Raw genomic sequence first — 72,089 nt, forward strand, 5'->3', positions numbered from 1 at the left:
TTGCCCCTTTCCCACCTAACCCTCTTCTGGAGTTCCCAGCATCTATTATTTTCATCTTTATGTCCCTGCATACCAATTGCTTAGCTTCTGCTTATAAGTGAGAACATGTGGTATTTTATTTTCTGTTTCTGAGTTAGTTCACACAGGATAATGGACTCCAGATTAATCTATATTGCTGCAAAGGATTAAATTTCATTTTTTATTATGGCTGCATAGTATTTTAGGGTGTGTATAAGAACCACATTTTCTTTTTCCAGTCAACCATTGATGGACACTTAGGTTGATTTCATAACTTTGGTATTATGAATAATGCTGTGATAAACATATGACTGCAGGTGTTTTCTTTTATTTATTTATTTCTTTTTTTTTTTATAAAATGATTTATTTTCCTTTGGGCTGATACTTAGCAGAGGCATTGCTGAGTTGAATGGTAGGTCTATGTTTAGTTTTTTGAGAAATCTCCATACTGTTTTCCATAGAGGTTGAGCTAATTTACATTAATACCAAAAGTGTGGAAATGTTCCTTTTTCTCAACATCCACACCAATGTCTACTGTTTTTTGGCTTTACACTAGTCAGAATGGCTATTATTAAAAATGCAAATACAGTGTTGACAATTCAAACTCTCTGTAAGTTCTAGACAGCCAGACTATCTGAAGCTCTGCACACAGGAAAGGGAAATTCATACCTAGAATATTGCCAATTTCAGGAAAGATGACTTGCTAGCTCTTCATCGTCATGTTTACATTATGTTTGCATTAATAGTAATGATCTAATGTAAACAGCTGTGTCTAAGTGATTGGTTGATGTTTGGAGTAATGAATGCCACATAAAGACCTCAGTTAATGGCACTAGGGACATTTGGAAATGGTAGATTGGCTTTGATAGGCTCATTGGCCCATGTGTAGCCTGTGACTGTGGCTAAATTCCCAAGAACAGTCTCCTAGCTGTACGTAGGTCTATGAGAGAGGCAGGCTGAAGTCTGTCCTTTAAATCATGATGTCTACTTTGTTTCATGGTTGTATTAGTTTTCTATTACTTCTGTAACAAATCACCATCAACTTGGAATCTTAAAAACAATACAATATGTCATCTTATGGCTCTGGAAGTCAGAAGTCTGAAATGGGTATCATGATGCTAAATTTCAGTATAAGTAGGGTTCCCCCTGGAAATTTTAGGAGAGAACCAGTTTCTTTGCCCTTTCCAGTTTCTGGAAGCTACCAGTATTCTTGATATTCTTGAATGTAAAGCCACCTGCCAGCTATCACATCAATCTAATTTCTGCTTCATACATTACATCTCCTCTGAGGATGATTCTCCTCCCTCATTCTTTCACTTATAAGAAGCCGTGTGATTGCATTGGGCCAACACAGATAACTCAGGATAATCTCCTCATCTCAAGATCCTTAACTGAATCACATCTTAAAAGACTCTTTTACTGTGTAAAGCAATATACTCACAAATTTCAGGAATTAGAATGAAGATGTCCTTTTGGGGAGAGGGAGATCATTATTCTGACTACCAAAAAGGTGGATGCATTTTCTTGGGTATTAATATGTGATACAAGAATATCCATGTTTGTGCTTACCAGCATAAGTATATTTATGTGTATACATCTTGGATCTCTTTATCCCTAACATTCTCATTGTTTTCTTTCAAGGCCCTTGATCAATGAGCCAAGCTATTAGCCAATGGTTATTAGTTCATAACTTATAGTCTATACTTTAAGCCACTTATATTTCCACTAAAAATGTGTGACCAGGTGCTTTACCTGAAGGTTAGTTCATTGGCAAGATTAATTTTTACCGCTCTCTCCCTCTCTCTCTCTTTTTTTTTTCTTTTTTCTTTCCTTTTCCTTATTTTTTTATTGCATTTTAGGTTTTGGGGTACATGTGCAGAGCATGCAATACAGTTGCATAGGTACACACATGGCAGTGTGTTCTGTTTGCTTTCACCCCTTCACCCACATTTGGCGTTTCTCCCCAGGCTATCCCTCCCCACCTCCCCCTCCCACTGGCCCTCCCCTTTTCCCCCCAATAGACCCCAGTGTTTAGTACTCCCCTTTCTGTGTCCATGTGTTCTCATTTTTCATCACCCGCCTATGAGTGAGAATATGCAGTGTTTCATTTTCTGTTCTTGTGTCAGTTTGCTGAGAATGATGTTCTCCAGATTCATCCATGTCCCTACAAACGACACAAACTCATCATTTCTGATTGCTGCATAATATTCCATGGTGTATATATGCCACATTTTCCCAATCCAGTCTGTCATCAATGGGCATTTGGGTTGGTTCCAGGTCTTTGCTATTGTAAACAGTGCTGCAATGAACATTTGTGTGCATGTGTCCTTATAGTAGAATGATTTATAGTCCTTTGGGTATATACCCAGTAATGGGATTGCTGGGTCTAATGAAATTTCTATTTCTAAGGCCTTGAGGAATCGCCACAGTTTCTCTCTTGTTACCCAGGCTGGAGTGCAATGGGGCGATCTTGGCTCACTGCAACTTTTGCCTCCTGGGTTCAGGCAATTCTCCTGCCTCAGCCTCCTGAGTAGCTGGGATTACAGGCATGTGCCACCATGCCCAGATAATTTTTGTATTTTTAGTAGAGACGGAGTTTCACCATGTTGACCAGGATGGTCTCGATCTCTTGACCTCGTGATCCTGCCTCGGCCTCCCAAAGTGCTGGGATTACAGGAGTGAGCCACCGTGTCCGGCCTCTTTTTTTTTAATTAGGAATATGTCCATTGGTGTTTTAGGGTAGCACAGACATATTTAGCCAAGTCATCTGTGGCCTAACCCAAATTAGTGGCCTGATGGTCAAAAGAGGGTTGTAAGAAGAGCCTTAGGGGCATGATATTTTCTTCCAAGGCAAAATTTCTAAATTATCTTCAAGTAAAAAGAAGGTAATATCCTCTAACAAGGAGTGGGACACTTCTTTGAGCCCAGATATTTCAGAGAGATCTGGGTATTCAAGATTTTATATGTATGGACTCATATATCCCCATCTCTTGTCTCTGATTTTGTTCCTTAATTAAGGACAGACCATGGCATAGCTAAAATGAAGAATTCAACTTCCACTGGAGTTAACATACTCTTATACAACCCCTGGATTTGAACTTAATCTTTATAGATCCTTAGACTTTAAAAAATGCGTCACTTTATGTGCTATCATGATGGTCCATTGGCTCTTACACTTAGATTTTAATTGCTGATTACTCTCCCTCAACTTGAAGCCAAAAGAGATAGGAATTTATAACCCTTTCCTATCCCAATTCCCATCCATTGATCAGTATTGAATATGAGTTACTCCCATGAATGGGGCATGACCTTGACTAAGGAGGCCCTTTTAATCTGAGAGCAATTTTTGGAGAATGTCAAAGCTAAAAACTATAGTAACTGCCAATACTCCCAGCAGCTGGAGAATTTAGTGCCTCAGATTTTTGCAAGAGGTATGTGGCATACCACAGAATTTACTATATGTGTGTATTTACTGAGCCATGAAGCTCAAATATCTAGGATAGTTTTTGCATGATGTGTGTGTCTAGGGTGAGGGATGTGGAGTGTATAAATGCATCTGCATTAAACTTTTCTCTTATTAATTATCACACTAAACTTCAATGTTCTTTGTTTATCTCCTTTCTCCTGGGCTGCTAAGACCTCTTTTGGGTAGAAATATGCCATGCTTGTCTCAGATTCTTAGGTACAAAGCATGGTTCTCACCACAGAGTAGAAAATAAATGTCGGTTTCTCAACTGATATATTAAATGGGCTGATAAATGAAGGTATTTAATGATTCATTAATTCATTCACTTAGAGTTATATCTGATGACCTTTCTACCAATAATACAAGTCTGCTTTGTGTAGCACTACTGATGCTGTGTACATGAGTTTAAATTCTCTACTTTGCTTCTTATAAGGAGACCCTAGAATTCACCGCAAGGTACATGGGAACATGAAGTTTGGGATGTGGCCAGGACCACATATGACAAATGAAATCTTAATGTTTCAGTCTCCTCATCAGAGCTGAAAGGATTCTAAACTAGCCAGAGCTGTGAAATGGGCAAAATGGCAGGCAAGATCAATATTACTTTTCTTTGCTATATTTTCTAACCCCCTTGCAGTAAGTCAAGTCCAGGTAACTAATCCAAATGATGCAATGTGAGTGTGTTTTATTTGTATCGCTTTTAGAGAGAGGTCTGAATCAGTTTTGTGCAAGTCATCACTCTTTCTCTTTCCCTACGTTACAAACTGAGAAGGGGCAGGTGTCACAGAAGGTGCCACTATAACATGGGCTAGCCTCTGTCAGTCAGGATCCCTGGGTCAGGAATATAACCTAAGTTACCCAGCTTATTATTGGAAATCTTGTGCAACAGGTAAAAATAAACATGAATGGGGAATCAACATGTGAAAAAGAGCGTATAAAGTAATACTTTGGTAAGACCAGCTTAGAAGAAAAGTTTTTCTGAAACTGTGAGCAAGAGGAATATTAGCTGAAAAAATATAAAGATGGGTGATATTAAAGGCAAGTGTAAAGAAAAAGGGCCTGCTAGATAAACTCACAATAGTATGTAAATAATTGAATCTATCTATCTATCTATCTATCTATCTATCTATCTATCTATCTACTTACCTACTGTCTGTCTGTCATCTATCTATCTTCTGTCATCTATCTCTTGAACCCAAGCATTATAGGGTCAGTGGTGCCCTTGTTCTTAATCTGTGCTCATCATCTTTCTAATTTTCCTTTTCTGCTTTTTAAAAGAGTTTTAATATGCTTTTGCAAAATTTCATAGCTGTAGAGGGTCAAATCCACCCCCGAATGTAAAGCAAATCATGATTGTCATGGCTTAAAGAAAATCACATTACAAGAAATATGTTACACATATTCCCATATCAGTCATACTTTCCAAAACAAGGAATATATGCAGAGTTTGTACAAGGGAGTGAAAATGAGGAGTACCACCAGGACTATCCAACCCAGACACCATTATTGATGTTGCAGAATTAAAGTCGTCAAGCTATCGTTGCCACCAGCAGAATAATTTTTCAAGGACTTCTAAAAACCTTTTAACTCCTGTCATGGTTCAAGTAGTCGGCAGGTCCTAAATTTGACTTTGAGCTTCAGATTTGGAAAATCAAGGAATTCAAAGTGAATCTCAGCCAGCTTCCCTTAGCCTCCTGTGACTTTCCCCTCAGACTATAAACGGATCCTGTTTTTGAAAGCAAGCCCAGATTTCCTTAAAACATGTTCCAGTCTCTTGAAATTCACTGAGAGTATATTTCAAATGAAGGCTGCGCTTTTCTCTGCCCCCTGTTTTTGGAGCATCCTCTTTGTAAGCATTCCAATTCCCTTGTATGGGTTAGTGCCACTCTTGCTGAGTACATGTCATGCCCATCATTGAGCATTTCAGCCAGACTCCCCAGATGAATTACAGTCTGACTTTCCATTGGCTACATGTCAAAAGCAAGCTATTCAGGGTCAACTTCCTTGAAACGATCTGCCAACTGGTCTACTGGCCTCCTTAACACAAGTAAAATTACAGGAATCAAAAGAGAGGATGAAGGTCAACATCGTGGGTTCCATTTCCTTTCAGGCACTTCTTTTCATATCTTTCAGATAAACTTTCACACCTTCCATTCTAAATGGAAACTAACTAGAGATAAATTTACACTGTTAATATACTGACCACTTCAGCCATTAATTCCAAAGATGCAATCATTTGGGCAATTTATAAAAAACAACCACTTTCTGTTGCTATGATAAGTTTTTTTGGTCTCATTGAAGTGAAGTAATTATTTCCTTATGTTGGTTACGTACCTCTCTGAATGCTACTAAAATACCATTGCATCTGCATTTTAGCAAATACATCTCATTCTTATCTCATATGGGGCTTGCATTCACCCCAAAAAATGCCCTTTGATATTTCATATGAATGGCTGTTCACTCACATCTAGTTCATCTCAAATAGATCGTTTTTTTTTTCCCCCTAAATGAGTGTTCAGTATTATACATTTGTCGGTCAGCTTGTCAAGACTTGATTTTTGTCATGTGGTGTATTCACTATCCATTCCAACTTTGGTAATCTAAAATATCTGATCTGTGTTTCATTCAAGTTGTTCATCAAAAATGGAAAAGTTTTAACAAGAGAGTCTTTTAGTTTACCACTGGAAATTACTTAGAGGGGCACTGGTGCATGAATATGCATCCTTTAGATAATCGGCTATATACCTAATATTTTAAAAACTTACTTTGTACCAGGCTTTATGATAAAACATTATTTCGTGTTATCCTCACTATATGGCAATGAAGGAGATGTTCTTGCTTTTTTTTTTTTTTTTACGTAGATTAGGAAACTGAGGCTAATGAACATAAAGCTACTTTTAGCAAGGTCATGCAAGCTAATTAAGGTAAGAATATATTTACCCAGATTTTTCTCCTACTGCTCCTTGCACCTTACACTCCAGCTGCATCTAATTGCTTACAATTAGTCCCTCTCCACTCCAGGATTTTTTATAACAGTGCTTTGCACGTGCTGTTCCCATATTCTGAAGTGCCTTGCACTTTTCATTATGATTCATTCAACAACAATCTCCTATTGTGCCTTCAACACTAGAGAAAAGTTCAAGTGTCTTTCCTCTATCCTCTTCATAGGAGTAAGACTTATCGCTGTGAAGATTAAGAGATGTTAATAAAATGCATGCAATGTGCTAACTACAATTTTATCAAATAACACTTACTATTAGCATCACTGCATTTTATGTATCCCTCACAACATTACTTGAGACATTTGTTGTTGCCCATTTTACAGATTTTTTAAAAAGGCATTGAAGAAATTGCTGAAGGCTGTATGGATAATAAGGGCAAGAGACCAATGGTTTTGACAATTAGAGATAGTATGTTAAGCACTATAAAGGCCACTGGAAAAAATCTAACTCCTTACCATGGTTTACTAGGCTTTGCATCATCTGGGCCACACCCAGCTCTTCTAGTTCAGTTCAGTTCAGACTTGCCTTTCACTCCTGACTCACAGCACTTAGCCACTGCCCTTCCTATAATTCTCAAAATAAGCCTAGTTGGTTTTCACATTGGGGTTCTCACCCTTGATGCCTCTTCATTCTGGTTGTTAGTTTCTTCATTTCCTTCCATCTCTGTCTGCTCAATTGCTAGCTTTCATGAACACTTTAATTATTTTGTTAATTCCCAAGTAGTATCACATCACTGTTTAATTTGCTTCACAGCAACCACACATATCTCATTTACTTACGGTTATGCACTTTATGGTCTGTTTCCTCTCCAAACATGAAAGCTCTATAAGGACAGGAACCTTGTCAATTTTATTTGATACCATATGTCGTGGACAAAATATAGTATGTAGCAGGTGTCTACTACATTTACATTGAATAAGCAAAGAATAGGGTGTTAAAGAAGCATGGTGGGGAAGGCATCTAAATCTTACAAAGAGTGAGGGAAAGTTTTCTTGGAGAGAGGCCATGTCTTAGTCAGCTCTGTCTGTCATAACAAAATACAATACACAGGTGTTTTAAAGGCAATTTTCTCACTATTCTGGAGGCTAGACACTTGAGATCAGGGGGCTAGCATGGTTGGGTTCTGGGAAAGTTTCTCTTCCTAGCTCGCTGATGGCTGCCTTCTCACTATGTCTTCACATGATAGAAACAGAAAAACATCAAGAACTCTAGTGTCTCTTCTTATAAGGACACAAATCCCATCAAGAGAACAGAGTCAGACACGGTGGCTGACACCTGTAATCCCAGCACTTTGGGGGTCTGAGGTGGGTAGATTACTTGAGCCTAGGCATTTGGAGACCAGCCTAGGCAATGTGGGAAAACTCCATCTCTACAAAATATGCAAAAATGAACCAGGTGTGGTGGCATGCACCTGTAGTCCCACCTACCCAAGATGATCACTTGGGTAGGATGATCACTTGAGCCTGTGGGTTTGAGGCTACAGTAAACTGCGATAATGCCCTGCACTCCAACCTGTGAGACACAGCAAGACCCTGTCTCAAGAAAAAAACAAATGAACAAATAAAATAGAATTTTCATGACCTCATCTAAACCTAATGATCTCCCAAAGGCTTCTTGTCCAAATATTATATTAGAGGCTAGGGCTTCAATATATGAGTCTTGAGGGGACAAAATTCAGTTGTAGCAGGGCATGATTATGAAAAGGTAAAATAAGAAGGAGCCAATCCAAACCTTGGAGGTGGGAATGCATCGATAACTGGTTTAAAACCACGGGAGATTTTGCTGCCCTTTCTTCTATCCCACATTGTGAAACATGTGACAATGTCTGGAGACAGGTTTGATTTTTGAAATTTGGAAGGTGTGCTACTGGCATCCAGTAGGTATAATCCAATGATACTGCTAAGTACACAGGACAACCACCCACAGGAAAAATTTATCTGACCTATACTGCTATGTACACAGGACAACCACCCACAGGAAAAATGTATCTGACCCAATAGTGTCAAGTTTGAGAATCCTGAGCATAGATGGGTGACCTTTCCTCAGCTGTTCTCTACCTTCCCAGTCTTTAATGTGCATCTCTTCTCAGTGTTTTCTCCCCACTACTCTCAGATCCCACTTGTTGGCCCAGGTGGCTACTTCCACCCTGAGACAAACTGAAGTCTTCTGTATAGAGTTTCTGAGCTCCAGAACTTCTCATCTTTCTCAGAAAAGCTGCAGTCAACCGTCAGCCTTGCTCTGGCCCTGACTAGCATATCTCAGAGCTGAAGAGGGCTAAGGTCACACATTATATTATTGTATTATTCAGAGTTTTCTAGAGGAAATAACACAACTAACAGCATAAATATACATATGAAGGGGAGTTTATTAAGAGAACTGACTCACACGATCACAAAGTAAAGTCCCGCAATAGGCCTTCTGCAAGTCAAGGAGTCAGGAAGCCAGTCTGAGTCCTAAAACCTCAAAATTAGGGAAGCTGATAGTGCAGCCTTCAGTTTGTGGCCAAAGGCCTGAGAGCTTCTTGCAAACCACTGGTCTAAGTCCAAGAGCCCAATAGCTGAAGAACCTGGAGTCTGATGTTCAAGGGCAGGAAGCATCCAGCATGAGAGAAAAATGAAGGACAGAAGATTCAGGCAGTCTAGTCTTTCCACATTATTTTGCTTGCTTTTTATTCTGGCCACGCTGGCAGCTGATTAGATGGTGCCCACCCAGATTGATCCCAGTCCACTGACTCAAATGTGAATCTCCTTTGGCAACACCCTCACAAACACACCCAGAAACAATAGCTTGCATCCTTTCATCCAATCAAGTTGACATTCAGTATTAACATCATGATGACCAAGGAAGTAGGACTGCTTGAGCAAGCCACCACAGGTACTAACTAAATAGTGTTAAGGAAAACTCAGATCCTATTTCTCCATATCCTCTCCAGCATCTGTTGTCTCCAGATTTCTAATAATTGCCATTCTAACTGGCATGAGATGGTATCTCGATGTGGTTTTGATTTACATTTCTCTAATGACCAGTGATGATCAGCATTTTTTCATGTTTGTTGGATGCATAAATGTCTTCTTTTGAAAACTGTCTGTTCATATCCTTCTCCAACTTTTTGATGGGGTTGTTTGTTGTTTTCTTATAAATCTGCTTTAGTTCATTGTAGATTCTGGATATTAGCCCTTTGTCAGATGGGTAGCTTGCAAAAATTTTTTCCCATTCTATTGGTTGCTGGTTCACTCTAATGATTGTTTCTTTTGCTGTGCAGAAGCTCTTAAGTTTAATTAGATCCCATTTGTTTATTTCGGCTTTTGTTGCCATTGCTTTTGGTGTTTCAGTCATGAAGTCCTTGCCCATGCCTATGTCCTAAATGGTGTTGCCTAGGTTTTTTTCTAGGGTTTGTATGGTGTTAGGTCTTATATTTAAATCTTTAATCCATGTGGAGTTAGTTTTTGTGTAGAGTGTAAGGAAGGAGTCCAGTTTCAGCTTTCTGCATATGGCTCGCCAGTTTTCCCAACATCATTTATTAAAAAGGGAATCTTGTCCCCATTGCTTGTTTTTGTCAGGCTTAACAAGATTGGATGGTTGTAAATGTGTGGCGTTAATTCTGAGGACTCCATTCTGTTCCATTGGTATTTATCTCTGTTTTGGTACCAGTACCATGCAGTTTTGATTACTGTAATAGTATAGTTTAAAGTCAGGTAACATGATGCCTCCAGCTTTGTTCTTTTTGCTTAGAATTGTCTTTGCTATGCAGGCTCTCTTTTGGTTCCATGAAGTTTAAGGTGCTTTTTTCCAGTTCTGTGAAGGTCAATGACCGGATAAAGAAAATGTGGCACATATACATCATTGAATATTATGCAGCCATAAAAAATGATGAGTTCATGTCCTTTGCAGGGACATGGATGAATCTGGAAACCATCATTCTCAGCAAGGTGACACAAGAACGAAAAAACCAAACACCACATGTTCTCACTCATAGGTGGGCGTTGAACAATGAGAACACGTGGACACAGGGAGGGGAACATCACACACTGGGGTTTCTTGGGGAATGGGGGGGTTAGGGGAGGGATAGTGGGGGGGTGAGGAGGTTGGGAGGAATAACATTGGGAGAAGTGCCTGATGTAGGTGACAGGGGGATGGAAGCAGCAAGCCACCATGGTGTGTGTGTACCTATGCAACAATCCTGCAAGTTCTGCACAGGTACCCCAGAACTTAAAGTATAATAATAATAAAAAGAGAGCACTCAGATCCAGGATGTAGGGATTTGGAAGTGTAGGCTGAGAAATCACTTAGATTCTGCAGATGCTGGTGCATAGAGTATCCTCTGTACTTCATCTGTCTGTTCATGTCCTCCCTGGTGAGTTCAACAACCCTGAAAAATTAGAAATGGCTCAATTCGACCAACTCAGCAGTGCACAAGTACCAAGAGGCTTTTTTTCCCTCCTTTTTATTTAACTTTCAGGAAACCAACTTCAATAAGATTTTATAGTCTCTTGAAGCCTGGGAAATCCCCCCCCACCAAACTTTTGTCTTATAAAACCCTGATAAAAGCATAAAACAAGAATTGATGAATTCTAACCAATTTGAACTTCCTCATTTATAACAGCCTGGTAGAGGACGATGAGCACAATTTATTTCTAATGATTTAATTCTAATTAGTATTTATAGCTAGAGTTTAATTCCAATAATGCACTATTAAATGAGTATAAAAATGTATTTATTGATTCATTCATGAATAGCACAACATCATACGTTCAGATGCTGTTGAGATAGCTAGATAGATATATACCCACATATTTTCCACATTTTTCTCACATTCTTTGATTATGATCCTTCTTTTTTATGTTTCATACTGTGATAATGAGTCTTTTAAATTGCTTTTTGTAATAAATTTTGGGCAAGATTATTCACTTTTCTTGGTATATTTTATTTTATGCTCTGAGTGGGGGAACCTACAGAGAGCTACAAATTGAAAGAAACAAACATTTCAGAGAAAACAGACCTCCAGAGCTTTGGAAAGAGCAGGAATTGACAATTTGAAGGGCTTCAAGTATGCCAACTAGCCATCATAACTCACTCCACATTTCAAAAGGGAAAAAGCAAATCAAGATTTGAAAACTTTACAGAGTCTACTGTTTAGTGAGAATGTTTTCATTGTGTGTTGGCTATAATTATTGCTAACATTCATTTTTAAGAGCAACTTACTGCTCTCTCATTGAAATTTAACATTCATAATGAGAAAAAAATATTTAAAATGATCTCAGCTTAATAAATTAAGATTGGCAGAATTAAGTGAACTATCCAATATCTTAAGCTTGTCAGTGGCAGAGCTGGTATGGGAGAACTACTGTGCCTCAGCACTTCTGCCAGACTTTTTGCAACATGCTCTACACTCTTGAAGGTTATATGTTAAGAATAAATAACTATTGATGTTCAAAAGCAACACTGTGCCACCATCCTTTGGGACAGTTTCTTTGAGACTCTGGTTTGATACAGAAACTGAGAATGTCAAAATTGAAAGGGTGCTTAGAGTTCGCATATTCATAGCTCTCAATTTCTTGAATTAGAAAACAATGTCTAGAGTGGGGAAAGCATTCAAATGCCACTTGAGTTCTCTTTCTTTGTCTCAAAATTAAATGATTAGTATTGTACCTTTTAAATTAAGAAGAAAATTGTTTTACATGGTGAGCAGAAATGAAATTTATATGATGAACAACCATAGATTCTACCAGTTCATAAATAAGGTGTGAACCATCTGATCCAAGAGTTCTTTCTCTCTTTAGTGTACTTTCAATGCAAAAGCATTCGTTCTGCTTTTGCTTTTTTAATACTAGATTTTACCTACAATCTCATTGTTGTATGTTTTAAGTGTGGTGCAGCTCTAACTTATTTAATTTTCTTTAAGCAAATAATGGTTTGAAGACATTCATATATCTTATAAAGCAATTGTAAATAATATAGAGTGGTAGAAAATACAAAGCAAAAGAAAAATTAAAGTTTTTTTATGTAAAATTATTCTTCTGAAAGTTGTACTTTGTTACTTTTCTATGCCTTTTATAATGCATTTATACCTCTTATATAAGCTATAGGGTGTATATTTTAAGCCACTGCATAATTGCTCAACTCGTCAATCATTATTTTCTCACCCTTTTAAAGAAAAAGATGAGTCATGCTATTATTTATAAGTTTTACTGCATTTCATCTTTTAAAATAATAAAACACACTATGGTAATAATACCATTCTTGAATCAAATGATTGAATGCGCTAATAATAGTAACAATAAAAAGAATGGATTTCATAGACTCAGTTTTCTAGAACTAATAATGAAGATTATTAATCATGATTAAGCAATGAATATTCATAATGATGCATAATTTAGAGTATTGGTCTTTGTGTTTAAAATCGCTCAAAAATGCTCAAGAACATAGGGAAAATTCATGGAAACAGAATTCCTGAGAACAAAAATAATGTCCATCAATCCATCCTTCCTTCCTGAAAATGAAATTTTTCATGAAACATATAAACTGGGTGTTGTCTTTTTGTAAATTTTTTAGCAACATGTATTATGTTAGACTGAAAAATAGGGTTCCAGTTGCTAAGTGAGGACCTCAGAAAGAAAAGGAAAGCATGATCAGTGGAGATCTGGAGACCTAAAGAGAGAGGAAAATAAAGAATACTCTTGTACTTTCTCCATGTTCTTTTTGTGGTAACTTGGTGTAGTATCAAGAGTGTAGATTTGGCATCAAGCAGAATTGAGTACGGTAAGTGACAGGCTAGCATTCTTCCTGTTCCAGGAACATGCCAAGCTTGTTGCTGCCTCTGAGTCTTGAGCTTGACAGTGGCTCTATTTTGAATGTGATTCCCTGTGACCTTTGCAATCTTGACTCATTACTATGAAAAGTTCTGCTTAAATATTCCCTCTTTATAAAGATCTTACTGAAACAACCTCTCTGAAGTAGACTTCTGTGATGGTTGATATTAAGTGTCAACTTGACTGGATTGAAGGAGGCCAAGTATTGATTCTGGGTGTGTCTGCAAGGGTGTTGCCAGAGGAGATTAACATTTGAGTCAGTGGACTGGGAGAGGAGGACCCACCCTCAGTGTGGGTGGGCATTGTCCAATTGGCTGCCAGCATGGCTACACAAAGCCGGGGGAAGAAGGTAGAATAAGCTGGCTTGCTGAGTCTTCAGGTTTTCATCTTTCTCTGTACTGGATGCATCCTGCCCTTGAATATCAGACTCCAGGTTCTTTGGCCTTTGAACTCTTGGATTGAAACCAGTGGTTTGCCTGGGGCGTGCGGGCCTTTGGCCACAGACTGAAGGCTGCACTCTTGACTTCCCTACTTTTGAGGTGTTGGGACTTGCACTGAGCCACTACTGGCTTCCTTGCTCTCAGCTTGTAGAGATAGCCATGTGATTGTCTGAGTTAAGTCCCCTTAATAAACTCCTTTTCACATACACATATATCTTATTAGGTCTGTCCCTATGAAAAGCCCTGACTAACACAGCTTCCTGCATACTTGGTATCAGTTGACCCTGTAAATTTCCATTGCCTCCATAACATAAAATTAGAGAAATATCGGCAAACAGTTTGTAAAACAAATAACACTCTGAATAACTATATAAATATCAGCAATTTTCTCTGTGAAATAAATGTATTAATACTGCTTCCAGTCATGTCTAACTTACCTTTATAAAGTGACTGAGATACTTAATAATCTGCCTTATTATGTCTTAAAACGTCTGAAAATTCTTTTAATTGTATTTGAAAAAAAAGTTTCGATACAACTAACAAGTCATTTTATGTAGCACCTGAACACCTAAGGTGGATCTAACAGACTAATGAGCACATTACTCCATGATACCACATAAGTAAAATGAAGTGATGCGTTTGCTATTTATGCTTGAAATCTATGTGTAAACAATTCAATGTAAATGCAGGTGATTGATGAATAAAACATCACTGTTCAAGCTGGCTGCATCTGAATTTTTCTTAATCCTGCTGGTTTAATTTGTTTTGGTGTTTTTTTTTTTTTCTTTCTGATGTTGTTTTCACCTGAGGTGGAAATATATATTATACATAGAAAAAATGGGCAACATAAATTTAAATACCTGAAACGGGGGAGAAAGATGGTCAGCTGCTTTCAAATATTATGCTTCTGGAACCGAGAAACATAAAAATAACTTCCCAACTGCAGCCCCAGGGAAAAAAATGTCCTTGCTGCTTTAAAACAGAGTCCATCTCAAAAGAAGTTTGTGTCAATAGATTAATGTATTTTTTTTCTTTTGAAATGGAGTTTCGCTCTGACACCCAGGCTGGAGTACAGTGGCATGATCTGGGCTTATTGCAACCTCCACCTCCCAGGTTCAAGCTATTCTCCTGCCTCAGCCTCTCAAGTAGCTGGGATTACAGGTAACTGCCACCACACCCAGCTAATTTTTGTATTTTTATTACAGGCGGGGTTTTGCTATGTTGGCCAGGCTGGTCTCAAACTGACCTCAGGCAGTTCTCCTGCCTTGGTCTCCCAAAGTGCTGGGATTACATGCATGAGCCACCACATATTCTAATTCATTGTTACTATGCTTGAAAAAATTACACATAAAGTATTATTTAAATATATACAAGTACCAGAGTTTGTATAACATTCTTTTAGGCAGAATAATTGTGAGCAATAATCTTTTGTGCAGGAGAGAAACTGTGGCATTTTAGTAAGTCAGGTGGCACTGAGAGCTGAACAAACCATCAAATTAGTAGTAGATCTCACGGCATGTGTCTGCCACAGTAGACCAGTTTGAATTTTTCCCCTCCATGTTGAATAATTTGCATCTAAATATGACTTTTTTTTTCTTTGAGATGGAGTTTCGCTCTGTCACTCAGGCTGGAGTGCAGTGGCGGGATCTTGGCTTACTGCAACTTCTGCCTCCCATGTTCAAGTGATTCTCCTGCTTCAGCCTCCCAAGTGGCTGAGACCACAGGTGTGTACCACCCACCCTGCTAATTTGTGTGTGTGTGTGTTTTCAGTAGAGAAGGGGTATCACTGTGATAGCCAGGATGGTCTCCATCTGCCGACCTCGAGATCTGCCCTCCTCGGCCTCCCACAGTGCTGAGATACAGTCATGAGCCACTGTTCCAGGATGGCATCTGTTTTTTTTTTATGCTGATGCCTTTTAAGATTCAAAGTTGCATCATAGTGCAGCGGGGGAAATATTACTCAAAGCAAAAAAGTTAAGGGAGGAAGGCTCCGTTCTACACATTAGTTTCCCTGTGTGTGTCATCACATTTAATTGACTATGTCAATACCTTTCTTTTTCATATTTGAATAAAAGTTTACATAATTTAAATTTGAGGGGAAACAGGTAATTTGCAGATTTTTCTATCGCTTGTCTGTTCTAGGATTGCCCAACAGAATATTACATTTCTGTAAACCCAGGACTTAGTAAAACAATCTGAAAGCACAAATGCAAACTGATTAAATGTAGCAACAAATAAAATAAACACTATTCTTTTACTTAATAGATCATAGTAAATGCCACATAAAAATGTATGAATTCTGAATTTTTTAAACCTACATAAGGAAATTTTATAAGAATTTAACTTTGCCTAACTGCTTATTATATGTGAAATGTGATCTTTTTCTGCTGTGCAAATCTTCTAGCACTAGCCATCACTTCCGTTCCTTGTACTGCACTTAAGCAGTACTGTTTTCCCCAAGTACTCACTTAGTTTTACATCAGATATTTTACTTAATTTTAAAAACACACCAGTTTTCTTTTTGTTAAAGTATTGGATATTTTGTCATTAACAAAACAGTCAAATTGAAGCCATATACACAGTGGTCAAAATATTATAAAAGCTAAATAAGTTTTAATAAGAACATTTAATAGAATATTACAAAATCCTAACAATTGTGTTTCCACAGGATTACAGAAACCAGAAAAATGCTTAAGTAGCATATTAAATGTACTACAGATTTCACTATAATAAAAATAATATAATTATACAAGTATATACATATATGGAAGATACAAATGGATACTGAGAAAGAGAAAAAGAGAGGAAGAAAGCAAGACAGAAAACAGAGACATGGTGAGGGACAGAGACAAATAAGACTGTAAATAAAATAAAAAATCATTAAAAATTTCATGTTTGTCATGATAAAATGATTATTTTAATAATAAAGATTACTAAAATTTAATTTTTGTACATTTTAATTTGTATGTAATATGGACTAAATATATTTTTTACTGGTAAAGTCAAGGCTGTTTTCATTACTCTGATATTTTGTACAATGCCAATTACATGTAATAATTCAAATAACGTTTATAATAATAAAACAACTAAAAATATTTTTTTGATAATTAATTATTTTAATAGCCAATATTTATTAACCATTTCTTATGCCAGGCATTGTGATTTGGCATACATCATCTCATTTAATTTCCATTACCCTCTGAGGTAGGTAGGTCCTGTTATGATTCCTGTTATGATTTTGTACAATGACACCTGAAAAACAGAAATGTTAAACAACTTATACACAGTTACACAGCTATGAAGTCCAGCCAGTCTTCCAGCCAAGGCATTCTTGTTCCAGAATCCAAGCTTTAAACATTCCTCAGTATTGTCTTCCCAAATACATATTGTGGGTTGAAATGTATATTCTTGCCCACCCCCACCCCTCCCCCCAAAAAAAAAGCCATATTGAAATCCTAATCCTTCGTACCTAGGAATGTGATCTTATTTGGAAATAGTGTCATTGCAGATGAAATTAAGTTAAGATGAACTTGCACTGTTTCAGGGTGGGCCATAAATCCAATGATTGGTGTCCTTATAAGAAGAGAGAGATTTAAAGACATAGAGGAAACATGGGGAAGAAGACCAAGTGACGACAGAGATTGGAGTGATGCATTGACAACTAGGAAATGCCAACTGTTGGCAAACACCGGAAGCTAATCTACCAAAGCTGTGAGAGACAGCGTGCCTTACTGCACTCGAAGTTCAGACTCTCACCTCCAAAACTGGTAGAACTTATGTCTGTTATTGTTAGCTGCCCAACATATGGAAGTTTGTTATGGTAGTGTGGAGAAGCTGAAACAAGAAACTATTGATCTGATAACAATATCTGACACCTGCTTATGGGATAGGGGTATGGTGGTAAAAGCAGTGCCATGCATTTGTTGTTCGATGAGGGTACAGAAAGCCCTTGGACAGCTTTGAGATGACCACACGACATGTGAATTATAAGGAATAACTTGGTTGTGCTACTTAAAGTGTATGTCCCATCTCTTATCCAAAAAAATGTTATTAAATGTTTAAATTTATCCTTGTTGATATCACTTGAAAGGATACAAAGATATATAACTACTGATTAAAGAAATTATAGTAGGGTGAAGATGGAGCAAGAGGAAAATAAGAAAAAGACACCAGATGAAATGTTTACATTTTAAGAAGAGAATGAAAGGAGGTCTGAGAAATCAGTAAAGGGACTTAGGAAAATAATGGAAAGATTTGGCAATGTCTTATCACTGGGCAAAAGAAACTTTATCTTAAAATGGACATTAAGAAACTTTGGAGTGTTGGGGTGTACATCTTATGGCTGACCTCAAAAGAATTTCCAAAGTCAAGTTGCAGAAAACCAATCCACTCTGGAACCCAAACTAATGATGGAAAAAAATAAATGAGTCATCATTGAAAAACAAAGCACTGGGAAGAAAAGTCTTTGAAATCAGTAATTTGAAATGTTGCTGAAAGTGGAAGAGAGTGGATATCTACATAGAAGTGTACATGCTCAAAATTTTACTGCTGGATTCTTTAGGCTGGCACACTAAGACCTTACTTCATATGACTGAGTCATGCACAGATTGTGCTGATGGTGTTTAATATTTTGAGTAACCACAGGCTTTCCTTTTATAGCACTTTTAGTAATAAGCCTGGAAGCACTTCAACAGATTTTTCTGTATTTTTAGAATAGTTACCGTATTAGTGTTCTATTAACCTTGCAATAAATTACCACAAACTTAATGGCTTAAAATAACACACACATTATTGTCTTATTGTTTAGGAGGTAAGAATTTGACACAGGTCTCATTGGGCTAAAACCAATGAGTCTGCAGGAAGGTGTTCCCTTCTAAAGGCTATAGGAGATAGGTGATGTGTCACCCTGCCTTTTTTGGGTTCTAGAAACTTTATTCGTTCATTGGCTCTTGAACCTTTTTTCAAAGGCAGAGCAATTGCATCACTCTGATTATTCTTCTGTAGTCAAATCTTCCTCTGGCAAAAGCTGGGAAAGATTTTCTGATTTTAAAGATTCATTTGATTGTATTATTCCCATTTGGGTAATCATGATACTCTTCCCATCTCAAGATCTTTGAACTTCCGTCACACCTACAAAGTCTCTTTAACCACGTCAGGTAACAATTTGCAGGTTTCAGGGATTAGATCATGTGCATCTTCTTGGGCCAGTGTTCTGCCTACCACAGTTTCTAATAAGGCAATGTTTTGGGTTACCTTTTTTTTTCTTACATATATCAGTTTTGATCCCATTTCTCTGTCTTTTTTTTTTTTTTTTTTTTTTGAGACAGGGTTTCAGTCTGTCACCAAGCTGGAGTGCGGTGGCACAATCATGGCTCATTGCAGCCTCGACCTCCCTGACTTAAGCGATTCTCCCACTTCAACCTCCCAAATAGTTGGGATTACAGGCATATGCTACTATACCTGACTAATTTTTTGATTTTGTAGAGATAGAGTTTCACTATGTTGCCCAGGTTGGTCTTGAACTCCTTCCTGAGTTCAAGTGATCTTCCCTTCTCATCTCCCAAAGTGCTGGGATTACAGGCATGAGCCACCATGCATGGCCTTTTTTAGAGGTATATTGATATATAAGAAACTGCATATATTTAAAGTGTATAAAGACTTTTGACATGTGTATATATCTGTGAAACTGTCACCACAATCAAAGTAATGACTCCACTTATTACCTTCACTATTTTCTTCATTTTTCTACTTCCCCTCCAATTTCTTTGTAGCAAGAACCCTTAACATAAGACCTAACCTATTAACATATTTTAAAGTACTATTATGGGATCGTTAATTGTAGGCACAATGCTGTACAGCAGATCTTTAGAAATGATTCACCTTGCCTAACTGAAACCTTATACCCATCATATGCCAAATTCTCATTTCTTTCTCCCCACCATGGTTCCTGAAACCACCATTTTACTCTCTATGAGTTTGGCTCTTTTAGTACCTTATATAAGTGGATTTGTGCAGTATTTGTCCTTCTGAGACTGATTATTTCACTTGGCATGATGCCCTCCACATTCATCTATGTTGCAACATAAGGCAAGATTTGTTTCTTTTTCCTCTTTTATCCTTTTTCTTCTATTGTTTCCTCCCTCCCTCCTTCTTTTTTTCCTTCCTTCCTTCCTTCCTTCCTTCCTTCCTTCCTTCCTTCCTTCCTTCCTTTCTTCCTTCTTTCCTTCCTTCCTCCCCCCTTTCTTTCTTCCTTTCCACCTCAAAAGAGAAGCTAAGAACTTTATTCCTCTTATCAAAAGCATATTGTGAATAACAGCACACATAAACAAATACATTTTCAGTATGAGGAAAATCCCCAACTTTTAATGAAAATTTTGTAAATATATTTTTAAACCAAATGGAATCTATTAAAAACAGAATGGATACATGATGTCCATCTTTCTATCAGCTTATTTTTGTTTGTACTCTGTTTCTAGGTTATCTCAAGTTGCTGTTTCTTTGTGCACCTTCAGTGATGGGAGTAGACGTAGTTAGAATTGTGACTGACTTTGATAAAACAGTTTTACTAGGAGAAGCAGGCGACAGATTGTAATGGATGTGTGCATTTTCTCATCATGGCACATCACACCCTTTTCAGTTATAAAGTGGTTCACGCTAATGTACTAAACTTGATGATTTGAAAAGACATGTCTCTCAAGTTGCCATTATGTATAAATCTCATATTTAGAGCTATAGAGGGAAAGCTACCTTTATTCTGACACAGTAGGTCAAATCCTAGGTGGCATCGCTGTTATTAGATGCATTTTTCGCCAAAATGCTTATCTTCCCTGATATTCATTTGATATATTTGTCAATGGAAATGATAATGCTCATTACCAAGCTGGTTGTAGGAGATCAAATACATTAATACATGTCCAATGCCTATCATACAGTAGAAATTCATAAGTGGTTATGTTTTTCCATTGTGGAGTTACTGTTCTATATCATATATTATCTTATTATGTATATTTGTTTAATATTATAATGATGATCAGAAAGTGCTAAATAGTGTTGTGGAAGAATGTAGTGATTGATTTTGGGAAATGTATTTTTTTAACATGGCTAGATTAAGCAGTTGGCAGAAATAATATTTACAGAATGTATACTCTATTTTAGGCACTGTTCTAAACTCTTTATCATCAGCATTTTATTTCACAGATAGATGCCATTATGACCTACACTGTATGAATTAAGAAAGGCCTATTCTCACTCATAGGCGGGTGAGGAAAAATGAGAACACATGGACACAGGGAAGGGAGTACTACACATCGGGGTCTATTGGGGGGAATGGGGAGGGACAGCAGGGGGCGGGGAGCTGGGGAGGAATAGCCTGGGGAGAAATGCAAAATGTGGGTGAGGGGCAGGAAGGCAGTGAAACACACTGCCATGTGTGTACCTATGCAACTATTTGCATGTTCTGCACATGTACCCCAAAACCTAAAATGCAATAAAAAAGAAAAAAAAAGGCCCATAGTAGTTAAGTAACACGATCAGTGTTGTTTCACTAATAAAGTGGCATAGCTTAGAAATGAACACAGGCAGTCTTGTAATGGTTAAAATGAGGTTCCTCTATCAATTTGCTTATTCAAGGAGCTTCAGAGTATTAAATGAGCGAGTCCATAGAAAGCGAATTTCTGCCAGGTTCTATGCTGAAAATGGTGTTTGAATAGTCTCATTTAATCTTCATAACTACTTTTTAAGGCAGGTTCTACTATAATTATCTTCATTTTAAAGTTTTGGAAACTGAAACTAATGATATAATGGTTGTTTGATAAATATAAAATTACAAAAAAAAATTATTTGACAAATTACCTAGATTATAGATAAGCCCATATTGTATTCATTAAAAAGTGTAGTGTTGCAAAATGCTGTGTGCCAAAAGGGACTTTGTGGTCCTTTAATGTTTTTTTCCTTGTAGAATATCTTTTCTTATCAATTCATGAAATGGTGATTTCTTAAAGGGGCCTTAAAGTTTTAGAGTAAATAATTGTATCTTACATGGTTTATACCAAGAGTTTTAGAGCATTTTGGCTATGGAATTTCTTGATTTTTTTTGGCTATTGTTATTTTTGGTATGCTGTAGAACAGCATTTCATGGAACACGCTTCAAAATATATTGCTTTCATAGCAGTAGGTGTCCTTAAAGCCATGCTTGCAGGGAGCGTTATGACATTTATGTGATGGACACCCTGAATGATAATACTATGCTCCATGTTCGTAGGGATAAAATAAGAATAGGAAGGCTCAATGAATCCTTGAATATTCCATGATTAATTGTTACACTCATGTTAATTGATACCATGAATATGTGGCTGGCTTATGGATCAAGTGAAGCAGTCCTAGATGCGGAGAGCTCATCTTCTGGATGCTGTTGCTTATGCATTAAGTGAACCAGTCCTAGATGCGGAGAGCTCATCTTCTGGATGCTGTTGCTTATGCATTAAGTGAACCAGTCCTAGATGCGGAGAGCTCATCTTCTGGATGCTGTTGCTTATGCATTAAGTGAACCAGTCCTAGATGCGGAGAGCTCATCTTCTGGATGCTGTTGCTTATGGATCAAGTGAAGCAGTCCTAGATGCGAAGAGCTCATCTTCTGGATGCTGTTGCTAAAGGATTAAGTGAACCAGTCCTAGATGCGGAGAGCTCATCTTCTGGATGCTGTTGCTTATGCATTAAGTGAACCAGTCCTAGATGCGGAGAGCTCATCTTCTGGATGCTGTTGCTAAAGGATTAAGTGAACCAGTCCTAGATGCAGAGAGCTCATCTTCTGGATGCTGTTGCTAAAGGATTAAGTGAACCAGTCCTAGATGCGGAGAGCTCATCTTCTGGATGCTGTTGCTAAAGGATTAAGTGAACCAGTCCTAGATGCGGAGAGCTCATCTTCTGGATGCTGTTGCTAAAGGATTAAGTGAACCAGTCCTAGATGCGGAGAGCTCATCTTCTGGATGCTGTTGCTAAAGGAATTATACTTGAATCTATGGTATAATCATCGAACACTTCTTGAATGGGCACCGGTAATTTCATCTGCTATGTTATTTTTTACCTACTTGATTTTAGATACGTTACACATTTGATTTTACTATAGTAAAATTATGTATGTCTTCATACCCTGAGAAATATCATTATTTGGGCTTACAAGATTCTGTTTAAATACATCACGTATACATTTTACAGTTTCATTGTTAGAAAACTTGTATTCTATACTTGTTTTGCTTTTATTGTCACATATAGGCTCCTGGTGGCTATTTCAACTTACATATAAGCCCTAAAGTTTTCAAAGGCTATTTAATGATGAGGTTAACAGTCCCTATAAGCTGAGTGAACTCATAAACTAAGTGGAAGGAAAGTATGCTAAAAATCATACATATGTAAAATTTGAGATTATTAGAGAAATTTAATATGTAAATAATAAAAGGTGATTTATTTTGAAATTTACCTCAATGCTAATATAATTTATTTATTCATTTATAGTTATTGTATTTATTTGTTATAAATAGTTATTGTATTTGTCAACTTTGCTGGAGTAATGTGGGACTTCAAAAATCTAAGTGGCTTGTCACAACAAATATTTATTTTCTGCTCATGCTATTTGTCTGCAATGGATATGGGCCAAATAGCAGTCCCTACTTCAGACATGCCATTGTAGTGGTAGAAGAGAAAGTACAAAAGAGTTGGAGTAAACATACATGGCACTGTAGACCCTGCTCAAGTATGGCTTGTATATAAGCCGTTCTTGACCAGGACCTACAATGCCATATATGTTGCCATACTTGACCAGGGTCTACAATGCCACTAAGTATATATTGTTTCTGCTCACATTTCATTGTGTAAAGCAAGTTCAGTTGGCCAGAGCAGTACTGTCCTCCCACAGATGATACTGAAAACCCATTGCAATGAGAGGAAGAAGCACATGCTGTCATAGAAACCAGAATTAAATGGTTAGAATATTTGGTAACACTACTGTAATCTACCATATTTACCGTCGTCTTCTATTATTGTTATTATATTTGCCAAACACTTTCATTGCTCTTTTTTTGAGACCAAGGCCTGCTCTGTTGCCCAGGCTGGAGTGGAGTGGTGTGATCTCGGCTCACTGCAAACTCTGCCATCTGGGGTCAAGCAATTCTTGAGCCTCAGCCTCCCAAGTAACTGGGACTACAGGAGACTACAGGTGCATACAGCCACACCCAGTTAATTTTTGTATTTCCAGTAGAGATGGAATTTTACCATGTTGGCCAGGCTGGTCTCAAAACTCCTGAGCTCAAGTGATCTGCCAACCTCAGTCTCCCAAAGTGCTGGGATTACAGGTGTGAGCCACCACGCCAGGCCTTTCACTGCTCTCATGTGTTTGGTACTGCTGTAAGCACTTTCAAATATTACTTATTTAGACTTTCTAACAGTCCTAAAAGGTAGGTGCTATTATTATCCCCAGTTTACAGATGAGAAAAGGCTGGCACAGTGAAATTAAGTAAAGTTACCAAATGTTAGTAAGTTTGTGAATGGCCAAGGTTTTACTCCAGCCTTACAGAAGCTGGCTCCAAGGTCTATGCTCTTCAGGTTCTTACCCAGAGACAGCCAGAGAAATTAGACATTATAATAGTAATAGAAGATTTCCATTTTCTTCTTTATAATTTTCAATAGTTCCAGAATTTTTTTTTTTTTTTTCCTGTAAGACAGAGTCTCACTCTGTCACCCAGCCTGGAGTGCAGTGGTGTGATCTCGGCTCACTGCAACCTGTGCCTCCCAGGTTCAGGAGATTCTTGTGCCTCTGCATCCTGAGTAGCTGGGATTACAGGCACGTACCACCGCACCCCACTAATTTTTGTGTTTTTAGTAGAGATGGGGTTTTGCCATGTTGGCCTGGCTGGTCTCAAACTTCTGATCACAGGTGATCCACCCGTCTCGGCCTCCCAAAGTGCTGAGATTACAGGTGTGAGCCACTGCAGCAGATCCAGAAATTTGTATAGGTCATTTATTTATTTATTTGCTATCCTAAATTAAACGAAATCATAAAAGTGGTGAGAAGACACAACCTGTTTGTGTTTTGGAGAAAACATTTTCAAAAGCATTTGATTCAATCTTCCGAGAGCATCTCATTATCTCTTCTTTCCCTCACAAGCCTGAAATATAAAAGATGGCTTTGCCTTTTTCCTCTCTTTCAGCATCATGGAAAGTCATAAAGTTCTGATTTCAGTGTCCTAAATTGAACCAATTAACCTAAGTCCTTAGTGCCAAGATACTAATAGACATGTTATTGTATTGTCACTAGTTTACAAAACGTTGAGGAGTACTCATTAACCACGAATATGCCCTTTCTTATCAGGCACAGTTTACGTTAAGTCAATAATGTGAGACTTTCATGCTGTGTAACATATCACATTGCGTGTGTGTGTGTGTGTGTGTGTGTGTGTGTGTTTCTTTTTTGCTTAAACAATACAAATTCATTGCCACATGGTTCAGGAGCCTGGAAATCCAAAATCAACATGTTAGAGAGACCAGTTTCTCCCGAGCAATATGAAGAAAGACTTTGTTCCAGACTCCTCTCCTTGGCTTGTAGATAGCCATTTTGTGCTTTTCTTTTCACATCCTATTCCTCGACACTCTTCCTATCTAAATCCAAATTTCCCCCTTCATAAGGGCACTAGTCATATTGGATTAGAAAACCGTGCTGCTCTAGGATGACCTTTTCTTAACTAATTACATCTTCAATTACTCTGTTTCAAATATGATTACACTCTGAGGTACTGGGAGTTAGGATTTCTACATATGAAATTTTGAGAAACACCATTCAGTCTATATCAACTGGTCTTTTTCTCTTTAGAGAAGTTTAGGTGTGTTCTATGTTTTTTGTCTCCACTTGGTTTTAAGATTTTTAAAAACATTTGGTAATTTTGCAGTTTATTACAATATTTACAGGTATGGATTTATTCTTATTTATCCTGCTAGAGACCCAATGAATTGTTGTTTTTAATATAAAAGTATTCATGTCATTTATCACTTTTGAGAAATTCCCTTCATATATTGACTGTACCACATTGGAAAACAAATATTGAGTAATTTCGTTACTTAACTAACAAGTTAACTATGTTGTTACTTAATTAACAAATTGCAAGTTCGTGTTTGTATTTGGAGACCTTCTCACTCTTGTCAAGTGTCCAGTCTCCCTTTCATGTTTGTAATCTTTTTCTGTCTATGTGATGGCTTTCTGGGTAAGTCCTAAAATCCATATTCTAGTTCAGAGATTCTTCCTTTAGCTGTACCTCGTCTGCCCTTAATCAGTCTTTTTTTAAAAAAAATTACATTGTTTTCCCTGTGATTTTATTTAGTTGTTTTTCAAACATGCTATTCATATCTGGGTACAGTGGCTTATGCCTATAGTCCCAGGACTTTGGGAGGCAGAGGAAGGAGGATCACCTGAAGTCAGGAGTTCAAGACCAGCCTGGTCAACATGGTGAAACCACATCTCTATTTAAAAATATATAAAAATTAGCTGGGCATGCTGGTGTATGCTTGTAATCCCGGCTACTCAGGTGGCTGAGGCAGGAGAATCTCTTGATCCCAGGAGGCAGAGGTTGCAGTGAGCAGAGAGAAAAAAAAAGCCTATTCTTTTAAAATAACATATTGTACTTTTTAGTCATTTTGTGTTGATATGATCAGTTTCTTTCTCTATGACCCTTAACCACAATTATTTAATTTTAACTTTATTTTAGATTTAGAAGGTACATGTGTAAGTTTGTTACATGGGTGCATTATGTAATGGTAAGCTTTGGGCTTCTAGTGAATAGTGAATTTATACCTAGCAGATAAATTTGAATCCTCATCTCCCTCCCACCATTTCCTTTTGGAGTCCCCAGCATTTATTATTTTGGGACTCTGTTTCCATGCTTACCCATTGTTTAGATCCCACTTATAAGTAAGAGTTTATAGTATTTGATGTTCTGTTCCTCAGTTACTTCACTCGGGATAATAAACCCCAGCTCCATCCATGTAGCTGGAAATGACAGGATTTCATTCTTCATTATGGCTGCATCGTATTATGTGGTGTACATTTACCACGGTTTCTTCAACCAGTCAGATGTTGATAACACTTAGTTTGATTTCATGACTTTGCTACTGTGAATAATGCTGCAGTACACACAAGTGCAGACGACTTCTTGAAGAAGAAATTTCTTTTCTTTGGGTAGAGACTCAAGAGTGAAATTTCTGCATTGAACTGTAGTACTATTTTCAGTTCTTTGAGAAATCTTCATACTGATTTCCTTCCATAGGGGTTGCACTAATTTACATTCCCATCAACCATGTGTAGATGTATTCTTTTCTCCACAGCCTCACCAAAATCTGTCATTTTTTTGGGTCTTTTAATAATAGCCTTTCTGACTGCTGTGAGATGATACCTCATTGTGGTTTTAATTTGTATTTATCTCATGATTAGTGATATTGAGCATTTTTTCATGTTTTTTGGCCACATGTATGTCTTCTTTAAAGAAGTGTCTGTTAATGTCCCATGCCCACTTTTTAATGTGGTTATATATTTTTTCTTGATTTAAGTTCTTATGAATTCTGGATATTAGTCCTTTGTTGAATGCATAGTTTTCAAACAGTTTTTCCCATTCTATAAGTTGTCTGTTTACTCTGTTCTTTTGCTGTGCAGAAGCTCTTTCGTTTAAGTCTCATTTGTTTATTTTTGTTTTTGTGGCATTTTTTTTGGTGAGATCTTAGTCATAAATTATTTACCTACACTAACGTTCAGAAGAGATTTTCTTAGATTTTCTTCTAGAATTTTTATAGTTTCAAGCCTCACATGTAAGTCTTTAAGCCATATTGAGTTAATCTGTGTAGAGTGAGAGACAGAGGTCCAATTTCATTCTTCTGCATATGGCTAGCCAGTTTCCCCAGCACCATTTGTTGAATAAGGTATATTTTTTTCCCATGGTTTGCTTTTTGTGACTTTGTTGAAGACCATTTGATTGTAGGCATGTGGCTTTATTTCTGAGTTCTATATTCTGTTTCATTGACCTATGTGTCTACTTTTGTGCCAGCGTCATGCTGTTTTGGTTACTATACCTTTGGAATATAGTTTGAAATCAGGTAATGTGATGCCTCCAGCTTTGTTCTTTTTGCTTAATATTGTCTGTCTACTCAGGCTCTTTTTCAGTTGTATGTGAATTTTAGAAATACTTTTCCTAATTCTATGAAAAATAACATTGGTAGCTTGATAGGAATTGCATTAAATCTTTAGATTACTTTGGGAAGTATAGTCATTTTAACAATATTGATTTTTCCTATTCAGGAGCATGAAATGTTATACCATTGGTTTGTGTCAGCTAAGATTTCTTTTGTCAGTACTTTGTAGTTCTTCTTCTAGAGATCTTTCACCTCTCTGGCTAAATATGTATCTGGGTATTTTATTTTTTGTTTAGTATAAATTATATTGAGTTCCTGATATGGTTCTCAGCTTGAACACTCTTGATGTATAAAATTGCAACTGATTTTTGTGCATTAATTTTGTATGCCGAAACTTTACTGAAGTTGCTTATTAGGTTCAAGAGTCTTTTGAAGAAATCTTTAGGATTTTGTTTTTTGCATATAAGATTATGTCATCAGTGAACAGAGATCATTTTGAACTCTTCTTCTCCAATTTGGATGACTTTATTTCTTTATCTCGGCTAATTGCTCTGGCTAGAACTTCCAGTACCATGTTGAATAGAAGTGGTGAGAGTGGAAACCCTTGCCTTGAATTCTTAGGGAGAAGGCTTCCATGTTTCCTCACTCCATATGATGATGGCTATGGGTTTGTCATACATAGCTCTAATAATTGAGGTATGTTCCTTCAGTGCCTGGTTTCTTGAAGGTTTATATCATTAAGGAATGTTGGATTTTATTAAATTATTTTTCTGCATCTATTTGAGAGGCTCATTTAGGTTATTTTTATACTTTTTGATTATGTGGTGAATCACATTTATTGATTTGCATATTTTGAAATATTCTTACATTCCTGAAATAAAATCTACTTTATTATGATGAGTTATCCTTTTTGATGTGCTGCCAGATTCTGTTTGCTAGTGTTTTGCTGAGGTGTTTGTATCCATGTTCATCAGGTATATCACCCAGTAATTTTCATTTTCTGTTGTGTCCTTGCAGCTTTGGTATCAGGATGAAACTGGTTTCATAGTGTAAGTTAGGAAGGAACTCCACCTCCTTGATTTTTGGAATAGTGTCAGTTATATTGGTGCTAGCAATTGTGATAGAATTTGGCTGTGGATCCATTTGATCCTGGCCTTTTATTGGATGGCAGATTTTTTAAATTATTGACTCAATTTCTTAACTCCTTATTGCTGTCTTTAAGACTTCAATTTTTTTTTTGTTCAATCTTGAAAGATTGTGTTTTCAAGAATTTGCACATTTTCCCTAAGTTTTCTAGGTCGTGTGCATGGAGGAATTTATAGTAATCTCTGATCATTTCTTGTATTTCTGTGGTATCAGTTGTTATGTCATTGTATCATCTCTGACTGTGCTGATTTGAATCTTCTTTCTCTATTTTTTGTTAATCTAGTTAGTGATTTATCAATTTTGTTTAGCCTTTCAAAAAACAGGCTTTGTTGATCTTTTTATGGTTTTTTGGTATCAATTCCTTTTAGTTATCCTCTGTTACTGCTAATAAAATAGATAGCATTCTGCTAGCTTTGGATTTGGTTTGTTCTTATTTTCTAGTTTCTCGAGGTGCAATATTATCGTGTTAATCTGTGATCTTTTTACCTTTTTGATGTAGGTATTTAGCATTGTAAACTTACCTCTTAACACTATTTTTAATATGTTGTGTTCCTATTTTTGTTTATTTCAAAAAATCTTCTTGATTTTTGCCTAGTTTTGTTTACCCAAAACCATTCAGGAGGCAGTTAATTTCCATGTACTTGTGTAGTTTTGAGAATTCCTCTAGATATTGCTTTCTAATATTAATCTACTGTGGTCTGAGAGAATACTTAACATGATGGCCCACCCTGTGGTCAATTTTATAGAATGTTCCATGTGCAGATGAGAAAAATGTATATTCTGCAGTTGTGGGGTGGAATTGTCGGTAGACGTCTGTTAAGTCCGTTTTGTCGAGAGACCATATTACTTCTATAGTTTCGTTGCTGTTGTCAGTTTCCTGCAATTATCTGTCTAATGCTATCAATAGGGTGTCAAAGTTCCCCGCCGTTTTATGAGGTTTATCTTTTTTCTGAAATCAAGTAGTATCTGTCTTATAAATCTGAATGCTCCTTTGTTGAGTATGTATGTATAAAGGATAACTAAACCTTCTTGTTGAACGGAATCCTTTATCGTTATATAATGCCCTTCTTTGTCTTCTTATCCTTTTTCTGGGACGTCATTGTTTTTTTTTTTAAAGTCTGTGGCATCTGACATAAGAATACCAACCATGCTCTTCTATGTTTTTCATTTACATGAAAGATTATTTTCTATCCTTTTATTTTGAGCCTATGGGTGTCATCATACATCAGGTATGTGTCTTGAAGGGTGAAGATGGTTGAGTTTTGTTTTTAATTCAATTTGTCACTTTATATTATTTCAGTAAAGCATTTAGGCCATTTACATCCAAGGTTAATAATGATATATGAGGTTTTGTTCCTTCTTAGTGTTTTTAGCTAGTTGCTTTGTAATTTCAATTATCACTTCAAAGTTCAACATCACTGATCATTAGAGAAATGCAAATCAAACCCACAATGAGATACCCTCTCATGCCAGTTAGAATTATAATTATTAAAAAGTCAAGAAACAACAGAGGCTGGTGAGGTTGCAGAGAAATAGGAACACTTTTACACTGTTAGCAGGAATGCAAATTCGTTCAACCATTGTGGAAGACTGTGGCGATTCCTCCAAAGATTTAAAACCGGAAATACCATTTGACCCAGCAATCTTATCACTGGGTATATAACCAAGGGAATATAACTAATTCTATTATAAAGATATTTGGATGTGTGTGTTCATTGCAGCATTATTCACAATTGCAAAGACATGGAGTCAACCACAACGCCTGTCAAAAATATACTGGATGAAGAAAACATTGTACATATTCACCATGGAATACTATGAATCCATAAAAAGGAATGAGATCATGTCCTCTTTAGGGACATGGATAGAAGCTGGAAACCATTATTCTCAGCAAACTAATGCAAGAACAGAAAATCAAACGCCACATGTTCTCAGTTAGAAGTGGGAGCTAAACAATGTGAACACGTGGACACAGGGAAGGGCACAACACACACTGGGGCCTGTTAAGGGAGAGCAGGGTAAGGGAGAGAATCAGAAAAAATAGCATGCCAGGTGTAATGCCTAGGTGATGGTTTGATAGGTGCAGCAAACCATCATGGCACATGTTTACAAATACTCCGCATGTACCCTGGAACTTATAAAAACAAACAGACCTCCAAACGTTGTCATTTTATACTGCCAGACTTCTTGGACTCATTCCTTATCATCTGAAGGAGCTGTTCCTTCTCATTTTTCAATATTCTATTGTTTATATGAGACTTATATTTTGTATTATTTTTTCCTCGAGGTTATGACTTTCGTGTATGTTGTGTAGGATCATTTGGTTTCTTTTCTGGATGCTTTCAGTGGGCTCTGTATGGGGTTCTTGGTGGTGGACAGCTTTTAGGCAGTGGCTTTCTCAAATGCTGCTTGTTGTAGCAATATATTAGATAAATGAGCCAACACACTTAGCCCTGAGAGACTGAGTGTCGAGGTCTTATCACTGTTCTGCTTTTTTTTTTTTTTTTTTGAGACGGAGTTTCACTCTTGATACCCAGGCTGGAGTGCAATGGCGCGATCTCGGCTCACCGCAACCTCCGCCTCCTGGGTTCAGGCAATTCTCCTGCCTCAGCCCCTCGAGTAGCTGGGATTACAGGCGCGCGCCACCATGCCCAGCTAATTTTTTATATTTTGTGTAGAGACGGGGTTTCACCATGTTGACCAGGATAGTGTTCTGCTTTTTAAATTTGGTGGTGCAGTTCAGCGCTCGCACTAGTAGGTGGCGCTTGAGACTAAGCGCCAATGTTACCTGGAGCAGCCCAATAATGAGTGGACGCACCTGACCTGATGGGAAGTGATGGGGAAGATGTGTTAGGGTGGGCTTCGGTCTCAGTGATAGGGGCAGGATGGGAGGGTTGCACCAGCTCCTCATCCTGAGCAGTCAGGAATGTGATCCACTCTCCTACCATGCCCGTCATAGGGCTCACATCTTTCACCTCATGTAGGCATTGTCTCCCGGCTTTTGCCACATTGTGACTGGGTACTGAAGTCCCTCTCTAGCAGCTACCGTCAAACTGGGCTTGAGGAAGAGCCACTTCTCCCAGTCCAGCACAGACAGGTCTGCAGCTTGTTTGCCCTCCGTTGCCAGGACACTGCTGTTCTGTGCAGGGAATGGGAGATGGGCCTCATTCATTGTGCAAGTCCTAGCAGCACAGGCTTACGTTCAGTGGGGGTGCAGCCACCGCAAAAATGCTAGGAAGGCTCTCTCCTGGTGGACTCTTCAACCTGGAGGGTCTCTGCACCATCCACAAAAGTTGACAGAGGGAGCAGGGATTACTCCCCTCTTCATTTCTGTTTCTGTCCAGTGGTGCAGCAACCTTCAGCAATTGATGCTATGCCCATGTTTCCTTTGTTCTAAGATGGGCTTTGGTGGGCTGTGTCCTTCATTGCCTAGGGGTAGCCTACACCATGGGTTAGATCTCTGGGGATCCCACAGCTCCCCTGGAGCCCACTGGTTCTCTGTTGGGTTTCCAAAGTCAGACTTAGTTGTGGAGTGTTTTCAGGGGATCTAGTGATGTGCAGACCCAAGAGCTGAGGTTTCCCAGGTAGGACAGTGGCCCACACCAGGTACACAGCCACTATAGTACACTCCATATCAGTTTGGGCCTCTGAGGAGTGTGTTTGCACCCAAGTGGGTTGGTCAGATAGTGCTCTGTCCCTGAGAAGTTCACAAATCACCACTGACAGCATTGCTTGAGGTTACAAGGGCAGATGGGTCCCCTGACAATTTGGTGGTCACCAGATTGTCACAGGAGTAAGGGGAGCAGAGAATCATCTCCACCTACCATTTCCTCAAGCCTCCAACTTCCTTGGGGGTCCACCTCTTCTATACTCTTGCTGCTTTCCTTTTATGTGCCTCCATTACTTTGTGTGGACTCTCCTACTGGCCCTGGCTCTCTTCCCTATGTTTTTCATTCACACCATGACCATTCACTTATAACTTGGGTCTTCTTTCTGAGACTTGGCATCTGACATTTCTAGTCAGCCATACGCTTTCAATCTTGAGTGCACATTCTGAATCATTTTTATTCTTTCTTATTTCATGCCAAATCTCACATGAATAGTTATGGAGACTGGGAAGTTCAGGATCATCAAGGTGCCAGCAGTGTTACTGTCTGACGAGGCCTTGCTCTCTGCTTCATAGATGGTACCTTCTTGCTGTGTCCTCACATGGGACAAGGAGCTTGTTTTATAACGTATATAATTCTCATTGCTGTTCAGGGACAATTTACTGTAAACCTTTCTTTTCTTCCCTAGGAATATTACCACTTCTTTTCCATCTCCCTGACTTTAATTTTCTGGGGATGGAGTATGATATAATTTAAGTTGAAACCCTTTTAATCAGTGACATCATGACTTTATTTTATTTATGGTGATAACTCTAAGTCAAATGTGGTTATTTACAAGTAGTGTCACAGTGAAATCAAAATGATTTGGTCCAAGTGTTTCCGACAAGAAACATGCTTTGGGGACATGCTGGGGACATGCTTTCCCCCAATGGAATAATCTATTTTGAGAAGTTAGATGTGCTATCACCATGTTGTGCCTCCATTTTCAATTCTGTGAAATGGAGATAAGCGTGTTTGATCCGCTCACCTCATAGGCTTTTGTAATGGCATAATTGCAGGTGCAAGAATATTGTTAGTAGTTAAGGACAATCATTTATTGTCATAATGATACTAATAATGGAACAACTCTTGTTTCTCAGTATATACTGATTCCGTTATGTGGTAAAAATGAATAAGCCAGTCCATCTCTTGACATGAAAATACATGCCCATTTCACACAACAGTCCTAAGCTCCGAGGACTCCTAAGCTTCTAAAAATCAGATCCTACTGTAACTGCTCTGTCCAACCTTCTTAGGGAGACACTGTGATGGAAATAATTCCAAATTATAAGTGTTCATTTTGGTGGTTGACTTTGCACTCTAGTCATATTGCCAATTTCAGGTTTACTCAGGACAATGAATTAACATTCAACAGAATGAATCATTCAACCAATGCTCACTCTACTAACCAATTTTCTCAGAATTTGATTATGCTTGCAATAAATGTATTGAAATAGTAGTCAAGAATCCGGTTGAGTCTGTATATAAAAGGCATTTATATTATAATGAAGGTTCATTTTCTTCTAGAAACCATAGCTTATTAAAATACTGGGTGACATTAAAATATTGTTATTAATCATAACTCAGACTTGAATCCACTCTTGCACTATGTATGAACAATTGGAGGAGGATTAGAGGACAAATGTCAGCAAGAAGTTTAATAAGCAGTGAGTGGGGCATTTGAACTTGTCACAGGAGTAGCATTGGGGTGGACAGGCATTAATCTTTTCAAATCATCAAACTTTTGAGTTTCCTTCCCCACCCCTCATTTATAGAAAGATTCAGGAGAGTATTTTAAAAAGCTCAGCAAGTTGAAATCTACATAGACTATTCTTTTCTTTTTAGAACCAGAGGACCATTAAATTTTTTAAAAAGAATATTTCTCTTATTCTAATCCTCAATTTCATACTGGCTTTTTATTTTCCAATTTGAGGGTGTAATTAGGTAAGAATGTGATTGTTCCTTTTGTAGAAGAAAGAATGTGTATTAGTCCTTAAGTGATGAGTGAAGACATAATGGTAACAACTTCCATTTATTAAGATCCTACTATGTGTCTGGCCTATGGTACTAGGAGCTTCGTACATATTATTGCAACTATTGTTCATTTAAAATCTTCCTTCAAAGTCTTCATTTTCTTGTCTGTAGAATAACCTCAATGATATTGAAATTAGAAGATTATGTGAATTTACAGGGTCACAGTGAGCAGAATTAAAAATATTGGGATTGGTCTCCCAAGATTTTTTTCCATAACCCTACAAGTTCTAACAAAACTGGTACTTCTTGATGTCAAGGCTGACTAATCAGTTCACTGTGGTACCCCATTCAGTTTTCCCCAGAAATTGCATGAGTTCAAAAATTAATTTGCTCAGTAGATTTCCAACAAGCAGAGAGGGTTATGTTTCCATTTAACTAAAAATAACATTGTAAATCATACTGGATGGCCTTAACTAAGGCTGGAGAACATTCATTTTAAAGTCCTCCATTTGGAAATTAAAAAAAAAGGAAGGCTATGTCTATGATGTGTGGGCCTGTTATTTCGGAGTTTCTATTGGGTATCACATTAGGTAAATCAAAATTATGGCTAGGCCCCTGAGGATCAGAGATGTAAAGCAAGAATGTCATTAAAAGAAAAGATATGTTGACTATCAGAATGGTATGGTTTTTAATGTTGAATATTGGAATGGTATCATTGTTTATTTTTTGAGGTGGGTCTTGCTATGTTGCTCAGGTTGGTCTTGAATTCCTGGGCTCAAGCAATCCTCTCCTCTCAGTCTCCTGAGTAGCTGGGATTACAGTCATGTACCACCATGCCTGACTTAGAATGGTATAATTTTGAGGTACCAAAGCATATTGAAATGCCAGGAGAATGATTAGGACAGCTAATTCAAGGCACCAAGATGACACATAGATCCTGAGATATTCCTAGTTTCAACTCTTTGCTGGATATGGAGCTATTCAGATCCCCAAGACAGCTAAATTTGACAACGGAAGAAGAAAATTTATGTTCTTCAGAAAGCAAAATAGATTACTCACCCCAGGGCTTTCGAACTATGAGATGACCTGGCAAAATCTAGTTAATTTATATTAAGCCAGATTTCATGTCCAGAGATTATAATGAGAAGCTGCAAATTACATAAATATTATTTGCCTACTATAACAAGGATTTTTTTTTTAATTTCAAAGCAAATACAATAATTTTAATGTCCTCATTAAGCATCATGGAAGGAACTTGTTACAGGGTTACAATTTTACCTAATCTGCACTAGGCTGCAAAGTTATCTAACACAGATTTCTAACGTTATGGTCACTATACATCAAGATGAAATTGGAGAACTTTGGAGTTGCATTCCTTAATTTTGTGGGTCAACTTGCCTGTGTCACCTAGTGTCCAGATTAAACATTATTTCTGAGTGTGTCTGAAAGGGAATTTCCAGAGGAGATTAGTGTTGGAATTGGTGGACTCAGATTTCCTCCCCAGTGTGGTTGGACATTGTCCAATCCACCCAGGGCCTGAATAGGATGAAAAGGCAAAGGGAGGAAGAGTTCACTCTTTTTTAACATGCTGCCTGACTGGTTGAGCTAGGATATCAGCCCTCTTCTGCTCTTGAAATGGGATTTAAAATATCAGCACCCTGGTTCTGAGGCCTTTGGGCTTGAGCTGAGATTACAGGACCAATTTTCCTGGGTCTCCAGCTCGTAGATGGCAGATGTGGGATTTCTTAGCTTTCATAATTGCATGACCCAAGTCTTCATAACACATCTTTTCTTATATGCTCCTCTTGGCACTGTTTTTTTTGGAAAACTCTGAATAACGCATTCCTAAATTTGAAGTTTACCATACTTTCCTCATGCTTTTTCTTCTTATACTTTTACTGAGTAGTTTATAAATATGAGAGCATATGATTTTTTGTATTATCACATGATGACTAAATTATAATATTATCTAAGGTTGGTAATTTTTGTCAGTGGTTTCCTATTACTTTTGAGATAAAATTTGGGGATCTCAGGAGGCCTACAGGGCAGTGGCCTGTGCTGGAATCTCTTGTCTTCTCCTGCCTATATGCGAGTCCCTAAGAGCATTATGCTGTTTCCACAGTTTTTTGATGGGCATTTTGCTGTTGTTGTTCCTACATTATCTGTCTTCTGACATCTGCCCACAAACTGCTACTCACATTTCAAGATGCAGGTCACGCGTGACCTTTCTTCGTGACACATTTCCTGAGTTTTTACATCTACCCCACTCGCAATGTTGGCTACATTGCACATTTCATTTTGTTTTAATCTCCTGCCTCCCTTCAGTAGAGTGCAGATCACTCTCTCATGTTTCTTCTTTGCTTTGCTTGCTTCTTCTTTGCTTTGCCTCATCTTCGACTCTATATAGTAAGCTTATTGAAGACACTCTCTCTATTTTATAATCTATATAGTAAGCTTATTGAAGACACTCTCTCTATTTTATAAAGTACCAAATTCCAGACCTTTGAAAATATAATCTGATAGATAGATAGTGTTTGTTGGTTCATACTGGGTTCTAATTCCATTGTTTGATAAATGAAGAAATTAAGAACTAAGAGGTTAAAAGACTTGCCCAGCACTTCATAGATTGCTTCTTATACATAAAAGCTGTTAAACAGAAAGTATGGAAAGAAAGTACACAGGGTCTGCATTAATACAGGTGCAAAACCTGTAAGAAATTCCAAATAGTGAAGGCCTCCGTGAGGAATAGAAGTGTCATCATCATTTATAAAGCAAACAAAGTAATCACTGGGAAACAACCAGTTCTTCCTCATCTAAATTTCCTATAACTATGAAAACAAACATAAAAAACACCTGTTCTGTGGCCACTGTTTCTCGATTGCTTTCTTAAAATGAAATGCAATAAACTCATTAGATAATTACAAAACAAATCCTGTTTAAAATTTCTGCGAAATATGCTACTTTATCAAAATACAATGATGAGCTCTATTCTTTTTGACACAATATAATCACTGCCAAAATATAATAAATTCAGGGAAATTCATCACAAAATGGGTTAGTTGGTGCTACAAAGATAGTATTTTCTTTCTGACAAGGAGAATAAATTTTGTTATAAGCTGACTCAGCCCTGCTAATCTTTGATTTTTATGATGGATATATGTTCTTAGAAGTAGTGGATTTGTCTCTGATCCACCGGGTTCCTCCTCAGAGACCACTGAAAAATTGAAGTGTCTACTAAAGAGTTTACAGTTTCCCAGAAGGGACATCACTGAAATTGGGGGAATAAGCCTTTTGGAAGATACCTAAGATATAGAGAAGGGAATTAGGCTATCTGTTTCTCTCTCTTTCTATTTACGTTTATGTGGAAGAAAATACATCTCTCTCCCAGGCATAGAATAACAATCTGTAGAATCAAACTAGATACTTCTGCCATTAACATTTTCCTGAATAGCTCTGAGTGAGAAATAGATTAATAGACTGTATTGCAAAGAAGAAGAGATGAGTCATTAAACTTCTGTTTGGACTCAGAAAAACATCTCAGACAGAGTCCATCTGGCAATGCCCAAGGGACTGACTCCACTAGGACTGAGAGATCAGGTTTGCACAGTTAAACCCCAGTCCATCCATATTTTATTTCCATCTGTACATAGAGCAGTTCTGCTTGCCTGCTTTCCATTTGTATTGGTTGCCTCATTTCATCATCAAAACATTTCTGTCAAGTAAATTTTATGTTCACCATTTGATAGACAAACAAAAGTAGGCTTGGAGAAGAACTTATTCCTGGCCATAGAGGTTTTCTTATTTTTAATCTAGTTTCTGCATGATGTGCTGAGCCCCGCAGACAGAAAGACAATGAGTTGACTCCAGGTTGAGCCACTTGCTAATTGAATGATCCTGGGTAAGCCAATGAGCTTTTCTCTTCTGAGGCATAGAAACAATTATATAAGCAAATTGTTGTAAGAATTGCATAAAATAAGGTATGACAAAAGCTTTATATAAAGCAGGGAAGGCTCAATACATTTAACTTTCCTTTTTATTCCAACTACACACTAGCTAGAGATGTTTGTTATCTTCAAGGTACTGAAAAACAGAGTACCACATCGATAAAGTTTGTGAAAAACTCAAGACTTATTTACCAGTGAGGCGCTTTGAAATTTTAATCCTAGATTTCCCAGTGGTAAATAACTTTATGCTAAAAAAATCAACATAAATATACTAGTGCACTTGGCATCTATTTTCTCTGAGGAAAAAGCTGTGAAATGTTAACAGTCAACATCTCTTCAAATGTTGGAACATCTACCAACCTTAGACATAGCTGTGTCTATCAGGAAGAACTAGATCTCCAAAGAGAATTTTTTTTTTGCAAATACTCAACAGAAAATGTGCAGATTAAAAAAAAGTATAGTTTACACATCTTTATACTAGTTAATTCAAAATGTCATAAGAGTAAATTTAAAGAAGCAGGTAAATTAATTTATTTCCAGCCCAAAGCCAACTTTCAATCTTGTTTTCCCTGGATATTTCTCTCTGAAAAAGCCTCTGAGATTTCCAGCAGAAGAAAGTCTATTAATTTTCCATATACTTGTTGATGCAAAAGCTATCAGGATTATGCATTGAATATTTCTAGTATAGGGAAAGTAAGGGATGCAATTAATCTCTGTGAACTAAAATATACCCCTTTTCATTAATCTTTTATTGTAAATGAGCAAAGTAATTGAACCAGTACCACACTGTCAGAATGAATGCAATGCCGGTGGGATATGCTTGAGAGAGCACATACTGATTGAGTATTAAATATCTAACGGCAATAATTTATGCTTCATTACCTCTTTTGGAGTCTCTTAGTTGCATACGGCTTGAATTCTAAGTAGTCAGACTTTTAGTTGAAAACGGCTTTCAAATGCTGAAGGCAGCAAGTGCATGCAACCCACAATCTCCTTAATATGGGCTGTTATGTACCTACTTAAATCAAACTACAAGAATATTTGCAAGCAGAGCTGATTGTTTTAAAGACAGAAAGATGTCGTCTCTTCTCTCCAAAACGCCGTCTTACAAACTCTCCTGTGATGCATTTATGAAAGTGTCGAGTGACATGGACACAGATTTGAGAATAGGGATACCATCTAAGTAGAGATCCTGTGACTCGTTACATATTATGTAAAGTGGTTCAGACATCTCAGCTTCTGGTTTCAATTGACACTCGCTTCCTTAATTGTATTCTGCCATCCCCCGTGGTACAATTTCGTTGCACATGGAAATAGAAGTTTTTATTCTGTTGGTAACAAAATACAATCAACCTGAAACATTATTTCTAGAAACATATGTTTTGGATTTGAAGATTGGGTGTATTCACACCTCTTGCAGTTTAAAAACAAGCACATTTAAAAGAAAGCAAAACGAGCCCTGCATCTCTGGTAAAGAGATAGCTATTTATTCAATTGTTAAGCTTTAAACAAATTTCTTTATTTCAGTTTTACATCAGTGTTCAAAAGAACAGTTAATATTTAAGGCGAATTATATTTTCTTTTTCAGAGCAAATGAGTATCTTCTTTGATTTGTGGTATCTGCTCAGCATTAAAATAAACATTTTGAAATACAGTTTTGAATACAAAATTCAGACATTTTGAGTGTATTTTGTACTTAAGATTATTATCATGTATGAAAATGTCTACAAGCTTTTTGACACCTCTTTACCCTATTCACATTGAGAGACTTTTGAAATAACTGAGTACCTGCTTTTATTCTGTAACTTCTCTCTCTCTCTCCATCTCTCTCTTTTGCTCTCTCTCTTTTCCTCTCCCTTTTCACTTTCCTGTCTGTCTCCTAATTCTTTTATGGTTTCTAGTGATAGTAAGTGTAATTTTTATTGCATTATAGAAAATAACAACAATCCTGTAAAAATTTTTAAATTGTCTTATGCAAATAAATGACAGGGAAGAAAAATGCAGCAATAGAAACATTACTTAAGCCTCTTTCATGTAAGAAAAATAGACTGTATTTGCTACTAGACGTTTTTTCTCTATAGTTTCTGAACTTTCTATAGCTACTGTTTTATTTTAGTGTTTAATTTTTAAGAGTTCTGGTTCTGAAAGCCACTATAATTTAAACAAGAATCTTTTTTTAAAAATAGGACAATAAAACTCATAAATAATAAAGGTGAAATTCAGCAAAAATCAAGCAGCTTTAAAGATAATATCTTAGAATATGTCTGAGAATTCAAGATGAAACTATTTTATCAGACAATAGAACTTAGCACATAATGCCCAATCTTTCTTATCCAAAGATAGGATGAATTTGCTTTGTGTTCATCACCAGTCTAATGTTTTGACACAGGGAAGTTATATAAAGTTAACTGATAGGAAATAAAATATATTCTCAGTGGGTACACATTAGCAACCTTGATGCCGCATACTAGAAATAATTGAAATTATTTATATGATTGAACAATACCTACCACATCAGGAAGAAAATGATGTTGTGTAATCTATGACTTTGAGGACAGCCCGTAAGGAAAAAAACGAGAAAATAAATGATCTCAAGCATGTAACAAGTCCAATGGAACGAGGATGATGAGAGAGGAAAAGGAAGATGAGTAGGTGCCCACCTCAAATCTCCTAAGATAATTCACCAAGTGAGGAAAACCAGTAATCAAAAGCAGTGAAGATGTGAAGAAAATGGGGAAAGACGAGTGTTATTTTGTAAGGCGTTACATCCCAGGGCATTATGAGTTTTAAAAAAATTATTACTAACAAATAAAAACATTTAAGAATTAATCAGGAGGACATTTGTAATAATCAAAATGGTAGGAAGCAGAATATTTATTACACAAATGTGACTGTCTATCCAGGAAAGCCTCTTTCAAGAAACATGAACATTCAGGCTGGGCATGGTGGCTCACGCCTGTAATCCCAGCACTTTGGGAGGCAGAGGCGGGTGGACCACGAGCTCAAGAGATCGAGACCATCCTGGTCAACATGGTGAAAACCCGTTTCTACTAAAAATACAAAAAAAAATTAGCTGGGCGTGGTGGTGTGTGCTTGTGGTATCAGCTACTCAGGAGGCTGAGGGAGGAGAATTGCTTGAACCTAGGAGGCAAAGATTGCGGTGAGCCGAGATCACACCATTGAACTCCAGCCTGGTTAACAAGAGCAAAAAAAAAAAAAAAAAGAAAAAAAAAGAAACATGAACATTCAGATACACAGAGGATTTAGTGAGTTAAATAAATTACGATATAGTTTTTTAACAAAAAACTATGCAACTGTGGAAAGAATGATAAAGTTATTTATGTAGTAAAATGGAGAAATATTCAAAACCTTGTACTAAAATAACTATAAAAAAGTGCAAAACAGCATGTGTAGTGTTCTGTTTAATTCAAAGCAAACTCTGTGTGTGTGTGTGTGCCTATGAGTGTGTGTATATGCATGTGTATGTGTACATTAAACACGGATAAGCCGAATAATTGCCCCAAAGATGTCCATGCCTTGATCCTCCTAAACACCTCTGAACACCTTACATAGTAAAAGGAACTTTTCAGATGTAATTAAGGTTAAGAAACCTGAGATGCAGAGATCATCCTGAGTCACTCAGATGTGCCCAATATATAATCATATATATACCAAAAAAGGGAAGACCTTTCCTGACTGTACTTAAGAGTATCAGAGAGACGGAATCATGATAAAAACTTCACCCACCATTGCAATCTTTGAAGATCAGAGAAGCACAAAAGCCTAAAAATATGTGTGACCTCTAACAGCTGGACAAGACAATGCAATAGATTCTGCCCTAGAGCGTCTGGAAAGAAATACAATCCTGTGGACACCTTTATTGTAACCCAGTGCAGCCCTTGTCAGACTTCTGACATACAGAACTGTAAGATAAATATATGCTCTTTTAACTCATGTTTATTTGTTACAGAAGCAATAGGAAATGAATCAACCATATAAATATATGCGTGTAGATATTTGCTTTTGCTTGCACAAGCTGCCTCTACAAATATACAAAATATTTTGGAAATATCAATTTTCTTCTTTTAATTTTTAAAGTTGATTCATAACAGATGTATGTATTTGGAAATAGAATACATCAAAATATTCATATAAAATATAAAGATGAAATCACTGTAATGTGGTATTCTACCCCTTAAATATATGTCTTTATCTTATTCTAGAAACATTCACGTTATTTTCTAGCTATTTTGAAATACATAGTATATTACTTTAAACTATAGTCACCCTACTGACCTATTATACTAGGCCTTATTTTTTCTATCAAGCTATATATTTGTACCAATTAACAAACCTCTCTTCTGCCCTTTACCCTTTCCAGCCTCTGTAACCATGAATATACTTTCTATCTTCATGAAATTCACTTTTTTTATTGCAAAAAAAAGTTTTGGGGTACATGTGCAGAACATGCAAGATAGTTGCATAGGTACACATGTGGCAGTGTGATTTGCTGCCTTCCTCCCCTTCACCCACATCTGGCATTTCTCCCCATGCTATCCCTCCCCAAATCCCCACCCCCTGCTGTCCCTCCCCTATTCCCCGGAACAGACCCCAGTGTGTAGTGCTTCCCTCCCTGTGTCCCTATAAGTGAGAACATGCGGTATTTCATTTTCTGTTTATGCGTCAGTTTGCTGAGAATGATGGTCTCCAGGTTCATCCATGTCCCTACAAAGGACATGAACTCATCGTTTTTGATTGCTGCATAATATTCCATGGTGTATATGTGCCACATTTTCCCAGTCCAGTCTATCATCGATGGGCATTTGGGTTGGTTCCAGGTCTTTGCTGTTGTAAACAGTGCTGCAGTGAACATCCGTGTGCATGTGTTCTTACAGTAGAATAATTTATAATCCTTTGGATATATACTCAGTAATGGGATTGCCAGGTCAAATGGAATTTCTATTTCTAGGTCCTTGAGGAATCGCCACACTGTCTTCCACAATGGTTGAACTAATTTACACTCCCACCAGCAGTGTAGAAGTGTTCCTATTTCTCCACATCCTCTTCAGCATCTGCTGTCTCCATATTTTTTAATGATCACCATTCTAACTGGTGTGAGATGGTATCTCAATGTAGTTTTGATTTGCATTTCTCTAATGACCAGTGATGATGAGCATTTTTTCATATGTTTGTTGGCCTCATGTATGTCTTCTTTTGTAAAGTGTCTGTTCATATCCTTTGCCCACTTTTGAATGGGCTTGTTTGTTTTTTCTTGTAAATCTGTTTTAACTCTTTGTAAATTCTGGTTATCAGCTCTTTGTCAGATGTGTAAACTGCAAAAGTTTTTTTCCCATTCTGTTGGTTGCTGATTCACTCTAATGACTGTTTCTTTTGCTGAGCAGAAGCTGTGGAGTTTGATTAGGTCCCATTTGTCTATTTTGGCTTTTGTTGCCAATGCTTTTGGTGTTTTGGTCCTGAAGTCCTTGCCTATTCGTATGTCCTAAATGGTTTAGCCTAGACTTTCTTCTAGGGCTTTGAAAGCCATTTTCTTAGCTCCTACATAGGAGTGAGAACATGAAATATTTGTCTTTCTGTGCTTGGCTTAATTTACATAACATAGTGACCTTCAGTTTAATTCATGTTGCTGCAAATGACAGGGTTTTATTCTTTTTAATAACTGAATAATTTTCCAGTGTGTATATATACCACATTTTAAAAATTCCCTCACCCTTTCATGGATACTTAGGTTGATTCCATATTGTGGCTGCTGTGAATAATGCTGCAACAAACATGAGAGTGTAGATATCTCTTTGTTAGCTTGATATTCTCTCTTTCAAATATGTTCTCATTGCTGACTGATATGCTAGTTCTATTTTGCATTTATTGAAGAGCCATTATGGAAGAGAACACTCCATAGCAGTTGTAATAATTTACATTTCCATTGACAGTGTACAGGGATTTCTGTCTTTCTACATCCTTGCCAGCATTCTTTATTCCATCTTGTGATAAAAGCCATTTTAATGAGGTGAGATGATATTATATTATGGCTTTCATTGTTATTTCTCTGATAATTAGGAATATTGGGGAGTTTTTCATATTGCTATTGGGCATTCTGGTAACTATCTCCCTTAAGATCTATCAGTGCTTGCTCTATATACTTGAGAGCTCTAGTGTTGAGTGCACAGGATTTTTTGTTTTGTTTTGTTTGAGACAGGATCTCACTGTGTCTCCTGGTACAGCAGTGTGATGATGGCTCACTGCAACCTCACCCTCCTGGGCTCAAGCAATCTTCCTATCTCAGCCTCCCACCCAGGTGGGACAGCAGGAGTGCGCCACCACGCCAGGCTATTTTTTTTATTTTTATTTTTTGGTAAATACGGGGTTTCACCATGTTGCCCAGACTGGTCTCGAGCTCCTGGGCTCAGGAAATCCACCCACCTTGGACTTTCAAAATGTGAGGATTACAGGCATGAGCCACTACACTCAGCCTGTATAGATATTTACAATTGTTATCTTTTCTTGTTGAATTGACACTTTATTATTATATAGTGGCCTTGGTTGCCTCTCATTTTTACAGACTTTGATTTGCAGTCTATTTTATCTGACATAAGTTTAGCTATCCCTGTTCTGCTTTGGGTTCTAGTTTTATGGTATACCTTTTTCTATCACTTCTCTTTCAGACTATGTTTTTACAGGTGAAGTGAGTTTCTTGTAGGCAAAATATTGCTGAATTTTCTTTCTTTATCCATTCAGGCATTCTGTATTCAGTGCTATTATTGTAAGTAAGGACCTACTACTTTCATTTTGTTGTCTCTTTTCAGGTAGTTTTCAGGCTCTTCTCCTTTCTTTTCTCACTGTTTTGCTTTGTGGTTAAGTGATTTTTCTCTGGTAATATGTTTTAATTTGTTGCTTTTTATTTTTAGTAAATCTATTCTAGCTGTTTGCATGGTGGTTACCATGAGGTTTACAAAAAAAGTCTTATAGATATAACAAGTTATTTTAAAGGGACGAGGAATTATGTTAGATCACAAACACAAAAATAAAGAAAAAGCAAACAAAAATGAAAAAATATAATCTCTAAGCTTTATTCCATCCTCTCAATATTTTGATTTTATGTTGTCTCAATTTAAATATTTTTTTGTTTCCTGATAATTTTTGTCTTAACGGGTTGTTTTTGATAGCATTTTGATAGATTTGTCTTTGAGCTTCATACTAGAGTTATGAGTGGATTACACACCCCAATTACAGTATTATACTATTCCAGTTTATTAGAGTACTTAATTTTACCAATTTGTCTTATATTTTTAAATGATTACTTTTTGCACATTAGTGTTTATTTTTCTTTCAGATTAAATTACTCGATGGAGCATTTTTTTTGTAAGATGTATCTGCTATTAGTCAGTTCTCCCAGCTCTTGTCTGGGAAAGACTTTAGCTTTGCTTTATAGTTGAAGAATAGATTCGTTGTAGACAGTATTCTTAAATGACATTTTTTTTTCTTTTAACACTTTGAAAATGTTGTACCACTCTCTCCTGCACTGTATAATTCTCAGTGAGAAGTCTGTTGCCAGACAAATTGGAGACTTTATGTATGTTATTTGCTTCTTTTCTTTTTTTTTTTTAATTGCATTTTAGGTTTTGGGGTACATGTGCAGAACGTGCAAGATAGTTGCATAGGTACACACACGGCAGTGTGTTTTGCTGCCTTCCTCCCCTTCACCCACATTTGGCATTTCTCCCCAGGCTATCCCTCCCCATCTCCCCCCTCCGCTGTCCCTCCCCTATTTCCCCCAATAGACCCCAGTGTGTAGTACCGCCTTCCCCGTGTCCATGTGTTCTCATTTTTCCTCACCCGCCTATGAGTGAGAATATGTGGTATTTCATTTTCTGTTTATGCGTCAGTTTGCTGAGAATGATGTTCTCCAGATTCATCCATGTTCCTAAAAAGGATACGAACTCATCATTTTTGATTGCTGCATAATATTTCATGGTGTATATGTGCCACATTTTCCCTGTCCAGTCTATCATCGATGGGCATTTGGGTTGGTTCCAGGTCTTTGCTATTGTAAACAGTGCTGCAATGAACATTCATGTGCATGTGTCCTTATAGTAGAACGATTTATAGTCCTTTGGATATATACCCAGTAATGGGATTGCTGGGTCAAATAGAATTTCTATTTCTAAGGCCTTGAGGAATCGCCACACTGTCTTCCACAATGGTTGAACTAATTTACACTCCCACCAACAGTGTAAAAATGTTCCTATTTCTCCACATCCTCTCCAGCATCTGTTGTCTCCAGATTTTTTAATGATCACCATTTTAACTGGCGTGAGATGGTATCTCAATGTGCTTTTGATTTGCATCTCTCTAATGACCAGTGATGATGAGCATTTTTTCATTATTTGGGTCTTTTCTTATGCTGCTTTTATAATGCTCCCTTTGTCCTTGACCTTTGAGTCAATAATTATACCCTTGGTGTATTCTTCTTTAGGGAGAATCTGTTTAATGTTCTCTGACTTTCCCATACCTGGATATGTATCTCCTGCTCATGTTTTGGAAAGGTTTCTGTCATTTCTCTAAATAGGTTTCTACCCCTTACTCTTGCTCAATTCCTTTAAATACCAATAAATCTTAAATTTTGTCTTTTGAGGTAATTTTCTGTGTTTTATGTGTAATTTTTGTTTCTTTTCATTTTTTTCTTCTCTCTCAGAATATTTAAAAATAGCCTGTATTTGAACTCACTCATTTTTGCCTCTGCTTGATCTGTTTTGCTGCTGAGAGCCTCTAGTAAGTTTTTCGGTTTAGCAAACGTATTTCTCAGTTCCAAGTTTTCTGTTTATCAAAAAGATATATGTCTTTGTTAAATTTTTCTAATAAGTTTCTGCATTGCCTTTTTTGTGCTTTCTTGGAGATCACTGAGTTTCCTTAAAACAGCTATTTTGGATTCTTGGTCGAAAAGATCACATATTGCTGTCTTGTTAGGGTCTTGTTCCTTGCCATTTGCTTTAGGGAAAGTTATGGTTCCCAGTTTGCTGTTTTTGTGAGTATGAACATCTATCTCCTTGCATTAAAGGATTATTTCGTCAAATCTTCTCTATATGTTTTTTTTTCTATTGAATATGGGTTCTTAGAGATTCTTCATAATTTATCTGTTGATTTTCTTTCTTCCCTCCCTCCCGCCCCCACTAGGTTGCTGCCTCCTTTTTGACACTAGATAATGTCTTAAAGCCAGGTTTGCCTCAGTTCTGTTAAATGATCAGAGTGCTGCCTTTCCTGAACAGTGGATGTCCCAGTAGCCTGGGAAGGCTGGCTAGGGTGAGCTCTAGAATGAATTCTCTAAAGTGTGGTGCTGCTGAATGTCCACTCTGCTTTGGCATTGCCTTTGGATGAGTTACAGAGCAGAGTTTCCAGTGCTGGAGATAGTAGTCCCAAACCTCTTCTTTGTCACTAGTTTTCTTCAGGGATATTTTTTTCCTCCAGGCACTCCAGATGCTTCTCATGAATTTGGCAGGAACAGGTCTGCCAGCAAACTTAGGATGATGGGAAAGCTGGTTGTCCACCTTGATATTACTTTTTTTCCCAGAGTAGAAGCTGTCAGTCAGGGGAAATTTTCCACATGCTTGCCTTTAGAAAGATTGGGAGAAGGAACATCATGAATATGGAAGTCCAATTCTGTTACCATCTGCTCAAACTATTTTCATTTCTCTGTGGCCCTGGGAACTATTTCCTCCTCATGTTTGAGATCTGGGAGATTGCTGGTGATAATCTTGGCACTGTATGTTTATATTTTTGGTTTTTGGAAAAAGGGGGAGGAAGCCAGCTTGTTTCTACATGGCCATTTTGGAACTAGAAGTCCAGAAACATTTCTATTGAACAAGTATTGAATGTGAAAAGACAGGTGTGCACAAGTGACTTGTTCAGTATGTACTTTTATACCATTCAGATTTTGAGCCTCATAATGTGTCTATTTCCAAAATAAATGTAAACATCTTAAAATATATGCAATAACATTGTCATTCTTTCCTATATTAGAAAAGGTGTGGTGCATATCCAATTTCTGCAAAAAATTATAATTAATTATTGGCCAATCAAAAGATAGGAGTTTTGCTGAGATATCGGTGATTTACAAATAAAAGTTTAGTATTTTGATTTATGTTTTACTGTGATTCATTATTTTTCTGCAGCAATCGCTAATTATTTCAAGTAAGTTTCAGGGTGAGTTAATTCAGTGTTATTTACCTAATCGTTTAATGTTTATCAATGTCCTTCATGGCCAGAAGTTCTGGATTCAGAGATGAATTTCATATAGTTTTTGGTGTCAAGAAGCTCCCCAAGAGAGCCTTAAAGGAAATAATTATAGTAAAAGTATAAAAAATTTTGTAAGACAAATAATATGGAATTTCAGAAGAAGAATCCAGAAATGACATTTTGGGATAAAAATTTTGGCTTAGAATACTTCTAGTGGTAATAATAACTTATCCTTTAAGCAAATTAATAAAAATAAAGATTCTTCTTCAAGACAATTTATGATTATCTGCTATAAAACTATTGTAATAGATATATAATTCTCTAATCACTGCATAAAAGATAGTGACGCCTAGATTACCAAGATACACATATGACATTCCAGGTTGCAAGATGCAGTAACATTTTCCCTATAGGATTCCTTTTAATTTAACATTCAACAATCTTTATTTCTCGTTATCAGTGTTTTCTTATATAGAATCAAAAAAATAGAAAAAAGAACTTATAGATAAGTCTGGTGATTTCATTTGCAAAAATGCAGATTTTCTCTTTTCAGATAGAATAGTAAGTAAAACTATTCCACAAAAAAATGATATTTAATGACCCAAATTGTCAGTATGATTCAAAACATTTTCTTATGTTAAATGCTTCTTGTAATTGGAATATGTACCAACAACAAATGAAAAAAAAAAACACACACATAGATAGCTTACATACCTAGTTACATAGATAGCTGGAGTCAAGATAGAACTGAGGCTAATTGCAAATTAACCATAAAAATAAGGTCTGATTACAGCTGCTCAAAGTTAAGCATCTTCAGTATTAACTTCACAATGTTTATTGATCCCAGTGAGTCATCGGGATGGAGGAAGGAGCGAGAGAGGATTCCCCAGAACAAGATGCACTCATACACAGAAACTTGGAATTTAACACTGTAATTTTCAAATTAAGAAGACCAATTTTAATTTTGTTTTGTCTCTTTCTGGATCCTACTTTCTGGAGATTTGAATATGTATTTATAGTGCAACTAAAATCAGATCTTCTTTCCTCCCTCTCCCTAATTTTTGGATATTTCAGGAATTTGGATCTGAATTATACAGATAAGAACCAGCATCCCTCCCTGATTTGTGTGCAGCAGTAGCCCCAAGGGACAGAAAAATGAGTGTTTTCTGTGTTTCCTTTTAGTTTCCTTTTTTTTCCCTTGTTTTCTTTTTCTTTTTCTTTTTTTTTTTTTTTTTTTTTTGAGACGGAGTTTCGCTCTTCTTACCCAGGTTGGAGTTCAATGGTGCGATCTCGGCTCACCGCAACCTCCGCCTCCTGGGTTCAGGCAATTCTCCTGCCTCAGACTCCTGAGTAGCTGGGATTACAGGCACACACCACCGTGCCCAGCTAATTTTTTGTATTTTTAGTAGAGATGGGGGTTCATCATGTTGACCAGGATGGTCTCGATCTCTTGACCTCGTGATCCACCCTCCTCTGCCTCCCAAAGTGCTGGGATTACAGGTGTGAGCCACCGCGCCCGGCCCTTTTAGTTTCTTAATAGTTTGTTCACGTACTTGTTTGGTGAAAAAAATTGTTTTTTTTAATTACAAATCTATATTATATTAGTAAGTGAGGACTAAACTCTGACCTTCATCCTCTCTTGCCCCAGTTCTTATCTAGGAGGCCTGGAGAGTCACGCCCTAGGAACCACAAAATCTCATCAGATGTGTTACATTTAACCCTATATAATGTAGTTTACTTTCCAACTTGACTCTGCCATAATATCACATGACAGATATAAGAGGAAATACAAATATTTTACCCAAATATATGTATCTTTGCTGTATTTTGAAATGACCCTGCAAAGATATTTTTAGGAAAGAAATGTTGCATTTGTAAAGAACTTCTAGTAACATAACTAGATTTTTCCTCCTTCCAGGCCTTCCCAATATTGAAGAGATTAACGGAGTGTCTAGCACCTTTTAAAGTCTGAAAATGAATAGTTTGCCGTCTATTGTCTCTAAGTGGAGCTGCCTATGAGACTTTACTTATGTAATATGAACCTTGGTCTCCATAATCCTTTATCTTAATCCAGATGCTACTTCCTATTGATTCCAGATCTTTAGATAATAACTGTTTCAACCAATTGTCAGTCAGAAAATCTTTGAATCCACCTATTACCTGTATTCCCCACTCCCCGTTTTGAGTTGTCCCATCTTTCTGAATGGAACCAATGTATACCCGTATGTATTGATTCATGTTCTAAATTTTCCCTTAAAATATATAAAACCAAGTTGCGACCCATCCACCTTGGGCACAGGTTTCATGACCTCTGGAAACTGTGCCTCAGGCCTTGGTCATTCATATTTGGCTCAGATTAAACCTCTTTAGGTATTTTATGGAGTTTGACTCTTTTTGTCAACATAAGCTTATCTCACTTTCAGGTTTAGGATTTCCCTTCCTCAGGCTTCATTGGACACTTTTTGTTCAGGCAACACTCTGAGTAAATGACTAACCAATGTGTAAGTGTTACAAAGGCATTCATTGAAAAAAAAATTATTGAGCTTCTACTGTGTGCCAAGAACATTGTTGAACCTTGGACTGCAAGATGCTGATAGGTCTCAAAAGACACTAAAGTAAAGTGAGTTTAGCTTGAGATCATTTCTCTTCTCTAAGACTCAATTTTCTCCTTTAAAATGAGAGGAAGAAGACTACTGACTCTCACCTCCGCTTTTGAGTGTATGCATCTCATTTTTCCAAGTGTTTAGCAAGAGAAGAACATGTGATTGTGCTTATTAAATACTTTCTTGATATGTCAGTGCATTGTATTTTTATGCCAGTGTGTAACATGTGGGAATAGGCTTCTTAATTCCATTTAACACAGTGACATTGTCTACTGATTTAATGAGGAAATTATACATGTTGTACTTTCCTATTTAGCAAAGGGTTTTGCATTCAAGGTATATCAAAGGAGCACATTGCCATCGCATTGCCATGGGTGGCTAGATTCAGCACAGTCATATGGTGAAGCAAAGGTCATAGCAATCAAGCAGATGACCTGTGGTATCTCAGGGAGGCATACAGAAAGGCATTTTGGGAAGCTGCAAAAGGGGTTAGCCACTGGGCAGCAAACATGTCTCCAGTAAATGGTGGCCTTAATACCTCAAATCCATTTACAGTGTCGATTATTTGACACTCATTCAAAATCCAGGGAATGTGTTTTGCAGTGACCTTAGATAAAAATGAGGGAGAGCAAATGGAGTAACTATTAACATAATTACAAAGAGACCTGTTTGATCTATGCTTCATATGCCCATATGGCTGGGTATTCAGTGGACTTCAGTAGTCACTGCTCCCCTAATAAGCCCTGTTAATTAGATAATAGGAACATTCTCTCATTGTGACAACAGAGTTTTCTAACTCGCTCAAATTAAACCAAGCTAATTTGTTAAGCATTGAGATTCCAGATGGCCCCTAAGGTACACTCTGTTATGCAGGCATGGGAATCAGTGCCTTGGTAATCCATGATCTACTTTTTTGAGCTGGAAAAGCTGTTTTGGGAAAAGATCATTTGGAAACCAAGAAATCAATGTCCATTGTCTTATTTCCTGTCCAACAAAATTAGATAGATATTTGTACCGCATGTTTGAAATTTTGTGTTTACATGCCTGTGTGTAAATTTATATGTGTAAAAAGAAGCCCATCCTCTCAACCCAATGCTTCTGAAGAGTGTGTGCTCCAGATCAAAGAGCAATTTGATGGCATAATATTCACTGACTTATGTTTCTCTCCATCTTGGCAGAAGCTGATTTTTAAAAGACAGAATATTAGAGCTGGAATGGGGTTTAGAATTTAGTTAACCAACACATTCAATTTGTATATGAGAGAAGACTAAATACAAGAAAGAAATACCAGTATAAGATCAAAAAATAAGTTAGTGTCGGAATCAGGAGTTAGACATTTTTCTCCACTTGAAGAGCTAATCATCTACTTTTATTTTTTAAAATAACATCTTCATTGAGATATAATTTACATGCCATCATATTCATGCTTTTAAATTGCACCATTTAGTTGTTTTCACTGTCCTTTTCCAGCAGTATCTGATACTATGCCACCTACTCATCAGCACTTTTCATGTCCATAAGCCATATTTAAGATCTGAGAACAAAAGCCTCCAGTGGAAGCCTTGATGATAATGAGATGATCATATTTTTTAAATGTAAGCTATCATTATTCATCAGAAACTACGCTAAGTTCCAGTTCATGCATTCAACAAAATTTTTTGAGCACTGCTATGTGCTAAGCACTGTTCTAGGCACTTTTTGTAAACCAATGAGCCAAACAAAGATCCCTGCCTTTGTGATGCAAGGAAAGAGAGAAATACACAAAGTGTCAATTATATGACATTTTGAAAGATGCTAAGTGCTGTAGGGAAAAAAAAAGAAATCAGAACTGGGTAAAAGGGCTGGGATGTATGGATTTGTGTGGATGGGGATAAAGAGGAAATATTAGAATTTTGAAAAAGAAGGTCAGTGTAGGCCTCACTGTGGAGGTGACATTATACATTTAAACACTTAGAATAATCTTTTGGGGATGCACTTAAATATGTATTATTAACCTCTTTTAAAATTAATTCTATCGAAATATCAAACACACAAGCACATGAGCGCATGCACACATATGGAAGTCAATAAGTGTTCACAAAGTGTATGTGCCTGCTAACATTGCTGTTTTATTTTTTAAGGTGATGAAAGAGAGAGTAAGTAATGAGCCTAAGACCATATCACTAGTAAGTGCCAGATTCTGAATGTAAACTCAGGTGACTCACAAAGTTAGCACTTTCCCATTAGCTCAGGTTATCTCAAGGAAGAGAACCTAATGCTATACTTCAGACTTGGAAAACTGGATAGAAAAAGAGATGAAAAGGATGATGTATAGAGTAGCTGGACTGTTGTACTAAACAGAAATATTTCAGCTTTCTAAATAACAGTGGAAGGGAATTTTGAACCAACTTTCTGGGGCATCCTTTCAATAGAAATATACAGGGGGCTGCTGTTTCTCAGAGTAGCCACAGAGTGGCAGTGCTTTAGAGCTTAACTAAGTCAGCAATTGCATTCCAAAATTTCCAGTTCAGCCCTTTTTAGACCTTTAAAAACAAATCGCAGATCACAAGCTCTTATATAGAAAAACACTTAAATTTGTATGAAATTTACTTTTGTTTGAAAATTACAAATACAAACAGGCAATGCAACAGTCTTTGTTGCATATGCAATAGATATCCCATTTATTTTAAGAAATAAAATGCAATAATTGCATAAAACTTTCCGTTAAAGCTGTACCATAGGCTTTTTTTGTTTGCTTGTTTGGCTATGCCAGAGTATCTGATGACAAATCAACACTTTTGCCAGGAAAAAATAGAAAGACCAGATTGGAAACCAAAAAAAAAAAAAAAAAAAGACAAATGTTTGAAGACATTGGAGACATCTAAGATTTGAAGGGTAAAGACCTAAGAGAAAGTAGGCTCACAGAAGAGAATTTGCATGTTTTGTTATTCACTCAGACCCAAGTTTCATCAAAAGACATTTTTTTATTCCTTAAATACATTGGACAAGAAGATAAGGAAGAAAACCAACAGCTGAACTTTAAGTGGAGCTTTCGATGATCTCACTTTTTGTAAACCTAATACACTTCTAGTGTATTAGGAGGACCATCTTTGGAGTTTGAGATCTGTCAGTGCAGAAGAACGCAGGGTAAATACACTGCGAGTGGGAGTAAGCTAGTGGTTAAGGGACCTGCATCTTTTGCAGTCTAAAATTTCTCCTTAAGTCAGCTCAGTTACTCATTAGATGGTATTGATTTGCCCCTACTTGCCAGAGGGATTGTCAGAGGCTAATCAAATCTTCTGGAAGAGAGACAACATCCTTCAAAGCTTCTATGGCATTTTAAACACAATGTCTGGCATTCCATCACCACTTAGGAGGCTAACTTAAAATAAGATCAAGATAATGGGGTAAAAAAGTGGACCCTTATGTGATCCAGATAATGAATTTGTTACGTGAACTTTAATATAAGATTAATTAATATATTGAAGAGAAAAAAATGTAAGACTACACGTTCTACCAAAGAACTGGAATCTTTGAAAAATAAGGACTGAAACAGATTCGAGACTAGGAAAAATAATAATTGAAATGAACAATTACCAACACCACCACAACAAAAGCAAAAAAAAAAAATAATTAAACAGCTTATTGGACCCAAATGAAGACATAATAAGTGATCTAAAGGAAAAGCTGTAGAATATATACAAATGAAACTCACAAAGAGTGGAAAAAGGAAAACAACAATAAAAAAGTCAGCAGCAAAGAAGTCAGCAACGTGTAAAATAGCTATGGTACATAGTGAAAATGTCTGATGCCCACAGGAGGAAGAAACAACAAGCCACAGGTGCTTTACTTAAAGTAAAGGGCAAGACAATATCAAAAACTGATCCAAGGCATTACCTTACAAGTTAAAGAAATTCAGAGAATCGAAACGGGATAAACATGAGAAGAAACCACTCCTTTTCACACTGCATTCAAACTGTTGAGCCCCAAAGACAAGAAGCAAATCTTCAAAGTAGTCAAGGGTAGAGGACAAGAGAGATCTGCAGAGTAACCATAATACTTTCATCTGACTTCTAAATTGAAAAGACAAAAGCCACAGTACAACTGGGTGCTACATTTTATGTGCAGAAGGGAAATAACTGGCAAATTGTATGTGTATGCTTGGAGACAATATTTTTCAAACATTAAGGGAAAACAAATTAAATTTCCAACATACAAAAGCATACAATTTGTTGTCAGAAAACGAACACTGAAAGAAGTACTAAGGTGACTACTTCCATGGGAAGCCGCACACATACAAAAGTGCAGCAGGAAGGGGTAAAGGGGAAAAAAAAGTAACTATGTAGCAGAATCTATACAAATATTGATTATACAAACAATAATTTTTTGAAGTTTAGAATTTAATTGAATTTAATAATACAAAAGCTAAGAAAGTATTCTATGGAAGAAAAAGATGAAAAAATCCTAAAATTATATTAAAAATGATAAATGCATTCATGTATATTAGGCTCTGATAAGTCAAGGTTCATACGGTGAAACTAGTATAAAAGTTGTAGGTGGGACGTGATGGCTCACACCTGTAAATCCAGCACTTTGGGAGACAGAGGTGGACTGATCACCTGAGGTCAGGAGTTCAAGCGACAGGTATTATGCGTGTGACTTCAGTCTGGCGAACATGGTGTAATCCTGTCTCTACTAAAAATGCAAAAATCAGCCTGGAGCAGTGGTGCATGCCTGTAATCCCAGCTACTTGGGAGGCTTTGGCAGGAGAATTGCTTGAATCTGACAGGCAGAGAGGTTGCAGGGAGCTGAAATTGTGCCACTGCATTTCAGCAAGAAGTAAAACCCTATCTCAAAAAAATAATAATAATAATAATAAATAAATTACTGTAACTACAAAGCTAATAAAGGGAGCATAAATTCTTTTTTTAAAAATTGATTATTCAAACAGAAGGTAAGAAAGAAGAGACAAAAGGAACAAACAGCATGTGAGACAACTCCTGGGTGAAAGGAGAATTTGAATGAAAATTAGAAACCGTGGTGAAATGAAAGAGTAATGTAACGTGACATATCAAAATATATGTAATACAATAAAAGAGCTTAAAGAAAAATTTATAGCCTAAATGTATACATTTAAAGAGTATACAGACTTAGTGTTCATGATTCAGCCTTCAATATCAGAAGAAAAAAAAAACAGAAACAAGGAAAGTACAGAAATCAACGTAATGGGGAATAATTTTATAATAGAGAACACTAGTAAATTCAGTTTCAGGAAAAGAACAAAGGGCATCATTAAAAATTCCACAGGTATTGAAAATAAAAGAGGACATTACAATCAAATAAATTTGACAGTCTTAAGACAAATTAGATAAAATTAATAAATTTATTGAAAAACAGTTTAGCAAAACTGAGGAGATATAGAAATCTATCAAATTTTATAAATTATGTTACCTAGTAGAATTTTTTAAACAATAATTTTGTAAAAGTTATATACATAAATAAATTCTCAAACAAACAAAAAACCCCCAGTTCAAATAATTTTACTGGTTTACCCAAACATTTGGGAAAAAAAATAGCAACAATCTTATACAACTTTTCCACAGAGTAAAAATTCAGGAAATACTTCCCATCACAATACATGTGATCAATGTATGTTTGTTATCAAAGCAAATATACAACAAACATAGAATTCACACATCAATGTTTCTTATGAACATAGGTGAAGTAATCTAAATTATTTGTACAAAATACTAGCAAACTGAATCCAAAGACATATAAAATTTGTAGTGTGTTTTGACCAAATGAGATTTAATTCAGGAATACACATATAGTATAAGATTTGAAAACCGAGCACTGTAAATTTTTACACTAAAAGATAAAAATAAAAATAAGATACTATATAAAATTACATGATTATATAGATACTGAACAAATGATATAATTCAGCAAACAATTATACCAAAAGAAAGGTTAACAAACTAGAGATAAAATTAATATTTTTTATGCAGCTTATTTTAAAAATCACCAGCGATTTTCATATGAAATAGTAATATAAGTATTATCCTGCCCTGAATTTGCCTACTAGTCAAAGATGTCTGCTATGTATTTTTGCCATTTTACTGAAAGTCCTAGACAGTGAAATTAGGCAAAAATTTAAAAGTGAATGAAGAAATGAGTAATAAACCAAAAAGAATAAAAATGAAAGGTATAGGAATTAGAAAAGATGAAACGAATATATTATTTACATAGATATGGTTGAGTATATAGAAAATCCAAAAAGATTCATATGGTTGTTAAAGCTTAGAAGCTATTTAATGTGAGTTTTATATAAAAATAAATTCTTATATAATGATACATATATATCATGTATTCCTGTATAAAAGTAATAAATGCTAATGCATAAATAATATACAAACATTTTACTTATTTTTGCTCATATAAAATATAAATAAGTAAAATATAAATGCTAGCATCTAAAATAGAATAGGAAATACCAAAGGCCAAATATAACCAGAATTCGCAAAATGCCTTCACAGAACATTATAGATTATTAAAGAAAAAAAATTTCAAAAGATTCCACGAATAAAGGGATATACTATGCTTCCAAATTGGAAATTTCAAAATTGTAAGATTTACTCAAATGATGTGTAGGTTCAATTTAATGCTATTGAGAACTCACCAAATATTCTATTGTGAAATTAAAAGCTGCTTCTAAAATTTCTCTGGAAATGAAGAGTACCTAGCATAGCCAAAATAATCTTTAAAAGCAAAACCAGTGACTTCACATTACCAGATATGCAGACTCACTATAAATCTGAACTAATCAGTTTGCTGTGGTATTAACGCAAGGATAGACAAATGGATCAATGCAACAGAACAGAGCCCAGGAGACCTGATAGATTACCAGATCTGCACTGTAGATGCTATTGCCATCCAGTGGGGAAAACGATGGTCTTCACAATAAATGGTGCTGCTCAATCAGATACTCATATTTAAAAACATACATATTACATCACATCATGAAAAAAATTAACTCCAATAGATTGTAGATGGTAAAAACAAAACAGTGCAACTGTGTAGTAAAAATTATACAATGGAATGTTTATGACCTTGGGGCAGACTAAAATTGCTTAGGTAAACCACAAATAATACTAACTAAAGTGTGAAGACGGATAAATTACAATTGTGCATTAGGAGTTCCAGTTTATGAAAAGGTGCCATTAAGAGAATAAAAGGCAAGTATGAGAGTGCACTTACACAGACACGTACACACACCTTATATTTGTAACAAACAGCTACATTTCAATAAAGGAAGAGACAATATAATTAAAAAAAAAAAGGCTTGGCAAAGGACTTCAGTAGGCAATTTCCCAAGAATATCCATATAACCAAAAAATAGTTAAGAAAAAACTTATCAACATACACATCAACAAGAATAGATACAATTATACAGTAAGGGAGAAATATAAAATTTTAAAACTACTTTGGAAAACTGTGAGATAATATTTCCTGAAGTTGGATATACATATCTACTGTGACTGAGTTGTTCCATCCTAGGGGCATTCCAACAGAAATGTGTGTATATGTGCACTAAAGTGTTATTACAAAATTTACACCTTTAGTTTACAAAATTTATAGCAGCACTATTCATAATACCCCTAAATTGGAAACTTCTAGAATGTCCATCAGCAATAAGATGTATCAGTTGTAGAATTTTCAAATATTAATATACCATACAGCAAAGAGAATGAACAATTTCTGTTCTCTGCAATAATATTGATGAATCTCATTTCAAAAACTGAGAAGAAACCTAACCCAAAAGATTATGTGTTATACACATCTACATATATCAAGTTCAGCATTAAGGCAAAATAAACCGTGGTGTTAACAGTCAGAAAGGTAGTGCTCTTTAAAGAGAGGTGGAATGACTTGGGAGGGAGTGGTATTAAGTATGATGAGAGCTGGTGATGTTTTCATTTTTAGACTTTGGGGTACGTGTGCTTGTTAGTTACATGGACATTACATGTATATAATGCAGGGGGATTAGGTTTCTAGTGCCCTAATTTTCGATTGGGGTGATATTTACACAGATATTTTCCCTTTGTGAAAATTCCTCAAGGTGCACATGAAAGATTTTTGGACTTTTCTGTATTTATGCTTGACTTAAGTAACTGGTTTAGCTTTACAAGTATAGCATAATCAATATCATCCCATCACAAGTTTATGCATTCATATTTAAATTAATAGTCATTGTTAAATAGTGCAAAATATATACTATTAAGCTTACAGTTTAGTATTTATAAAGGTGGGCTCTGAAAGAAGATTGTCTGGATTTGGATACTGGCTCCTTCAATTATCATATCTGGGATTGCAGGAAAAGTACTTAACCTTCCAGAGCCTCTGTTACTGTAAAACTGAAATACTAATCATTTCTTTCTCATAGGGAAGTTTTAGAAATAAATGAAATGAACTTGCCAAGGGCTTCATATATCATAAGTATTTTGAAATATTGATTGTTATTAATTACTGAAAAAACACAGATTCTGATCCCAGTTTTGTCCGTGTATAAGTTGAATGACCTTTATCAAGTTATACCCTGAGCTTTTATAGCCTCTTTAATTCAATAACAGGATGATTTATTAGGTTTACAGAGTATGTGATAATTAAATTTGAGCCACATAAGAAAGTGTTTTATAATCTGTAAAACTATAATAAAAGGTATTATTTTAAGATATATTTTATTACAAAGATACATAAAATATAAGACATTAAGAAGAAAGAGTAATATCATCATCTGATCTTTCAGAAAATGTTATGCATAACTGCCAATGTTTTCTGATAAAGCCTGTGATAGCCAACAAATAAAAATTAACATAAACTATGTGGGAAACATGCACGACAATGAAAATGACAGAAAAGGCTGACATAAAGATTACAAACGACATTATGGAATATTGAGATAGTGAAATTTGTTACTTGCATTTCATAGACACTTCAAACAGGGTCCAAAATGAAAGGAAGTAGAGATTCTGTTCTAGAGTTACAGCTGAGAAATTTTTGCTTTCAATTTCTGTTTTGATGACTTCCATTTAGGTATTAAGATACAATTGACTGTAAGCCTAAGATGAATGCATATATGCACATGCTAACTGAGAAAGATGAGTTGGTACTTTCCATGACTTTCAATTGTTAGTGTTTTGACAGCACAAGATGCATAATTGAGGGCAAATTGGGTTTTCTCTTGCTTTATACAAAACCAGTAGTTCTATGTACTCATTTATTTTAACTGATGTATACTTGGCAAATGCTACTCTCCGTGTTATATCTAATGCATGGCTATGAAAAAAAACTTGACTCAGATCACCTGCTTCTGTTTCTTTTTTTTCTTCTTTTGTAACAAACTACAAAAGTTTGGAAATACGCACACCTCCCCTGTAAGTCATCTCCCCCATAAACATCATGCATTACATTTCTATTCAAAACCCAATCTTCACTTTCAAAATGAGGGTCATTATGAGCTCCAACATGCAACTGAGATCTAGGATGACAGAGTGTAAACATTTTACATTTTGTTTTTAATTATTAAACATTAATTCAATGCCAAAAAATTGAGATACTATAATATACATACAATGGTGATTCATAGATAACTAAGACAAAAACAATTGTAGTTTGTTTTAGAAAGAAAGAAAATGATAAAAATAATAAAATCGAGTAAAAACATGAGGTTCCTTATAATATGAAAGAGAACAATCGGTGTATCATGGCATCTGATTGACAAATGAGATAAGGATGTCTGTAAACCCTTCATAGGATTCAAATTCAAATTATTTGTATATAACTAGATAGAAAAATTAAAAGCATTTTGGAAAATGTTACATGTTTTTAATATTTTGCCCTTAAAAAGTAAATGTTCCTTTCCCTCCAAAAATTAATTAGAAGAGATTTTCATTATAAATATAGTAGTTTGTTGTTAAAAATAAAATGCTAGGCCAAGTGAGGTGATTCACATCTATAATCCCAGCACTTTGAGAGGAAAAAGTGAGTGGAGCACTTGAGCTTAGGAATTTGAGACCAGCTTGAGCAACATGGTGATACCCCATTTCTACCAAAAACACAAAAAATTAGCTGGGTGTGCTGATGCATAACTGTAGTCCCAGCTATTCAGGAGGTTGAGATGGGAGGATTGCTTCAGCGGGGGAGGCAGAGGCTGCAGTGAGCAGAGATTCTGCCTCTGCAGGATCCTCCCCTCTCCAGGGGACTCTAACCTGGATGATAGAGCAAGACCCCATCTCAAAAAAAAAAAAAAAAATCGAAATACTACAGAAATCTATGATTTTAAGTTATTATCCTAAAGGAATAACTAGTGTTAATGGTAAAAAATCTCCAAATTTATATATGTACGTGTGTGTGTGTGTGTTTGTGTGTGTGTTTGAAATACATGATTTGGAGTTCATATTAACATATTACTTAAAATTCCACATGTATGATACATAATATAAATTGAACTTTAATTATAAGATTGTAGGTATCTATATCACTGCTTTAACTTCATAGTATTTTAGTTTTTATATAAGAATTTATAGAGTCCCTCATTGATAACCATATATATTTCAGTAATACATGTTTATTTGGCTGTTATGATTCCTATAGTAATTTAAAATATCAGGTATAAAAATAAATAATAAATCAGTGGTGAAAGTTAGTGTGTTCCAGATTATAAGTTAGGGGACATGAAGGAGGTATTTATCTTCTTTGGGCTTTAGATTTATGATTTATTTAATAGTTACGTATGCGAAAATTGGAAGACATGATTTAAGAGTTCTCTTTTTGAGGCAATCTATGAATTTAATGGTCACATTATTTTTTTAATAAATATATGTTTCAAATTATTTGTAATAGTCCTTTATTTAACTGCAGCCCATTTTATATATAAGTAATTTGATCATATATAATATATACAATCAATGTTAAATATATAAAATACATTTAAAAGTATAAATAGGAAATATAAAAATTAGAATGGAAGGTAAAGCCTCAGAGAAATCATATTTCAAGGCTGCATGTCAGAGCATACTGCACTGAGACACAAACGTGGCTCTTAGTTGTTTGGAAGTCAGAACAGCAAAGAAAACAGAGTCAGCACAGAATACCTTGAGAAAATTAAAGTATCCCGAGGATATTTCAAAGTAACAAAAGAGAAACACAAATATTCACAGACACACATACATAGGCACAGACACACAAACAAACTACTAAAGTGAAAAATGTTTCTAGTAACTAAAGGTTTAGTTTGTTCTCTTTCCTAGTTGCCAGTTCTAATCTATGTGGTTTATTCATCTAACCACAAACAGTACAACTGTCATCAGAGTACATGAGTTCAGCAAAAGCCACTTCAGAAATTACTTTTCATAAAGGAAAATTTTGGACAGGCTATAGTAATGGAGCAGTTACTATAGTCCATGAACACAAAGGTGGGAGTGGGATTAAAACTAACATAGTTTATTTGAATTTCCTGTGGCTATTGTGGCTACTTGGAATCTTAGATGACTCCAATCAGCTGGAACCTTGCACCAGCTGCTCTGGTTGGCGAGTGAAAGCATGCCATTTACCTGAGTGGTGGCTGAAGGAATTGAACCAGAAAAGCTGGGGTTATGCTGCCCCCTAAAATGGGAGACCACTGGTGAAAAGAGATCTGAAAAGTGGTTTCTCATAGAGATGTGACTGGCATTGGGCTGTGATGGTGACTGTGGTAGCAACGGTTTTAGAAGAGACAATTTGAACATAATATAACTATTTTTTAAATCCAAAAGTTATAAAAAATGGTGGAAAGGTCAGTCCTATTCCAATACTGGGAAAGATGATTGGCTACATTACTTGTAGTTGGCCTCTGACACAAAGAATTTACAAAATGAAGGGAAAAAAACAGCAACAATAAAAATTTTAAAAGATATTTTTGATGGAACATCAATTACTACAATTTTATCCTATTTGTAAGCTAGATAGCTGTTTATGGGTTCAGTTCAGACATCCACAGACAATATGATAACAATATTAATAATGATAAACAAATTCAAACAAGTAAAAACACAAAACAAATAAATCCTATTGTATTTTCCAGAGCCGTGGAAACTCCTTTTGTGCACATTGGCTGGGATGCTCAATTAATAAGATCTTCATCCTGAAAATTACAAGTATTTTAAAAAATGTGTTCCAACAGCATACAAAGGGTGAATAAATTATTAAAAATATGTATTAGATTTCTTTATTTCATAACCTTTCTAAATCACTTGGAAATCAGAAAGGCATGTAAAAAGGAACAATTAACATAAAACTGAATGTAGAAATCAAGAAATTAAAGAAAACTAAAATCATTAAAAATCTGCATGGAATAAAAGAACATTTCAGCCACATTTGTTTTGTTTCCTCCATAAAATATAAAGAAAACATGGTTTTACTGAATTGACAGAAAATATACAGTAGATTATCATCTTAGACATGAAAGGAAAAACTGGATGAGAGGTAAAGAGAAAAAAAAGGAATTATGGAAGTGATTATATTTACTATGTCTGTAAAGGTTTATTGGCAGCACAAATTCTGCACATAACTGACTTAAGAATATGGAAACAAGTTTAAGGAAGTATCTCGGAGTAAAAATAATTAGAGATTAAAATTAAAGAGAATTATTGTCAGTTTATTTCACTTATTCAGGAAAACTGAATGACTGGAAGGGTAGGTAGTAGCTGGTCAATATTTATACAGAATATTGTTCTTTGGTACAGAAAAGCTTAAATCTACAGCCTGAATGATCACAGTATGTTGCGACCAACCACTGAAACAGGACTATCGAGTGTTGATTACTTAATGAAAATTTCAAATTCAAGGTAGAAGAGTTAATCTAACAATTGTGTGGAAAATATTCGATAAAAAAATAAAAAATCTTGCTTCAGATTTATCTGCATTACTAGATGCCAGAACCTAATGGAGTAACATGTTTATTATTGTGCTGCAAACGTTATGATCTCCAACTTCTCTTCACAGTCAAATTTTGATTCATATATAATAACAGTACAAAGATATGTCTAAGCTCTTCAATCACTTAGAAAATCTGATTATTATAGGCTTTCCAGAAAGGAAAAACTAAAACAACAACAGTTGCAGATATTGAATCTAGCTAATGGATGGATGGATCAAATTCAAGACCCCAAGAAGAGTGCAGGTATCTTTGTATGATAAAATGATGATACAGAATGAAACCATTAAGAGAAATAATAATTTAATGATTTCATTGAATATATTATTAAAAAGATAAAAATATAATAAGTTTTAAAGTAGTACCATTGCAGGACTTTTCCTTAGTTTAGCTAAAAACGAGATACTTGTCCCAGGCCACGAAAAACTCAGGTCCGCAATTTGAATGGTGAGTAAGACAGGGTTTTACTGGGTGAAAATGAAGAAAAGGAGCAAACAAAACCTCTCTTCAAGGCCAGGGTTCCTCTTGGTGCACTTCCAGCCTCCTCCTTTGAATCCCTGGTTCCCCCAAGGAAGAGGCTGAGCCAAGCTCCTCCCCCTGGCACCTAGGGGGAATTCCCTGAGGCTCTACCCTGGCACAGGCCAGCTGGAGTTTTGCCAGAAAGCTCCTCCCATCTGTCTGTCTCAGTACCTGTAATAACTTTTATTTTAGGTTCAAGGGTACATAGGTAGTTTTGTTATATGGGCAAATTGCATGTTGCAATCCAAAGATGGAGGTGGTCTGTGGGTGGCTTTTGTAGTTCTTTTTTTCTGGGGCCATATCTTCTTAATTACATCAATCTGAAATAGTAGACCCTAAACACCATTTAGGCAACTTAACATCTATGAAATTAAGATGATAGTCTTAAATCTAAATTGCTAGGAATTGTGTATCTGATTATAAATTTTTAACAGTATTTTTATAGCAAATAGCTGAAAAGACATAAAAGGTTACTCTTAGGCAATGGATGATAAGAACTTATGCCAAATGCTAAGACTTGCTAGCAATTCTGGCTTAAATATAGGGCATGTTTCAGTTTTCATGGACAAGAGAAATTTAAAATTTTTCTATTTTTGTTACCCAAGTATCTCCATTCTATTCACTAAACATTTTTTTGTGGTAGAAATAAAATGTAGGTAACCTAACATTTAACAATAGGATAATTATTTTTACATAATTTTATTGTTTGTCTTACCTCTCACAAAAGTATCAGCAGGGTCTGAATGATGGCCCTTGGGTCTCTCAAGTGTCACACGTGTGTGTGTGTGTGTGTGTGTGTGTGTGTGTGTCTGGGTGGAAGGGGTTTGGAAGGGAGAAATGTTGTAATAGGAAATTGAAGAAATTGGGCACATTTTCTGATTTACACTCACCCAATCCACTTGGATTTAGCAAATGAAGAAGAGAGAGGAGGAGGGAAGTGTACAGATAATTTTGGCTAGAATTTAAAAATTACACTCGGAGAAGTGAGAAACCAATTTAGGAGTATAGATGAGGCTGGAGTTTTAAGAGCTTTAGATGTAGGCCATCGACCTTACACATTTATCAATTTTAGGTTGATGTTTCTCAACAATATCTTCCTCTTCCAACCCTGACAACATATCTGTTATACAGTGTCCCATATTTGAATCCCTTCTATGAACATTAATTAAATATTTTAAAAATAAGATAAAAAGGGGATCTATATGGTCCCTCTTTTTCCTCTCGAACTCATCTTGCTATATTATACTCAAGTTGAGAACTGCTGCTGTACTCGATGTAAAATAACAGTAAATACCCCATTCTTACAAATCATCTTACTCAGAAAAAACAAAATGCTGGCTGTGTTATTTGAAATAAAATGGGTAACTGTGTGGCCAAAATAGTGTTTTATGGCTTTTCAATTGCTTGTTTACTCACACTGAAAAATAGAAACATCAGAAAGCAAAGGGCATGATACGACTTTTTAGACAAGAGTTAGCAAGCTCATTCTTCTCGATTTGCCTGAGATAGTTCTGACTTATGTTCATTTTCTTGTTGTAAGCCCTTCTCATTCTCAAAATGTAGGCTAGATGTGGTGGCTCATGTCTGTAATCCCAGTACTTTGGGAGGCCAAGGAAGAAGGAACACTTGAGCCCAGGAGTTTGAAACCAGCCTTGGAAACACAATGCAACCCTCATCTCATTAAAAATAAGTCCCAAATTATAAATTACATTTTCACCCTACCAAAAAAAACAAGCTTAGCAATTTTTTGAAAATATTTTGACATAGAATAAAAGATGATGTCAAAATTTTATTATATAAATATTTAGATGCATTTTAAAGCCTCAAATAAGTCTATCAAATATATAAAGACATACATAGAAATCCAATTTAGAAGAAATTTTTAGTTTAAAGTTATTTTCCTCTTTTAATTGTTTGTCTTTGGAATGAACACCTTTAATTATTTGACATGTGATTTAACCTGCTCATCTTTCTTATGTTTGCTATTAAGCACTTTTCCCCGCTGTGTCAAATTTAACATGTTCTAGTAACAAGCCAGTATGTGGCAAGGAACAGTATAAGTATCCAGAAAACTGGGTTCTGGCATTTAACTGAGTTATGCTTCTGTCCCATGAGGACTTCTACATTTAGACCCAGAGAACTAATATCCACTGAAACTGCATCCTGGAAGGCATGTGAGTATAGCTCAAATCTGTGACTTCTTTCTTCCTACCAGTGATCTCGAGGCTGTACTTAGCGTGTTCTCGTGATATTATGGTAGAGAACTGATGCTTTTAAATTAAATTACTTGCTCTGGGCACCACTATACTCAAAATGAAATGACATATTTGTGCGATCTTTCTAAAAGAGAATTTTTTATACATAGAACACAATTTACAAGTGAGAATGTTACTATTACTACAAACAACAATGACACCACAGTAACAATAACAGCCTGTGACTAGTAACTCTATATCCCGAATTTCATCTGAAGAAAAGAAGTTGAATAGCACACTAAGGGTTTCCTGTGTGAACATAAATCACAGTAAATATTTTCTAAAAGAAATAAAATTAAAGAGAAAAAGAAAAATGAATGGGTGGATACAAAGAGAAATAACTTCAAATACCTCAGAATGGGAGAATAAATATTGAATAATTTGTTAAGTCATTAAATATCATGTTTATAAACAGTGCATTTTATAGAAAAAATATAATGGCATAAATATCTGTGCCTATGCAAAGTTAATATGGAAAAAGAAATTCACATTTTCTGTACATTAAGAATTCTGATGGTAAAATTGTGGGCATTATTTTTTTTCCGTATACTTCTTAAGAACTTTCAAATTGTCTATAATGAGCATTAGCTGAATAGCTAGAAATTTAAAATATTATTTACAACATAGGCATTTTTTATAATAAAGCTGTATAAAGAAGTGGCATTTTATTGTCCAAGATATTTATTGTAAACCAACCTGCTATTTACAACTTAAATGTGGGGAAAATATTCCATCCTGTTGAGTTCAGTGTGATTGAGTTCACCTGTGTGATATAAAATGCATTTTCTATTAGTTTGTGTGGCCATAAAGTCAATAAAAGGAACAGCAGTCTTCCCCATAGAATGCTCACCTACTGTAGTTTTCAGCTTATTATATAGCAAAGAGGAACAAAATACTCATAGTAACAATGTGTTTTTAATAGGTTCTCAAGCTGTCCCTTTTACAAAGAGTGGTGGCTGAATACAGATGTGGCCGCTGTGAAGTTTTATATGGGTGGATGGGCTGAACAAAAACCAGGTAGGGAGACATTTATCTAACACAAACGCGTGGGCTCTTCAGGCATACAGCCTACTGATTTTCCACTGGGTTACTAGTTCTGTTTTCCCTGAATGTGGTCCAAATATTATGGGCAAAATGCTTTTTGGAAAGCAACACAAAGATTATCAAATGTAAGTATCAGAAGTAAAAAAAAGGATATGCAAGAGAATTGATTAATTCACAAAAAATCATTGCAAAGACAAAGGGTAAACATCATCATAGATTCAGATGAGGTAGGTGCTCATCAATTTTAATCTAACATTTTAAATGTATGTTTAATTTAAAATGGGATATAATGACCTACAATTACTTTTGGAAAGTGTGTTTCCTCCTCCTAGTGGCTGGATATGATATTGTAAGATTTCCTTTGTCCCATTCAAATCTTACAATTTCAGAGCTTATTCCAATATTCTCTTTTACTTGAAGATGGTATAGAGCTCTTCAAGCCAATTAAATGGTGTCTAGGTGAAGCAAAGGTTGTCAACTAATGTAAACTATAGTGATTGGGCAGTTAAAATTAAGGAAGGAGGACTTACTGAGCGCTGTCTCCAATTTCTAGTTTATCTTCCAATGTTTTAATTAAGATAAGTGCTAAAATATATATCTGCTATAATAAAATGCAATAGCATTAGAGGGTATTTAATGGTAATTTAATATTTTAATACATGGAGACAATAGGAAGTGGTGAGGATTATGGTAAATTAGAGAGGATTTCTATCTAAGAGAAGGTAGGGAGAATACTGCTCAGTTCAGTGTTGTGAGAGCTCCAAATGTTTTAGGAAATCCTCAAATCCAAGTCAACATTGAGAATAAGGAAATTTTTCTTTACAACATAATCTAATGTGGATTTTTACACTGTAAAACAAAATAGAATATGATGTGTGGAATATTTCTTTACATTCCCCTACCTGACACTTGAATATGGAACTTACATGTGGATGGTTCAGAGACAGTATACGTTATGGTTAAAAGCATAAATTCTGGAGGTCAAGTTCCCACAAAAGAATTTAAACTTTGCCAGGCACAAGTAGTTTAATCTCAGGGAAAATAATTTCAGTTACTTCATATTATTGTGGGGATTCAACAAGCTAACATAAACACAATCCTTAAAAGAATACCTAGTAAGTACTAGGAATTATTTAATTACTGACTAATTGGATAATAAGAAATCTGAAAATTTTTTCTTCTGAGGGGCAAGGAAAGGTTGTGTTCAGTTTTTTTTATCTCTGGATTATAACAAAAATAGGAGCTCAGAAAAGTTTTGTGATTGTGGAATTACGGAGAAAAACAGCAGCACAGAGTTGAAAAGACCTGAGTTTCAACCACTGCTATAGTACATAACAACTGTGTGACTTTAGACATCATACTCTGTGAAAATTGGGAATAGTGATACCCAACTTTAAATGAGTAGTAATGAAGCTTAGAGTTAAAATATGTGTGATAGGTAATGTGGCCTTTGCCCTTTGGAACTACCCCTGTGATTATGTTACTTTACTTGGCAAAGAAATTTTGCACGTGCAATGAAGTTGATTTTAGCATAGGAAGATTATGGGGCTGAAGGTAGACTAACTGATTCACATGAGCTCTTTAAAATCAGTGGTTTCTCCTGCTAGTGGCAGGAGCAGTCTGAGACTTGAAGCATGAGAAGATTTGATATCCGGTTGTTGGCTTTGAAGATAGAGAGGGGTTTAGAAGAAGGAATTCTCTCCTTCTAAAAGGAGAGAACAGCCTCTAGCTATAAGTCAGTAAGGAAATGGGGACCACATATCTAGATCTACATAGAAGGAACTGGATTTTGCCAACAACTTGAAATTGAAAATGTGTTCTTCCCTATAGTCTCTGGGTAAGAGTCTAGCTGGACTTAAACCTTGATTTCAGCCTTGTGAGAACTCCAAGCAAAGAACCCAGTTGAGCCTGCATGGACTTGTGAACTCTGCCCGATTTCTGAACTGTGAGCTGCTATATGGGTATTCTTGAAGCCACTGAGTTTATAGTAATATTTTACACAGCAGTAGAAAGCTAATATACCATGTAAATTGTGTGACACTTAGTAGCTACATATTAAATGTTAGCTATTATTGCAATTAAATATTTTCTCAGTGAATCAAGATTGAACATTTGGTGTTAAAATTCTTCCAACAGACAAAATTACCCTAGATATACTCTCATATTTATTTTCTCCTCTTAACCTTCTGAATGCTGAGATTAAAAACAGATTACAAAGACAAGAACAGTAAGACACTGGAAGGGATGTGGAGAAACGAAAGTAAATAAACTATTCTTAGGATAATTAAATCACTTAAGGCATCCCCTTCCTAGAAATCTTTAGTGGCAGAACTAATTGATACTTTTCTGAGATTGTTTTTGACATATCTATTTTTTTCTGAATCGATTGAGGAAAATATCTGTTTTCAGAATTTTATGTTTCATTGCTCTATTGGAATAGCCTCTGCCTTTTTAGAATTGGGGTTGGTCCAGGATAGGCATAAATGTCAAGAGTCTAAGACACCCTGTGTGGATTTGACACTTTCTACCTCCCCATGCCTAATACATAGTAAGCACTCAGTAACTATTTACAAAAAGAGAGAGAGGAGAAGATGGCACTGTAGGAGCAACTCAGGATTGCAGTTCCCAGTGAAAGCACAGAGGGTGAGTGGATGCCACACTTCCAGATGGATCTTTATTGCCCACAGACCAGGAGATTCCCAGGTGTAGGAGCCCCAACGGCCACCAGCGCAGCTGTTTGGGCTGGCGCAGCTGTTTCGACTGGTGCCGCAATGCAGCAGCACTCCATACAAAATACACTGGTCTGGTTGCCCTGTTGAACTGGCAATTTGAGATTTGGGAAGGCAGATTAGCACATTCATCTGATTAAATAGGACTTAAACAGTAAGCCAGGCAGGAGAGTCCCAGGCAGGGACGTTGTTGCAGCCGGCACAGTGGGTCGCCGCATGGGAAATCACACAGATCCCGGTGTCCTTTCAGCAGGTGACTGGAACACTGGGGAGAGAGTCAACCCTTAAACTTAAAAAATAAAAAAAAAAGGGCTCTGAGGCAGGGAGCCAGGTGATCAGGCTTCGCAGGTCCCACCACCACAAAAACAAACAAAACAGCAACTGGAAATGCTCAGGGTTGAGAGTTTCAAGGCAAGCACAGCTGAACCCATGATGGTGCAGCTCAGTCGGGGAGGGGCTTCTGCCATTACTGAGGCACTCCACCCCTACAGAGGTATTCTGCCATTGCTGATGCAGCCTGTTGTTGCTGAGGCAACCCACCATTGCTGAGGCAACCCGCCATAACAGAGAGAGTTCTAACCACACCCATATCAACAGGATTACAGAGAATTACACACGACAGCAGGGTGGAGCCCACAGCAGCAGGGTGGAGCCCAGAGCAGCTCAGCATAGCCTCTGCAAGCAGGCAGTGACTAGACTGCCTCTGTGCTGGGCAGGACAGTGCAATGGATACTCATAAATAAAGCCCAAACTCCCCAGGACAGAGAACCTGAGGAAAAAAAGGGGCTTTATGAGTTCTGCTGCAGCAGACTTAAACATACCTGCCTAGCAGCCCTGAATGAGCAACGGAGCTCACAGCTCAGCACTTGAGCTCCTATAAAGTACAGACTGTCTCCTCAAGCAGCTCCCTGACCCCCATATATCCAAAGAGTCACCTCACAAAGGATTGATCAGACTGACATTTGGCAGGCATCATTCTGGGACAAAGGTAGCAGAAGAAGAAACTGGTAGCAACCCTCCCTGTTCCACAGTTGCTACAGGTGTTCCCCAGGCAAGCAGGGCCTGGAGTGGACCTCAGCAGTCCTACAGCAGTGGGGCCAGACTGTTAGAAGGAAAACTAAGAAACAGAA

The sequence above is a fragment of the Callithrix jacchus genome, chromosome 20 (genome assembly GCF_049354715.1).
Source record: "Callithrix jacchus isolate 240 chromosome 20, calJac240_pri, whole genome shotgun sequence".
Lineage (NCBI taxonomy): Eukaryota > Metazoa > Chordata > Mammalia > Primates > Cebidae > Callithrix > Callithrix jacchus.